The sequence below is a fragment of the Thermobia domestica genome, chromosome 11, assembly GCF_964235325.1.
Source record: "Thermobia domestica chromosome 11, izTheDome1.hap1.1, whole genome shotgun sequence".
NCBI classification, from domain to species: domain Eukaryota; kingdom Metazoa; phylum Arthropoda; class Insecta; order Zygentoma; family Lepismatidae; genus Thermobia; species Thermobia domestica.
The window spans coordinates 190394431-190466519 of NC_137464.1; the positions used below are offsets into that span (position 1 = coordinate 190394431).

The window sequence follows — 72089 nt, forward strand, 5'->3', positions numbered from 1 at the left end:
GATTCACATACATCTACTATAGAAACAGAGATAATCTCTGCACCACTTTGACATTCAATTCTTGCACAATATACCAGTTATTACGTTGAAAGAGATTCTTCAAGATGTAACTGAAAAATAACTATCACACAGAACTGGTGATGTCAAATGAAAAGAGGGGTCAAGTGGTATATCGCTTGAAAGCTCTTGTAAAAAGAAAGAAGCTACAACAAGTCCCGATTTTCTACGATCACCCTATGCAACATGGCGGCGGGTCAAAATGTCATCAAAATTGCATTGAAATGAATGTGACAAAACACATATTCCAGTGGAATTGGCGGTAAAATTGCTGGACAGTGCCCGATAGCCCTGGAGAGTTCTAGTGTTCATCGTAAAAACACATCAGCGAGTGGTGCACACAGCCGAAATATTGAGTCAATGCCACTAGTCGGTCGGGAGAAAACAACTGTTTTCACTTTGCTTGCACAGAATTCTTCGAGATGTGGAACGAGGCAAGCATGCTCTACCAATGTTTCCTGCATGTGTTTTGTAAGAGGTCTGGGGCTCTTCCCACATCTTGACCTTGGTGTCCGCACAGGATGTGTGTTTGAAAGCCCTTTGGCGGTAGTTGTGATGTTGCTTCTTAGGGTGGCTTCTCCCCTCCCAGACCTCCGACACTATGGGATCAAGGAAATTGAACACTGTATCCTCCCGACTGGCTAGTGCAACGGACAAAATATTTCGGGTTTGTGCACTACGCGATGATTTGTTTCCATGATGCACACCATAACTCTCCAGGGTACAGCAATTATACGGAACATTTCCCTGGGACATGTTGTTTTGCACCATTTGCCCGCATTCAGCCCAGAACCCAAAACGGCGGTATAAATATATCTGTATTCTGGACTTGCCGTGTGCTATCCAATGACATATAAATCTTGCCAATCCCCGAGTGTCTCGTTGCGACCCTCTCCGCGTTATTGTGTTATTTCCGTTCGAGAATGCATTTCCTCCCCCAATTTCCGACCTAGGTTCGAATGATGTCACAGCCTGGTTCGTCTGTATACCTATCTTAAGCTCAGTGTTCCTCAGTAACAACAGGCGAATAATGGGATTGACGCAAGGTTCCAGCCCTGTCCTTAGCTGCCCTTTTCTTCCCTATGCGTTGTGTAAAAGTGAAATTCATGAGACATTAATGTCGTGAAACGTATAACTTCAAATAAAATACCGAAATGAATAAACATACACATCTTGATAACGATTACTGCAACTGGATTGTGCTGTTTGCTGGTTTATGTTTGTTGTACATAAACCTTTCGAGAGAAACAGTCGCAGACAACCTTGAATTGAAAGGCACGAACGTGAGGTACGCTGGAACACAGTTTGTTCCACAGTAAGTTGAGCAGGCTTTGCTGAAGGGTCGTTAGTACGAATTGTAGTGAAGTACTAGTGCTGTGCAAAAGTAATACACGCTCTACGAATTGATTTGTGTGTGTGTGTATGTGTGTGTCAAAAGGCTTCCATTTCATGGTAGAAGGTGACACGTACTACCCGAATATCGTGTGTTAGTGCAGTGTCGGCTAAAGATAGCATTGTATTGGAACAATGCCATATACGAACGGGGAGACATTTGACATGTTAATGGTGTTATGGGAATGTAGGCAAAACTATAGAGCTGCAGCCCGAATTTATAACGCAAGGTTCCCACAGCGCCAATCAATTTCCCATAATGTACTTCGACGGTTAGCAAATTGTCTGAAACAAACAGGGCGCATACCTCCTCAATATGGGGGTCACAAACATGCCTCAATCGTAGATGACAACGATGTCGTTATTGATGTTTTGGCTGCTGTCGAAGGACGTCCTAATGCATCCTCAAGAGATATTGCCCGGGATCGCGGAATTAGTGAAACAAATGTACTGCGTATACTGTGAAAGCATAAACGCCACCAGTATCATATCTCCTTGTGCCACGTGCTAACAGATGCAGATCGTAATAAGCGCCTCCAGTTTTGTAATTGGGCCCGTCAGAAATTGAGGACAAACCCAACGTTTTTCAGTATGTACGTGCTGTGGACAGACGAAGCAATATTTACAAGTGATGGTCAGGTCAACCTACACAATGCGCATTATTGGGCTGCGGAGAATCCGCACTGGACACTACAGATCGACCGACAAAGACGTTGGAACATCAATGTGTGGGGTGGTATCATTGGAACACATGTAATTGGGCCCTGGTTTATTGATGAAAATTTAACGTCGGCTCTGTTCCATCAATTCTTGACAGAACATCTACCGCAACTGCTGGAAAACATCCCACTTCATGTGCGGCGTAATATGTGGATGCAATTGGATGGTTGTCCAGCACATGCTGCTTGTATATGCAGAGGTGCATTAAATACTTTGTTTCCGCACCGTTGGTTAGGAAGAGGGTCCAATACTCCTTTCCCTCCTCGCTCTCCAGACCTTACGTGCATGGACTATTATTTCTGGGGTCGACTCAAGGAGCTTGTTTACACGAATAGACCAACTACACCAAAAGATATGAGGCAACGTATAATGACCGCATTTCGAAGCATAAGAGAGGCAGAGCTTGAAGCTGTGGGCTATAATTATTATCACCGTCTGGATCGTTGTCTTGCTGTACATGGATGACAATTTCGGTAAAACGTGAGGTAAAACGTGCTGTGTAAAGTGCGCATCTGTTACATAACGGACAGGAGCCGTCTCCAAGGTAAATATGATATAACGTTATGCGATGGTAAATTAATTCTTAGAACAATGTTAGACGTTTCAATATAATATGCTTACCTGTGCACCATAACGCTTCCATTTCCATACTGTGTATGTTACCAGTGTTGACTACAAGACGAGACAAGACAACACTTTTCAGTAGTCTCACGAAAGAGGACTGAACAGTCTCTGTAGTACTGTACCCGGAAAACGTATATTACCAAGGAAATATAGCTGTTCAAAATTTTCAGGGCCTTCCCTCCAGCACAATCAAACAACTACTAATTTGGAGGTGGACCCTGCCTGGATATCTCGAACTAGTTACCGTGATATGTTGTACTTTTGAAATAATGAGACATTTGTTTTTCAGTTTTTCCGTCTGGCTGCCCGTTTCAGATTTATAGGGGTGGCCATATTGTTTTCAATGCAACTTTTGATGACATTTTGACCCGCCGCCATGTTGCATAGGGTGATCGTAGAGAATCAGGACTTGTTGTAGCTTCTTTCTTTTTACAAGAGCTTTCAAGCGATATACCACTTGTCTCCTCTTTCCATTTGACAATTTTGAGTTAGACCCCGTCTGGGACCCTGCGGGGAACCTGGGACGAAACTTTTTACTTCGCTCTGTTGTCCTTTGCAACTAATGGGATACGTGTTTTTCAGTTTGTACATATCTCGGACCGTTTTCGATTTAAAGGCCTGGTACGGACTAACGGAATCACCCGATATATATATATATATATATATATATATATATATATATATATATATATATATATATATATATATATATATATATATATATATATATATATATATATATAGATAGATAGATAGATAGATAGATAGATAGATAGATAATATTAGTTTTCTGAAATTTCTCCTTATAGACCCAAAAATCAAAATTCATAAAGCTCTCCACATTTGACATCAAAAATATAATTCCTAATATCTCACTTACTATGTTAAATACTAACGTGAAACTTTCACTCTATTACACGGCTCCATGCATTCTTTGAACTCCCATGAAGAACTTCTGGAACTGGAGTAATAACTTTTGTACAAAGTATATTGGAGTATCCACTTAACCCACAAGGGTACGATCTAATCCAGGTAGAATTCCCACTAGACTCTCAACAACCTATTCTGCAATTCATAACGTTATCAAAACTATAACTCCTAATATCTCCCTTACTATATTAGATATTGACATGGAGTTTTCAATGTTTAACACCGGTCTATATACTCTTTAAGTATTGGAAACAAATTTAAATCTAAGTAGTCTTTTTGTAGAAATTATACTGAGGTAATGTCTTTACCCACAGGGGTACGATTGTAGTCAACTGCGGAATTCACACCAAACGCGCAAGTAAGGTATAATGGTTTTCTGAAACTTCTCCTCCTCATAGCATTGATCAAAAAGTCAAAATCCCTAAGGACGTCTGTGTTCATGACGTCATCAAGAATATAATTCCTAATATTTCATTTACTATGTTAGATATTGTTACATAAGTTTTACTGTGTTATTCAGCTCCATGTATTATTCTTCAAACTGCCATGGAGAAAACTTAGAACAAAAATTGTACTCTATAGTCTCATTAGATCCAAAACGAGCTGTTTCCAAAGCACTCGCGTTCTATTTTCCACCCGGCGACAAGTGAGGTGTTTTCATTCGCCTTCGCTGGTACATCTGATCGAATCGACCCAAGAAAAATAGAACCTCGTCTAAAGATTCCTAAAGATGAGCATTATACCAATGACTAGGAAATCGAGCCCAGAGAAATGAGGATTATAGAAAATGGTGGCATTGTTTATTGTAAAGCTATAAACGGCTTATTTGTCTTTGAGATGTGAACATAACCTACTGATTGGTGCTTGTTTATTGGTAGCGTGAAACTAAATCTGAAGGCAGTGCTTCTTCATTTGTTAATATTCACCCATCTACTTCTCTAGCATATACTACTCACATTTAAGAAATGTGCGAAATTTTGAGTGATTTTGGATCACTTTAATACAGTAAATTCAAATGGTACGTGTGTGGGTTTTTTCACATTGGTATTCTCACAGGAATGTAATAAGGATGCACCAAGTATTGTTTTTTTATTGAATAGGATAGCCGTGACATAGCAAGCGAGTAAGTTCGTAAATACTGGCCTCGAAGACAAGATTTCAGTTCTGGTACGAAGAGCATGTCTCGTAAACCAATTGTCAATCCTCAAGATATATTTCTGCCACCATTATACCTCAAATCTGGTTTGATTAAGATTTTTTCCTCAAGAAATTGAAACCGTGACTTCCATAACAACACATGTCCAGCTGAAGAGATATTGAGAATATCGTTAAAAACTTAATATTTGTTGGAAATGGAATTTGGAAATCAGATTTTTTTCATACTTAGTGACATTTGTTATTCAGTAAAGTGTAAGTATGAAAAATTCCTGATTTCCAAGTTCACATTTTCAACAAATATTCAGTTTTTATTGAGTTTCTCAATATCTCTTCAGCTGTACTTGTGCGGTTATGGAAGTCACGGTTTCAATTCTTAAACTTTAGGGAGGCAAAAATTAAAGGCGAGTCTTTTAGATCTACAGAGTAAAGCATACAGAATAAAACCGTTAAAACTAAATTCTTCGAAATTGAGAAATCACCTTTTCTGTTATTTAAATCGATATGTTGAGGTTTTCTTAAGAATGTAAAAGCTGAAAATTATAAAGTCATCTTTTGTGAAATGATGCGAAGTTTTCAACATACAAGATGCAACATGTCACTAAAATTGCACTTTTTGCATCCTTATCTGGAGTTATTCCCTTAAAACATCGGCGCAGTAAGTGATAAACATGAATAATAGTTTCATCAAGATCGTCACATTTGAGAAGTGCTATATTTGGAAAATGGATTGAAACTATACTTGCTCAGTATTGCTGGTCTATCATCAGATAGACTCGAGAAGATGTCTGCAGGCGTAAATGACTAAAGGAAGTATTTTAAAGAGAATTTCTACAAAAATGAAATATTAATATCGTATATTTCGCTAACTTATATTAGATAGCAAATATATATGTAAACAGGGACATTACAACATAATTGTAGGGGAGGGTGGGCCAGAATGAGACAAAAAGTAGTAAATCAGTAATATTTTGTTTAATAGTGTCTACAAAATTAAGAACCTAAGTTATAATGAGAATTTGGTTCATTGTGCCCATAAAGCATATGCCATGGGCCACAGTGAGACATAGTAAGGATTAAGATCAAAAACAAAGAATAACATGGTCTTGCCAATAAAAACAAAGCAACTTATGATATTTTTCTTGCGTAACAACACAATTTTAAACTTATACGGCTTGATATGCTCTTATATAGTTAACGGATGATACGCAAATCGAAGTTGTACTATAATGTCACAAAAGATTACAATCTCTTTGTGGATCCTAAACGTTTCGGATTTGGGAATATCATTTTCACATCGGACAGATGAACTAATGCTACATCTGGAACATGAGAAAAGAAAAGTAGCCTTCATATTTTACGCACTTTCTTAAAAAACTAACTTGTAAATCATTGTTATTGTCTTTTGACTTGATCACCTTTACGATGTAAAAAAATTGCTAGATCCCGTGAATTCAACCAACACAAAATAATCAACTTCTGGATCACGTTCAAGCTCTTGGAAACCACTAGGATCAACATGCGGAAATGTAGGGATCCTATCTGGAAGTTCTATATCACCACTGCTTGATGAAATGTTAAGGTCACATTCATCGTCGCTATCAGAGGAAATGAAATCTTATTCATTTCTTTGCTTGTTGCAAGGAAATAAACCTTTACACACACCAGATGATTTCCGTTTGTGCAATTGTCTTTCTTCTAACTTGTTTTCAATTTTTTGTTTCTCAGGCGTATCAGTTGGAATTATGCTTGACGTTTGCGTGCGACCAGTCGCAGCTCGTTTACTTTTACCGGCTTTAGGGAATCCTTTGAAAATGACTGGACTGATAAATTTGGAAGTGTTACTTTCAATAGGGGAATAGGGGTAGGCCTATTTCTACACTTGCTCCTAATACATTAGGACCTGAAGAGTCTTCAACACTATCAGCACAAACTACCATTGCGGGGCTTTCACTGATTGCTGGAGCTGTTATATCATTTGAGTTATCACAAGGGTCACGATCGGTCACAGAACTGATTACAAAGTCATCTGAACGACTGAGACAGTGAATATTTTACTATCGAATGAAAAAATTACCGTTTTCTTAAAGCCAGATTTGAAGTTTGATGGTGTAATAGAGCATTCGTGAGTTACCCCAACACAGGCAGCAATGTCGTAAGTTGTCATTGGCGTTTCGGGGTGATGCAGCAACCACGAATCGACAGCTGCATTATAATCAGCTTTAAGTGAATAAAACACATTCACATCCAACGGCTGTAGTTTATTGCTACATTGTGGTGGTAAAGTGACTACAATCACGCCATTTTCTTTAGCAACATTCAACGCCTCAATACTCAAATGATTCTCATGATTATCATATATAAGAATGGTTGTATTGTCCTTTGAAGAGCCACTGTGTTTAATGAAATGTCTCATCACTTCAGGAAACACTTCACCTGTCATCCATCTAGTAACTAACCCCAGTGTTCCAGGAGGGGCACCGCGAATCATGTGTGGCTTGAAGGTTTTTCGAGGGAAGATCATTGTTGGTGGCAACGAATTTCCCGCAGTTATATAATACAACATGTTGAAACCAAGACACCTCGTTCTCCACTCGTACACTTGCTAACTTTTTTCACGCCTTTCGGTGTTAAAATCTTTCTAGGTTTCTGCACTGTTGTAGTTGAGGATTCATCTAAATTATATATGCGAATTCCACCCGAAAACTTCTCAGACCGAGTGTACGCATTCTCTAAATTTTCAAAGAACTTAGTAACGTGATGCATATTGAATGAAGTTGCACGCGAGATACTGCAGCTCTCACGCTGACGAATACTTAAGTGAGGATGAAGTTTTAAAAACTCTTGCATCCAATCAATTCTCGCATTTTTTCTTGGTCTCCCATGAATCTGGAAAGGTCTTATTATTTATTTTAGCCATTTCGTAAGCTAGTTCCCTGAAATAATTGGTGGATTTGCCATAACACATTTTTGAGCACTGTATCATGTAGTCCGCTAAGAGATTTCTTCTGCTTCACTGAACACTTGTCTGCTATTATATTTTTGGCACCATCGGAATCTCATCTTTAGGGTTTAACTTTTGCTTTTTAACATATCTTTGCAGAGTTTGAAATTTCATGTCGTATTGTTTTGCTGCTTGCTGCAAAGTTCTGACCATCGACTCCAACCAACACTGGTTCTACTGCCTTTCCCATTGATTCTTCCGTAAATAATCCCTTGTTGGTTTTCCTTTTCCTTCCTCTCGACATCTTGAATCTTCAAAGAAACAAGGAAACAAATATTTTAATCTATATTATAATATTACGAATCCATTATAAGTAAAAATATTGAAATATTCCAAAAGTTCGGTTTCATTCGTGTATAGTTTTGTAGTTTGGGATGTCTCATTGTGGCCCATACGTGCTTGTCTCATTCTGGCCCGATCTGTTTCTTAACACATATTCAGTCCGATCACGTGGAAGAACGTGCACTATATTAATAAAATTATACTGAGTTATAAAGAAAGATGTATGCATTTACCATTCGAATTTAACTTAAATTTACCTGTATTCTTAGACGATCACCACAAAACGACTTACTGAATAATTTGCCGAAAAATTACTTTAGATGTGAATTTCTAACACATGTGTCGTTCTGCATACACCATAATGTACAGCCTTTGCAATATGAACTTGTGGGTAGGTTTTGTATTTATAAATTTACACTGTAGATGGCGACGTAATTCGTCCATCCAAACTAGAGATAATTCAAACGTCTCACTGTGGCCTATGTCTCATTGTGACCCACCCTCACCTACTCTATCCAACAAAAAATAAGACATTAATGAACATTTCAGCTTCCACCAACGAATTCAGTACCGGTTATTTAGTCAAAATCACATTATTTCATTTAAAGGACTGAAAAAAGTTTAAATGTTTTGTATGGTGTTGTTTGTTCCTGTGAGGAGTGCCTATCCTCTCGAAGGTATGAGGATTATACCCTAATAGCATGTTGGTTTGCAGCAAGTCTTTCACTATGTTTGATTTTAACTTGCTAGTCTTTCCGTGCGCTGTACACCTGCTGCAGGCGTTTTGAAAGAGTTACCCACAAATGTCGTAATTTGATTTTCACTTACTAGATTTTACTTGCCTCGGAGGCTAGCTGCAACTTTGTAGCAAGTGTGTCAGTTTTAGTTTCTACCAACAGGTAGCACAAAAGTCTAATCGTAGAAATCTCGCCAGGCCGCCATTTGTAGTAGGTGAGAAGTGTGTGAAGCATTAAAACAAGTGGATAATTAAGATAATTACGTAAGTATCCAGTATATAGAGATAATTTATATTTTAAACGTGTATTGTTTGACAAAGTTGTTGAGAAAAATATACTGTGTGATTGTACTGTACGTATACCCTCCATTCCAAAAGAAACCGAACTTTTGAAAACAAATAGTACCACTAGTGCCATCTGTTGTAATATTTTACCGGTAGATGGCGTAGTCCCTCATTCACAACTGGTATAAATGTCATGACATTTGGATGCACGGCAACAAAGTTATTGCGTTTCAACTGTCAGTGTGTTGTGTACATCGGTCGGAAAATGAGTTTCAAACAACGAGCTGCAATTGAGTTTTGTGTTAAACTGGGTAAAACTTTTAGTGAAACGCACCAAATGATACAAAATGCATATGGTGATGAGTGTCTATCCCGTACGCAAGTTTACGAGTGGTTCAGGCGATTCAAATCGGGTAGAGAGACGCTGGATGATGACGAAAGATCAGGCCGTCCCAGAACCGGATTATCGGAAGAAAACACCGAAAAAGTGCGTGAATTCATCAAACATAACAAAAAATCGTCGGTGAAAGTTATTGAAATGGAATTAGGCATTCCTCAAACAACGCATACCGCATTTTGACCGAAGTTTTGGGCCTTAAGAAGGTTAATTCGCGGTTTGTACCACACAAACTCACCGAAGACCAAAAAGTTGATCGAATTGCGCATTGCAAAGACATCGTTAAAAGTGCTCGGCAGGATCGAAACTTCTTGAAATCGATTGTAACTGGTGACGAGACGTGGTGTTTTGAATATGAGCCCGAAACAAAGCGGCAAAGTGCTGAATGGAGAGCGCCGGATGAAGGAACACCCAAAAAAAAAGTCGCTTGATGAAGTCAAAAGTTAAGGTGATGCTGTTTTGTTTTTACGATTCAAAAGGAATTATCCACAAAGAATTTGTTCAGCCCGGCCAGACAGTCACTGGAGAGTTTTACTTGGGCGTCATGAAGCGTTTGCTGGCAAGAATTCGTCGTATTCGGCCCGAATATCGCGAAATCGGCAGTTGGACTCTTTTGGACGATAATGCACCATCACATAGTTCGCGACTTGTAACTGAATTTTTGGTCAAAAATCACATTATTCGGTTGCATCATCCGCCCTATTCACCAGATCTCGCTCCGTGCGATTTCTATCTGTTCCCGAAACTGCATTTGGCGATGAAAGGAAAGTGGCACGCATCGATTGATGCCATTGAGAAGGCGACGACCGCCGTCCTAAAGACCATTCCAATAAAGGACATGGAGAAGTCGTTTGACAACTTGTTGGAGCGTGCAAATATGTGTATCGATGCAGAAGGGGAATACATTGATTAATAAAAATGATTTGCTCCAAAATGTACATTGTTTTTTTTTTTTGTTTTTTTTAAACGTTCGGTTTCTTTTGGAATGGAGGTACAGTAAATGTCACTTGTAAAAGGCATGCAATGCAATGCAAGTATATACCTGCAGAAGACTTACTACACTCACTTGCTGAAGACCTGCTGGAGACTTGCAATGCAACTATATACTTGCAGTAGGCTTACTAGAAACTTGCCGTAGACTTGTAGTGCAAGTGGTATCCTTGCAGAGACTTGCGTCAAACCTGCACTAACTTCATGTCGACTTGCTGTGCACTTGCACTGCAAGTAGAAACTTGCAGTAGGCTTGCTGTGCAAGTAAACCCCTTGCAGAAACTTGCTTTGCAAACTTATCATACACTTGTATTACAGGCGTGCTGCAAGTTCGAAGAGCGTCAACTAGGAAGTTTGCATTAAACTTGCATCAAACTTGCAGACTTGCATCACAAGTCTGCTGTAAGTTTGCCAGACTTGAATTGCAAATCTGCTGCAAGTTTGTTGCAAGTCATTTTTGCTATCTGGGATAGTAAACCTCATCAAATTTTTATCACACGAGTAAAAGTGAGAATTCGGTAGCCTAAGTAGAAGTAACGTCATCCTCCAAAACTATACTAAGATTATTCACTTTCATTTGTATTATAACAGTATATATATATATATAATTTAACCCTGGACTTGAAAAATTACCTGCGGCAGGGTAAATCTTGTAGTGCGGGGATAATACCCCTGAAACAAGAGTTGGTTGGGAGTCAAATCAAAAATGAAGAGCAAGTGTTGAAGTACTTCGAAATTCAATAATTTTTGTTGCATCTCATACTTGCTTCAGTTTGATTGTGGGTTTCATGGGGGAAGAGAAAGCAAAATGTTCCAGCTTCGATTACATATTAAAAAAAAAACTAGGCCTACCTAAGAAAAAATGAAAGGTTATTGAAAAAACAAAGAAAAACTCTACGATAGTGTTAGCGTTTAAATAAAAAAGACCTTAGATGAAACATTACTAGTCGATAGATGATTGCACTGAACAAAATTACATGCGTGATTGAAAACATCATGTGTAGTTTTCAAGAAAATGTAGAATAAAAATTATTTGTAAACCTAAAAATTGATGCTGTAAGAGAACCATGCCATTTGTTAGAATGAAACTAATACTAAATTTTATTTTATTATTTACTAGTCTTAGTAAACGCTTGATTATGGCAATAGCAGGACAACACATAATATGAGTTGTAGCCTAAAATTATCATTAACTCTTAAATTTTAATTTCCCTTTATTTAAAACAGTAATCAAAGATAAGACACATATGCCTATCTGTTGGTAGACCATATTGAGCTGAACAACATAACATCTTTGTGAGTTCTCAAGCTTAGTTTTCAAGAAAATCGAAAAACTAACTTTTGTTGCGCGAAAATGTATGTCGTTCATTGCCAATAACAATTGACAGTTTTTATTTGCTGGAAGAAATGATTATTTACAAGTAGTATATACGTATTGTTAGGAATACTTGTATCAATAAACTCCAACACATTGAATCTCTTACTTAACAGTTTATTTTGTCATACATAGATCACTAAACTATCCCTTTCAGTAATTTAAAGAACTATTAATTTATTATTAGATACAAACAACATATCTTTTAACGCTATATTAATTCATTTTCAATTTTCTCGGAAACTACGCCTTATAATTTACCAACAAACACCTCATTTTGTTTAACTCAATCTGATCTATCGATTGCTATATGTTATATTTTTTGTATAATACTATCCTGGTAGTTAAACAATAAATAAAGTTTTAGCGTTCATTTCATTAATTAGGCTGTGCATACCTACATATTGTCGTCTTGGTAGTGTCGTGCTATAATGAAAAGGATGACGACAATATACTTCGACGTGAGTTTAATCTTAATAGGTGCCATAGTTATCGTACAATAATAATTTTAAATTTCTATCTATTATACAGATCCCTTAATGAAATTAGCAACGTTTTATATTTAAAGAAAGAGAGAAACAAGGTAACAAATAAGAGGAAATTATTCCCTCTTATCAACATTCTTACTAACAGGCCCGTGCTGGCCCACCGGGACACCGGGACGTGTCCCGGTGCGCCCTCCGAAATATCACAGTATAAATAAAGGTACAAGTTTTTAGTAATAAATTCTTACAGTTTTATTGGTAAAGAACCCGTGAAAGGTGCAGTGCGCCCTTTACATCAGGCGCCCTTCCGAGACCACATCAAAGATGAACGATTTTATTTACTCTTCTGTATAGCACAGTTCTGTACAATAAATACACACAGTTACTGTTGGCGAAGAACCCGTGAAAGGTACAGTGCGCCCTTTACATAAGGCGCCCTATGAAACATCACTTTATAGATAAGTGGTTTTAGTTATCCTGTGTACCAGCTTCGTTTAATAAATTCAAATACTGACTGGTAGTACAGAACCTGTGAAAAATACAAGGCGCCCTTTACATAAGATGCCCTGCGAAATATAACTTTTTTTTTATTTCATTATTCTGTATTTCAGTTTTGTATTATAAATTCATACAGTTGCTATTGGCAGAGAACAGGTAAACAATATAATCACTTACAAAAATATTATAAAGTTATATAGCTATAAAACGAAACAATGTGATACATCAAGAATAGTGCGGATAGTCAAACGTACGATGCATTTATGTAATACTACACTGACATTAGTCTCTAATTTACGATTTTCACGGCATCGAAGCTTTCACAGTCTTAATATGCATCCATATATCCGAGCATATTCATTGTTCCTGTGTGTTTTAAAGCAGTATCCGGATAATCAGTACCTGTTGTATTTCTGAAATATAGCTGTATTAATTTCCGTAAAATGTGGTCTTCCTGTCACCACGGCCTGCGCGTCCTCAGGTTGTGGATCGAGGAGAAGGCCTCTGGGATATAGAGGTTAGCTACGAATATAATGAGTAACCAGTCGCGGACAGACAAGGGGTGATAATCCAGCTTGAGAATTTGGTGGGAGGCTAACAACCTCATCCTGTTAAAAAAAAAAAAAAAAAGATTGTTCAGATAAGTTCGCAGAATCCTCGGATCAGAACTGATAACTTGGCACGAACTCCGCAAAGTAAAATCGACATGAGATTTGGAACATGAAATATAAGAAGTCTCTATAGGGCAGTCGCATTAAAATTTGTAAAAACTGAGTTTAGAAGTAGAGGTTGGACCTATTGGGATATCATGAAGTTAGATGAGAAATTCAAGTCGGGAAGTCAAGTCGGGAAATTTTACGTTCTTTTACGGGGAACAAATTAAAAATTACCAACTACAAACAGAGCTTTCCGTTCACAAACAAATACGTAATATCAGCAATTACATAGGTTGAATTTGTTAATGATAGAGTTTCTTTTACCTCTCTTAAGGGTCGGTTGTGTAATATTATTGTTTTAAATGCACATGCCCCAACAGAAAATAAGGATGGCGATTAAAAAATACAGTTTTTATAAAAGAATAGAACGGGTATTTGATCATCTCCTGCAATACAACATGAAAATTCTGTTAGGCGGTTTCGATGCGAAGGTAGGACCAGAGGATATTTTCAAACCGATTATAGGGAATAAATGTTTGCATAAGGAAGGTTGTGACAACGGCGTTAGACTCGTGAACTGTGCAATATCCAGAAACCTTATCGTGAAGATTACAAAATTCCAACATCGCGACATTCATAAATATACTTGGACTTCATCAGATGGAAAAACACATATTCAAACTGATCATGTTTTAGTAGACAGAAAAGAACAGTCTAGCAAACTGATGTTCGATCGTTCAGAGGAGTTGATTGTGATAGTAAGAGAGAGAATATCGTTGAATAAAGGAAATATTCAATATCTGAAAACGGAGCGGTTTATTTTATTTTATTTTTTTTAATAGAGAAGAGTCAGGTGAGAGGGGAGCCAGATTGAAGTGTCGAATAGATTCTCGGTTTTAGAAGGTTCGGAGTGCACTAGTGTTTAAGATACTTGGTTGAAATTAGAAATAACGTTAAAATTTCAGCAAAAGAAATATTGGAGCACGCAGAAATACGTAGGAACAAACCATGGTTCAACCAGGAATATACTAAAGTAGCAGAGAAGAGAAAACAGAAGAAACTGCGTTGGCTACAAAATCCGAACGAAATAACTATATAAAATTTCATTGTCACCTGGCAGAAAACTTCTAAAACTTTTAGAACAAAGAAACGCAACTTTTGAAAGTAAAAATTAATTAACTTGAAGATAATAGTGTTAAAACAAAAACATTCGGGACATGTATAAATGCATCAACGAACTTAAGAAAGGCTATCAACTTCGTGTTTATATATTAAAGAAACCTAAAAGAACAATTCTCACTGATACAGATAGCATCTTGAATAGATGGAAAGATTTCTTTGACGATTTGCTTAACACATAGCCAAAAACTAATGCGCGTGGAGAAAGTGAAATGCATGCAGCATAATTGTATATTCCAGAACCTAACCAGACAGAAATAGATGTTGCTATTAAAAAAAATTAAACACTCATCTCCGGTTGTAGACGAAATTCTGGTTGACTTAATTTTAGCTGGAGGGGATAAATTGTAGAGCAAGATACACAAACTCATTCTCATTATCTGGAACAAGGAAGAATTACCACAAGAGTGAAGAGAATCAATCATTGTTCCAGTTCAGAAGATGAGCAACAAAACAGATTTAATAATTATCGAGGCATTTCTCTTCTGTCAACATCCAATAAACCCTCTTGAACATTGTATTAGCAAGATTGGCTCCATACGCAGATGAAATTATTGGAGATTATCAGAACGGATTTAGGTAAAATTGATCAACTATCGACCAGATATTTACCATTCGACTAATACTTGAAAAGAAATGAGAGAATACAACATCCTGGCACATCAATTATTGATTTTAGACTCTGGTAGGAGGGAAACATTGTACAACATGCTTACAGAATTTACAATACCTAAAAAGGTAGATTAATTAGGATATATTTACTTGAATCCCAAAGTAAGGTTCGGGTAGAGAAATTCTTGTTCACGAGCTTTCACGTTGAGAATGACCTGAAACAAGGAGATGCGTTGTCATCATTATTATTTACTTTGTTCTGGAGAACACGATAAGGAAAATCAAAGACAGTAATCAGATCCTAGAGCTGAATTGTATTTGCCAGGTTATGGCGTATGCTGATGATGTAAATTTAATAGATAATGATAGAATAATAGAAAGGAATGCAGAAATCTTAATTAACGCTTGCAGGGATATAGGCTTAAAAGTAAATGCAGAGAAAACTAAATAAATGGAAGTTTGTCGGGATCGTAATACTGCATTTTATGGATGCGTTAAAATACCAAATAATATTTTCTTTCGACAAAGTGGATACTTTCAAATATCTAAGATCAATATTAACAGACCAAAACCATAATCACTAAAAAAATTGATGTCAACTGAAAGCAGAGATTTCGTGCTATTATTCAGTTAAAAATCTTTTGCTGTTACTAATTCTGTTGAGGAATTTGTAGCTCAAAATATAAAACGATAATCATGCCTGTTGTGCTGTACGGTTGCGAAACATGGTCACTGACTCTGAGGGAAAATCGCAGACTGAAAGTATTTGAAAACAAGATTCTTAAACCAATATTCGAACTCCAAAAGGAACGGGAATGGGGAAAGGCGGAAACTTCATAAGGAGGAACTGCATAATTTTATACCGTTTACCAAACATTGTTAGGGTCATCAAGTCTAGGAGGCTCAAATCGTCAGGTTATGTAGTCAGAATGGAAGAAATTAGAAACGCTTTCGAAGTTGTAATTGGAAATCCAAATAGGAAAATGACCGTTAGGAAGACCGAGGCGGAGATGGGAAAACAATATTAAAATGGTTCTCGCAGAGATTGAAATATAAAGTAGAAACTGGGTTCAGTTTTCTAAGGACAGAAATCAATGGAGAGCTATTGTAATCGCGGCAATGAGCCTCCTGCGTCCATAGGCGTACTATATTAAGTTGTTGATACATTTAGCTTCTTTTTATTTGACAGAAATGTTATTACAGGAACTATAAAGTTTTTTTTTTTTTTTTTTGTAGTAAAGAGGATTTCGATTCGAGGTTAGCTATTTACGTTAATACTAAAACAAATTTGGTGGTGATTTTGATATAAAATGGCACCCATACTTTCTTTCAGAGTCTCTCTCTCTCTCTCTCTCTCTCTCTCTCTCTATATATATATATATATATATATATATATATATATATATATATATATATATATATATATATATATTTCCGTTTGTATGGGCGCCCTTTTAGTAGACTTGTCCACCGCCCTCACTAGTATCCCAGCACGGCCCTGCTTACTAATGTGTTTGAACAACTCTGCGGAAAAGTCGTGGCAGGCCTTTTTAGATGTAAGTTGTTGCAGACTCCACAAATGTATTTCTAAATGTTGAAGTTAGCATCACGTGTTACTTAAATTCTTAATACAATGTTCAAAACTACTCTATATGTGGCTCTATGAACACTTTGTGAATTCTAGTACAATTTATATCGAACAACCCACGACTGCTTTACATTTCTTCCTAGTATCAGGTGGGCATGAAGTAAGGATGCGATTCACGATCGTTAACTCACGACCTTTCTTAACGATTGTGAACCGCATCCTTACGTCATGCCCATCTGAGACTGACTTTTCGTTAAAAGATCTATTTTGTTTTCCGTATTCTGGATAATAGTGTATATTTAATGCAGGGCATTTACCACGATTTTCGCCAGTAAATAAATGGGACTGTGAAATATTTCCGTTAATAAACGGTCAGTTGATGACAAGTTTTACTGTTTTATCAATTTTGTTTGACAAGAGAATCCGTCTTCGCAAAATTTGTTGATCGCAACGCAGCTCTAAAATGCTGCAGGAACTATACGATTGTCGGAAACTATAACTGAAATTGGTGCACTTTTACTATACAGATCCACAGATTGTAAAATGTACAGAAATCTTTAATTTGCCCATTTCAAATCGACAACAAAACTCAACGAAACTCTGCGGAACTTCTAAGCGGTTCCTACTACTGTTGTCACTCCTACCCTTACTACTACTACTACTTATACAATGGATACGTATAGTAAAATTGCATGCTCAAATTTTGCGTAAGGTTGTTCTAGAATGTTATGGAATGTGCACCCTTGAAATGATCATTTTCATGTTGAATAATGTTGTAAGACTTACCTCCACTGTTTGCTACGATTTGGTGTCTCTGGTTGCGGTCTTCTCTCGTTAACTAAGCGAAAGGAAGATTTGTTAACGAGAAATGGGATTTGGAGACTATCCGGCTGAATATAATCCCAGAGTCCATGGGCCTTACGATCCAGCACGTTATTATGGACCGCGTAAGTGTAAACAAACATGTACTAGAGTCCGATGAAATATATAGAAACATGAGTTAACTTCATTAGAACTAAAGGGGGGAACCTATGGAAGTTCCATGTTGCACTTCGTTGATAAATTATTTTTGAGCAACATTAATTAATAATGGCAGTTATTTTAATTTTCTTCATAAATATTCTATGTTACATGAGATACACAAGTGTGTCAACGAGGGATGTATGTGTAGGCCGAGTAATCAAGTATGTTTTAATTTGCGATGGACCGTAAATTTAACACATTCCCAGGGATCCACTTTGGTAGTTGGCATATTTCATCATTACGGAAGTATTTTAGTGACTGGTTTACGGAGTTCATGCGCGGTGGCTCAGTGGTAGAGCCTTCACCTCCGGTACTTGGGGTCCCTGGTTCGATCCCGGTTCGCGCCGTGTGGACTTTGTGGTGGATAAATACCGTGCTCGTGGGTTTTCTCGGGGTTCTCCCGTTTCCTCCCACTCTTCATTCCACCGTACTGATTTTACTTTTGGGTCGGTAAGTAGGAGCGCTTTAAAAGGGTATATTAGTTTTCTTAATTTGCACGTAGTAGAGCACTGTAGGGTTAGGATTAGGAAGGTTTGCACCTATTTTGTCAAAATTAATAAAGTGCAATTTCTCATGTCTGCGTAAGGATACCAGCGAGAGTGTAGTGGGTCTAGGATGGGTTATAGTTAAGGAGCCGTACTTCCCATTTAGGGAAGGACGAGAAACGCCATACTTTCAGGAATTATTCATTGACTATCTAGGATGTTAAAAAGTAGGTAATAGACTGAGTTCTTGCCCTTGTACTTAGAGTGTGTAGGTAGTGCAACAGTAAGATGTATCCTCGTGCACGGGAGATGAGAAGTAGCTGTTCTTAACTATTACCAAGTTATTAAAAATTGTAATTTTGAATTTCTACGTTCTTAACTGACTTTAGGCTTCCTTTCGTTACATCGCGAGGTGGGGAAATGTTAGGTACCCTTGGACTTATTACTGCCATGTTGATAATATAAATGCTCATTATTTTCCCAGAATGTAACTATTCCGTTACCTCGCGCGAAGCAGTTCCCTCCGCTCGCGGAATAGTCCCATGTTTCAAATTTCTCGATATCCTAATATATCATCAAGCACACAGACAATCAGATTATTCATATTTTCTCTGTAAATTTTATAAATTTTCCTAGAAACGGACGTCCAACTTTGGAACTTAACTGGGAAATTCACTGTCACTACCTTATTGAGTGTTTCTCAAGAATTCCTGGGTGCAGAATCACATTAAGTGAACTTCTCGTTTTGCATGTAAATACTAAATGTCTAGAAATATACGAAGTAGCGTAAAATCCACAAATACTTATGCTAGTTGCCTATCAAAAACCACGAATGCTATGAATAGCTGAATCAGGGCAGGAGCACAACAGGAGAGCCCAAACTGAAATGAGAGCTTCTATTGGGAACAGGTGCATCAGCGACAGTGATTATGCACGCACTTGAGGATGGCGTTAAAAAGACTAGATTAGTTCTTTTCTCAACATGTTCACTGCGTTTACATGTCTTTACGGTTTGTAAAATTCCGACACTGCCTTCAGAAAAGTATGGACCACTGTCTGGTCTCTAGTAGAGGACCTGAATATGTACTCTGCAGGGTTGGCTGGTTTAAACCAGCTTTTTTTTTTTGGGGGGGGGCTTAAACCAGAAAGAAAAAAGAACGAAAAATGTTTTAAATCGTGGAACTTCATGGTGACATATCCACATATGAAACCATCTGCGTTACGTTTATGTACTTTTCTCCCGTGTTCCAATTCTCGGTCAAACCACAACCCATCTTTTAAGTGTACCGTAAACCAATTAGCGATTCGAGGTGTCTCTTTAAGCAAAAGTCTTCCTGATTTATATATAATTCGGTATAACGTTTTTACTTGTGTAACTGTTTATCTTTTCGTCCTTCTGAAATGACTCTTGACAATTATATTAACAAGTAGGCCTATGTAAAGATCAGTACAACGTATTTTTATCAGGAGTCCTTCGTGAGTGAGTCGTCAATCACATTTGTGACCAATTAGTCCCGGTTTCGTGTCCAAATGGACAATTTCCCTTGGATGAAGCCGAGAAGCGGTTTGGATTCCGCTTTAAGCTTATGTCACCCCTTCCAGCATAACATTGTTGTTGCATAATAACACCAAGGCGAAAGAAACTAATTTGTGTCCATATGTAATATAAATACATAGAGTAAATTATTTAAACCAAAAAACCGGGTTTAAACAAAAAAAAAATGTTTTTTTTTCAATAAAAACCTTTTTTTTTTTTTTTTTTGCCAACCCTGGTACTGTGATTATTAACGTTCCATGTGCTCACTTTTTTACACACCACCAACAGGATGTTCACGTTTGAATATATAACTGTTTTTCCCATATCTTTATATCCAGTACCTTCCTACATTTGCCACACTTTCTGCTCAATTTCAGTAATGTGTACCGCTCCTCAAAATGTAATAACCGGAACTCTTCTTCTTTACGAACATACGTTCTTATGAAACTCAAAATCGAAATGTCGCATTAAACTACCATCTTTCACTACGGAGAACTAATTTCCTGATTACTCCTTAATGAAATTAGGAACTTCGGCCTTAGGAAATTCGGCATTTATTCCGAAGTTGGACTTCCAGTAAGTTTCTACCAAAATCTACGTTATCAAGCCTCAAGTCAAAATAATACCAACAACACGCAGCTTTTCACATTTTTAAAATACTACTACATTAAACGTGTTTAATTTGCGTGAATTTCACAAAAAATAATCACCATTTCTTTCCTGTACAAAAGATATTATTCAACTTCTGCTAGATGGCCACTGAAAAGCACGAGCGGTATTTGATCGACTCAGGACAAATTGCAAAGAGGGACTCTACGCGGAGCTGCGTCAGCAACGGTGGGTGTACACATAAACGAGGATAGCGCGAAACACTGTATATGGCATAAAAACACCTTACATATTGGGTTATTTATATATACGTTACATAGATGTTAAAGATATATCCCGATATGTTTTCATGGCTTACACATTTGTGTTGCGAAATAACACAACAAATTACTAATGTAACTTACACAAATATGTGGATCCCTTAACTCTTGTACACTTCTATGGTTTCGCGGTATGAATTACCATACCGACTTAAGATACTTAAATTTATATACCATGGTTAACGGCTACCTTATCGGCGAATCCGTGCTTTACAGGTTAAACTTCCATTAATATCGTCATAATTCATAACATTTTAAGATCATTTACACACTGATCTAGTAAAATATTATTACGAAAGCCTATGTTTAGCAGAAGGGGTCCAGCTGCTTTTTCTTTAAAATAAAAAAAAAAAAAAACTTATGGCTTGTCATAAATCCAGGGTAAGCTAAAAACAATATAAGATCTTGTAATAATATAAGGATGGCATTTAGTATCTCCCCCAACTCGTTTCATGGTTCCAGAACCGAGTACCTTGTTTTTGTCTAAATTGTGATAAAGGTAGAAGTACAAGGGCCCTGGGGGCTTCTAACTCGCTTCGCTAGCTGTCCCTAGCTCAGCTATATTTTTGTAAAGCAAGTAACACACTGTAAATCTTATATGTGGAAGATTGGGGAAGATACTAAATATCAGCCTAATATAATACTATTTTGAGCGGAGGCTTTCTTTTCGTTCAGCGTATTAACTGATTGAAAATGGTGATTTCTATAATTTTGTGCGAATGACATTGAATGACGGCACTAAAGTTCCTTTTCTTAATACTTTGTATTATCACTTTCTATCGACTGATTGACGCTTTCAAGGGGTCTAGTTTGTTGGTTGGTATTCCGAGATGAATTGTTACGTAAGTGGGAAAGAAGTTGTAATAGGTAATAGTAATTCTATTGTTACTTAGTTAACGAGGAGTGGGGGGAATTTGCTCACTTTAATATCTTAATTAAGTCATGTCTTCGTCAGCGAAGTCTACTGTTACACTTACTGTTCCTATTTATTGAGAGTGTTTTGTTATTGAGTGAATACTCACTTCGAGAGAGTAACTTTTTAGTAGTTAGTCTTTCTTTAACTTGTTCGTGTTAAGAGAAATTCAAGATAAAGATTAGTTTTGGTGTTGATTTATTGATTTGAATTGTTTCCCTCATTTTAGTGAAATATCTTTCCATCCCAAATGCACTCGCAGATGTGTGTTTTGCCCTGTTGACACTGAGGTAGTAAGGTTAGCACTCTTTTTTGGTCATTTATGATTTTAAATCATTGTGAGTGATGGTGACGTAATGTTATATGTGTGTGGTCACCGGAGGCGATTAGCACGTGGTTCTTCTTTACTGTTTGTCAGAACTCGATGTTGTAATTTTGTGTCATTTTTAAATTTTTTGTTGTTTCATTCGTAACGTGCATTAGTTCAGATAGGTTATTTTTTATTAGTTTCTTTCCTTATAAATTTTGGCGATTTTCTTTCAGAAATATAATTAAATCATCAATGCTTCACCATTCAGATAACCGTTTGAAATTTTATTTATTTTAGCTGTTTAATATGTATGTTTCATGGTCTGTTTCTGTTTCTGTCTGTAGCTTGTCTGTTTGAACCCTTGTTTGAACTAGGAACCAGCTTTCTAACACACCTCTGGAGAACGAAAGTTGCTATCCACTCTTCTACACGAACTCAAAGCGCTATTACTATACAAAGAGAAACATGTTGGCATGTCTGTATTATTAGATATGGATCATTATTACAAGTGTTGCTGGAAAATTTGAAGGTCACTGCTATATTGCTAGAATTACACAGATAATTTAGGCGGGAAGGAATGCAGTTTCCTTTGCTTCTGAGCCAGTAGAGCAATTGCGTCACATTAAAGTGTGAACAAATTGGAATCTATCAATTGATGCAATCTATACACTAGAGCATTACAGCGTTAAGTACATTCCTCTAGTAAATTCACACAAGTGCTACTTGCTACTTTCTCTACATGCAAAATTAGGACTAATGATTTTTTTTTCTTTTTTTTTCATGGACAGTTCAGTTGAAAATGCATTTCGCAACTCTCACCTAAACTTTTCCTCGAAAACATTCGAGCAGTGGTATCAAGGTAATACTTAGATGAGATTCTAAAATGATAGGTGACTACTGCTGATTTTCATTAAGAGCCATCTGGCTAATATTCTTAAGGTCTCTTCTGACCAAAAAAAAAAAAAAAAATCATTTGTAGGTAGCACTTTGAAGTAGTAAAATAATTACATATGAAACAGACATATGTAGCTGGTAAATTATATGTGCGACTAGTAGCTGTGCACGGGTCCACTGAAGCAAAAACATAAGTGATTGGAACAGTCAGAACATCAGGAGGTTGGGGATGTAAGTTGGGTAAGTTGTTTGAAAATGCGGAGGTCTGCTTATCAACATACCAGCAGTACACTAAATGTCCAGGAGCTGACAAGGCAGGGTTGGCAAAAACCATGGTTTTATCGAGAAAAAAAAACTTTTTTTTCGTTTAAACCTTTTTTTTTTTTGGTTAAACCAGATTTTTTTTTTTCTGTTCTTATGCAACAACCTGGTTCTGCTGGAAGGGGTCTTATAAACTTAAAGTGGGATCCAAACAGCTTCCGGCTTACATCCGAGAGAAATTGTCCTCCATTTGAACTCGAAACCGGGACTTATTGGCCACAAATGCAATGAGTCTGCCGACTCACTCACGAAGGACTCCTGATAAAAATACGTTGTACTGATCTTTATATACTTACTAATATAATTGTTAAGAGTCATTTCAGGACAAAACGATAAATAGTTGCACAAGTGAAACCATTATACAGAATTACATATAAATCGGGAAACTCCCGCGTTAGCCATTGGGAAAATCCTGTTATAACTTTAAATGCAAAGCAAATCCTGTTATTGCTTTGCATGTAAAATCTAAGGTCAACGTATCATAATCAGTACGCTAAAACAGGTATTAAATTCCAAATTTAGTATATAGATATCATTCAATAAAATTAAAACTAATTCCAATCCAAGCTAATGTTGGAAGTTGCGTAGGCAGTCAATAAATTTGCCAATGTCTATCAATACATTTAGGCAACCTTTGCTTCTTTATAAAGTAACAAGCATTCAGGCAAGCAAAAACATACAATTTGGCTTCGTTTCGTATGTTTAGGCTTGACATCTTTATGTAATACCGAGGTTATAAAGAAGACTTTCGCTTTAAAGTGACATCCAAACCGCTACTTGGTTTACACATGAAAGAAGGGTTGTGGTTCAAACCGAGAATTGAACATAGGACAGCTTGATTAAAAGGTGAAAAAGAGATAAAACTAATGCAGATGGTTTGATATGTGGAAACGTCACCATGAAGTTCACACGATTTAAACCATTTTTCGTTCTTTTTTTCTTTTTGGTTTAAACCAGCCAACCCTGTGACAAGGTGAGGGGCATTCTGGATAATGTTGATTTTGAGTTTAACGTCCCTTTCAGCAGCGAGGCTATATGAGGCGGGACGTAATGTTTAACGTGGAATCCGAACCACATGAGCTCCCGCCAGGAATCAAACCCGGGTCTTCACGCGAAAGGCGCGTACGCTAACCGCTTAGCCACGAAGGAGCTCGGCGTTCTGGATAATGTTCTACAACAGAATGCCATTGAACATGTCACCTTCAAACAGTGAGTTACTTCTAATACATGTGCCCTTGAGACATTAGTGAAGCCAAGTAATGAATTTGTTGACCTTTTTATTTCTAAATTAACACTCTTGCAGGCACATGCTTGTATTGCAACCCAGTAGGCAAGGTATATGAAGGATACTAAAAATGGGTTAAGTGTAGGTGAAGTTGTTGTATATGACTTTGCAAAAAGTTAATCCATTTTGCAAGATGAGGTCCAAGGTTTCCATTGGAACAATGCGCAAGCCATTGTTTATCCATTTGCTGTTTATTTCCGTGAAACCTCTGCAAGTGGAATCGCATGCACTAACCTAATCATTGTCTTGGAGTGCATGCAACATGACACCTGCTGTACATGTGTTTCAGGAGAGACTAATAATATTTTTGAAAGAAAACATAAACGCAGTATCTGAGATATTTTTCTGATGGCAGTGGCGCACAATACAACGACAGGAAAAACTTCACAAACTTTGCTGCATTGCTGCTATGACTTTGTAATCCATGCTGAGTGGCACTTCTTTGCCCCTTCCCATGGCAAGAGTGTCTGTGATAGACTTGGAGGGATAATAAAAAGGCTAGCCGCTAGAGCAAGTTTGCAGCACACATCTTAAGATCAAATAGTTACTCGACAGCAGCTGTTCGATTGGTCAGAGAACAATGTGCACAACATGAACTTTGCATGTGTTACTCACCAAGAAGTTACTGCTGCAGATAATGTTCTGAGTGCATGATTTGATACAGCACGACCAGTACCAGGAACACAAAAGCTTCATGCATTGATACCAGTACCAGTTAACAACTTAGTTGTAGTAAGATATTTAACAGCAGCAGAAAGTGTAGTGCACCACTTGAACATTTTACGACAAGGATTTGTGACATGTGTTTATGTTGATGCGTGGTTCTTAGAACATGGGATGGGCGTGAATGCTTACACACAGGAAGTTCTTATTAACTTCCTTCTTCCCCATGGTCCTTCATCATCGTATGTTTATCCCCAACCCTCTGATATCCTGACTGTTTCAATCGCTCATGTTTTTGCTTCAGTGGACCCGTGCACAGCTACTGGTCGCACATATAATTTACCAGCCACAGACATTATTACCACACAAGAGAGAGTGCAAAGGATAAAGCAACACCTTCTTTAGTTGTAGGTGAGTACTATTTTCAAATGTACAACATTTACTTGTTACAAGATTTATATCACACTTGAGATTCTTACATCATATCCATCCATTTAATATGAAATTTTTATTGAAGTCTGCTCAATTCATTACTTTGTAACTCCTGTTCCCGTAGTCATCCCAACATGAAATTTACACAACAGGCGGACACCATGACACTACGCAAGATTTTTTCTGACGAAAATAAAAAAAAAAGTTTTTTCAGATGCTTTAGCTCAAAGGTCACAGTGTGTGACCTTGACCCCAAAAATAACAGATGTGGTGTACATCTATTTTTTGTTGAAAGGGCATTCCTTCAACTTTACGACAAGCCTTGCGTGACGTTTCTATCTAAATTAGGAGCGAAGTTACGATCTTTTTTTCATTTAGCACGTTTACGAAAAATTGCACCTGTCAGGTTGGCAACACTGCTATCTGACAACTACTTGTCATTGAAGCTTATAACTTGGCAAATGTTGTTTACTTCACAAGCTCCTGCTTTTCACCAACTTCCATCACAATCTAAGACGGTGAGGTTTTTCGTTGTGATGATTTGGAATGGAATGACCCACAATCTGTATTTACATAAATGTAATATTTTTCATTACATAATAATCCGAAAATTGTTCGTGTATGTTCCTAATAAACTAAATTCTGGTGCAAGAATCTACTAAATTCCATTCCTGGAATCTATACCTAAGCACCTCGGTTTGATGATTATAAAGTTTATTTAATTAACTAATAGGAGCAAAGTTAAAAGAGATTGAAAATTTGACTTTTTTCAAAAAGCGTTATTTCGAAAATGTGCTTAGATAAGCATCACATATAATGACACAGATGGTTCAAAATAGTCGTAGAGATCACAGTGCCGTTTACTGCAGTTTGATATCTTAGACCGTTCCAGTGGTATGAAAAACATGGGTAGAGATAGCAGTACTGCTTAAAATGGTGTGTTTTGGACCTTTTTTTTAAAGGTCATTGCTTTGCTTTGTTTCTTTGAGATTACAGCAACAATTATTAATAATCGTTATTACAAGTTCTTGCAGTTACATGATTTTAAACAATGTTGCAAACTTTAACGATATCATATAGTTCATATCAGTGGATGCATTTAAGGATGTAAATAAAGTTGGAAGAACTGCAGCTATCGGAATAACAGAACCGTTGTCTGTGTAATGAGATGTTGGGAGTTAAAACTGGTATCGAATATAGGTCAGTTCTTGCATTTGGCTTTCTGGCGTTTCTTCAGTGGCGGTACAAGGCGTTTTAACGGGTCAGATCACGCAGTAAACGTGTGAAAGTTGGGGACATTTGGTAAACTTTTTTGGGAAGACTTGGAGATGATTGTTAAGAGACATTGTGGTAAAACAGGTTTTTCGAATAATCAAGGTATATGGTAGTGAACGTGTGACATGATAAGGGTTACTGTTGATAGGTTTGATGTATATTGCAGTTTTGAGATATTCAGTCTTAAGTTTGACCAGGTGAATTTGACTTCGACACTTACTGTTTACGAACTGTAGAAATAGTTCCAGTGGTGTTTGGGCATGGGTCCATCCATCGTTGTTCCAGGTTCTCCATGAATATGCTGATGCATACTCAGTGCTGTTGATTTGCAAATAATGTTTATCTTCAAGTATACATTTGTTCACTGTTAGGACAAACTGAGATAATTATATTAGGAATTCGTTCTGGTCTTTTGAGCTTGAGCTTTGATAACGAATATCTTATGAACCGTGAGGTCGTGGATAAGTAGAATATTGGTGTATAAGAATTTACATCTACGGTGGCTAGGATGGTAGTAAGTTGTAAAGGTTCAGTGATGGAACTAATTGTGAGTAGGAGGTGGTTTGTTCCTTTGAGATATGACGAGAGATTTTGGGCATGGGTTTGGGGGTGGTAGTAGTCTAGAGAAGCGGACCTGTGTTCAGATGGGCCACCAACACTAGAAACAAGGGATCCTTCTGGGTAGCCAGGTTTTGAATTTTAGGTAGCAGATAGCATTTAGAAATTTATCTTAATACATATCCTTTATGTGCCGATCTTCCTCTAAACAGTATATCACACTCAAAATCTTACCTTGTACCCTTAACTGCTGCTAGAAGTTGAATTCTAAATTTTCTGTCATATTCCAAGTGCTTCTATTTTTGTAATTTGGGAAATCACACATTACAGATCATTATCATATAATTTCCATTGTAGAATTATAACTTGTTAAACGTTCTAAATTCACCGCCTGAGCTAATGTGTCTCATTATAGAGCCTTCGGCAAGAGCGCCTACAACTGTCAGGTTACATGTTCTGTCCAACTGTTAGACGACAATTTCGTTAACCGCCAATAATCGTAAATTTTACAGCAACTTTGCAATTACATTTAACCCACGTCCAACCAGCGCTGGAGGTGTTTCTGCTGCCTGTTAAAGGCAACAGATTTTGATTTATTGATATTGCTGTATATGTTATAATTTCTCTTTGGTTGATTTTTATTTATTATTTTATTTCAGCCGATACTCCACTTGCTCAAGTAAAGGTTGGCGAATTAGGTTCATGGCTAGCCCGAAGAAATAAAAGTCCAAAGGCTATGGTTGCTGCTGTAAGCAGAGGTAAATACGAAACTCATGTTTTGTATTAATGTTTAAAAGTATTTGGTCTAGGAATTAATTCGTGCGGTTGGTACGCACACATTGAAGCTGTAGTACAAACACAAAATATATAAATACCTTAAGAAAAATATTGTCCATCGCTAGCCACCACTTTCGCCCATCTGTCAGGCAATGTACGGATTCCGTGGCGAAAGAAGTCCTCATCCTTGGAAGCGATCCAGTCAGAGACCCATGTTTCGATATCTTCTGAAGAAGTAAACCGCTGTCCAATCAAATCGTTGTTCATGCAATCGAACAAGTAGTAGTCCGAAGGAGCAACGTCTGGTGAATACGGCGGGTGGGGTAAAACTTCCCATCCGACATTTTCTAAATAGGTTTTGACCGGTTTTGCGACATGTGGGCGAGTGTTATCATGTTGAACAATAAGTTTATCATGTCTGTTCTCCCATTCTGGTCGTGTTCTGGCCAGAGCTTGCTTCAAACGCATTAATTGTCGTCGATAACGTTCTCCATTCATAGTTTCACCCGGTTGCAGCAGCTCATAGTACACCACACCTTTCATATCCCACCATATGCACAGCATAACCTTTGCACAGTGAATATCTCGTTTTGGTTGTGATGGACCTGGTTCACCTGGTTTCACCCAGGCCTTTTTTCGTTTAGGGTTCTCGTAATGGATCCACTTCTCATCACCCGTAATAATTCGATGCAGAAACCCCTTTCTGCTCTGTCGTTGAAGCAGCAATTCGCAAATGGTTTTTCGTCTTTCAACGTCTCTGTCTTTCAATTCATGTGGAACCCAATGTGACATCTTTTGAATCATTCCCATGGCTTTCAAGCGTTTAGAGACTGTTGTTTGATCAACGCCTAATGCTGCTGCAAGTTGTTCCTGCGTTTGACACGAATCCTGCTCGAGCAATGCTGTCAATTCTTCGTCTTGAAATTTTTTTGGCTGTCCAGCTCGCTCTTGGTCTGCCAAGCCGAAATCACCACTTCTAAACCGTGCAAACCACTTCTGACACGTTCGCTCAGCTAGAGCATGGTCACCATACACTTCCACCAAAATACGATGACTTTCAGTCGCACTTTTCTGCATGTTAAAGTAATGCAGCAGGACACCCCGCAAAAACACTTTATCAGGCACAAATTGCGCCATGTTCACTTAACTACAAACTGGTGTTGTTGACGCTTTAATCCACTGCCCTATACTACGAACGATACGCGATGACAGGGGTTTGCAACACATGTGTGGATACACGGAACTGTGGGACGCTCCGTTCGTTGCGCCATCTCTTGTCCACCCGCACGAATTAATTCCTAGACCAAATAGTATGTGAAAATGATACATTTCCTTCGCTGTAGTTATATCCACAATTGCAGACCATATTTCATTGTTAAAAAGTTTAATGAATTAAATCGGCATTAGTTTTGGCCTATCATGTATTATAAAGAAGTTTAAAATGGCTAGGCATATTACATTATCTTCATACATAACTTTGTATTAAATCTTTTTAACACAAACTTTCAAGACATTAGTGCGTCATTTGTTCTCCAGCTTGTGAAATGAATAAATATTGGTGCTAAACATATGGTAAACACTTTGCTACCTAAACATTGTTCACTGTTAGAGTAATCCTAATATGTAATTGTATCCCTCTGCCATTTCCGTCAAATTTACTATCAAATTTAAATAGTACATGACAAAGCGTGTCAGTACACCAGGCAACCAAGAAAGTTCGTGCTGTTTTTACACCTGCCGCGTTGGGTTCAAGTTGGGCACAAAAGGTGCGGAAGCAGTAAGAAAAATATGTGCAGCGTTTGGAGAAGGTACAATTAGTGAACGGACAGCTCAAAAGTGGTTTCAGGCCTTTTCGACCGGCGATGAGACACTTGAAGACAAACCTTGATCGGGCAGAGCAAAATCTCTCGATTTGGACCAACTCAAGGCAGCAGTTGAAGAGGATTCAAGTCAAACGTATCAAGAACTCGTTCAACGGTTTGGGGTAAGCGATGAAATCATTCGTGTGCACTTGGATGAGCTTGGAAAATCGTGGAAACTGAGTAAGTGGGTCCCTCACGTGCTGACTGCTGCGAACCGTCTCCAACGACTGAACATTTACTCTTCCTTGCTGATTAAGAACAACAACTGTCCAATTTTGAACCGCACTTTGACGTGTGATGAAATGTGGGCAATGTACGATAACAAAAAGCGCTCGTACCAGCGCTATCGTCAAATGACTCCATGCCTTTAAGTGCAAAACCTGCTCTTCATCTGCGGAAGGTGATGCTGTGTGTATGGTGGACTACTGCTGGGATTGTGCATTATGAATTCTTGGAAGTGGTAAAACGCGAGATTGGAACAACTTATGTCCCCACCGGGAATCGAACCCAGGACCCTTTGATTACAAGGCGGCGAGTGTAACCACTCATCCACGGGGGTACCCTGAATAAAAAAGCAGTAATAATTTCAGGGGATGGTCTGCGGGATGTTTTTTCAAGTACTTCAGTTTTATTATTATTATTATTATTTAACCAAGCTACAGCCATAATCCATATCTTTCCATAACTATTAACTTATTTGTATTAAATATAAACGCTAAGTGTAAAACTTCTTAGGCCAAACACTGATTCATGAAGTGTTTCTCGGAACACCTGAGTTCGATTATTAATTATATATAGGCCTATGTATTCCTCGTCTGGAAGGACATTTCAGCGAGAATTGCTGCAGGACGCATTTCATATTTCTTTTATCTTTCGTGCATTGAAATTTCTTTGGGAGTTCATAACTGACTGTGATTTCTGTTGGGTTTCATAATAGCATTGGTTTCAGAAGCTACACCAGGAAATAGGGAGACCGTTTGGTGCGGTGGATGGGGCCAATAGCTTACCTACTGTATCGTCTATTGTCGCGCTAGATGACTCATGTCAGATTCCAGACGAAATTCTTCTCTGTTGTGTCTTTGCTATTGTGCAGTGTGTAGCGGAATGTGGTCTCTGAACATTCGGCATTTTCTTGATTGTGTTCATTTACTTACTGTGCTGTTCTGGGAACAAAATCACGCCGTCTGTTTGTGCATAGGTGCGTGAGTGTGTGTGAGTATATCAAAATGGAAGAAATTACAGCCAGCACCTCTTTTAAGCGTAAGAGTGGTCAAGTGTTGAAGAGCAAAGAAAAGGCTATTGTTATGAACGTGTTTAATTATTTAAAGCAGAAAAACCCGGGTAAAAGTGTAAGTTGGGTTGAGTTGGGATGATGATGATGATATGGAAAGAATTGATTCTTTGGAGTGCGATTGATTGTGTGGTAAGTTTATTATTATTATTATTATTATTATTATTATTATTATTATTATTATTTATTAATCGTTGTGGTGTGAATTTCTTTTTTTATTACGTGAGTTGGCAACATCAGTCGGCAGTATAATAGAAGCTCGATCTGTTCTGCGTTTGTTTTTAATGCTCAACTTGGCATCGCTGTTCCCATAAGACCAACAGTCCACTCTTAAGTCTGGATAAGCTTTAGTGAATAAGGTGTTCTTGTCCACCAAGACAATGCTAGACATACAGCAAAGATGACCCTGGAGGTGATTTCTTCTCTCGGCTGGGAACTACCACTTCCAGGGTATTCACCAGACATTGCTCCATCAGACTACTATTTTTTTTTCTATGGACAACCATATGCGCAATCGACAATTCAAAACTCGAGAAGAGGTTAAAAACACGGTGACGCAGTTTTTGAGTCCCAACACAAAGATTTCTTCAAAAATGACAGTAGGGTGGGCCGAAAATTTTTTTTTAAGATATTCAGCATTGAGTAGTTATCAAAAGTTGTGCATTGGTACGAAATAAAGCCATGTCAAATATGTTGATTTTAAAACAAAATTTAACCGGGCCCCCGTGGCCCTAAAGTTCTAAATTTTTGTTCAAATAAAATGATTTTAGGTAATAAGAAAATTTTACCAGACAATACTATTAATACATAAAACATGAAGTACATGCTTTTAATCTACGCAAATAACTATTAAGAGCTTAACTAACTTTGATAACTACCATATTAACACACGAAAAACCTTCGTGTTGAGCCCACCTCAGAACTCTCAAACTTTAAGAGAATATCACTTTTTCGCATCTGGATGCAAAATACATAACACTGGCTTTCCGAAGGCGGCGCTTACATTGCTGAATTCAAATAAACTAGAAACAATATGGCTCTGAGCCTCTCTTCCTGTATTGTCTTGCCTTCGAATTAAGCATATGATTTTGAATTACAACTCAAAATGCAAAACGATCATTAACCCCATTAAGAGCCAAATTAAAGAAATTTAAGATCGGTGCTCAGAAGTTATGTGATATTTTCTCTTGCAAATGCTGCAATAGATTAACCTGTAAGTGTGGTAAATTAAATTATATATCGCTTTTGGAGTGGGAGCTCATATTAGATCAGAGAAATCAGAGATAAATGACAAGTTGCAATGTAGATGAACCAGAAACCCATAGGCTCAAGAGAAAGCATGACACACAGATGATTATGATGCTGCGGTACCAATTACAAGAGGGTTACAATCGTTAGCCTCAATCCCGCACTTGGAACATACATTAAGCGCTTCCACCCCGAATACAGACGATGAAGAGTTCGCATGGAGCTATCGTTTAGAGAATAAAATCTAAAGTAAACCTAAATAAACAATAGTGAGCCCTAAACAAATAAGTACCGCGAAAGATTTAACAGGTATATCGAATAGGTCGGCTGCTAAAATTGTATCCGCTGTTTTAGAAGATATGAATTTACTGAACAAAACTAAGACAAGGTAGTAGATAAAAACAAAATCCGTACGAAACTAGCAAAAAGGAAAAAGAAAAAAGAAACCCTCTACAGTGTAAAGCTACTAATTTTAAGGGTCTTTATTTTGATGGCTGAAAATACCAAACTAGTTCTAATTGACAATTGCAGTAGGCAAAGCACTGAAGAATATGCGGATTATATCGACTTGACTGATTTGTCAGAAGTAATAGTAACGAAACCTCCAATTTCGGCTAACGTATCAATAGAAGAACCAACCGAAATGATTGTAGAAAAGAGGAGGTTTCAGTTTGTCACGTTCCCCTTCCACACACAGGCTTTGGAGAGGTGTCTAAATGTAGTAACATAATCTTCTTCAGAAGTATGTGGTAGTGTTGCACGAGACGGTTATATTCGTGCAAAACTGGAAGCACGAAAGTATCTACCAAGCTTCGGACATAAATCTCAATATCTTGTTCCAAGATTCAACTAAGGAGCTTTAAGTAAGAGGAAGGTGGGTGGGAGCAACTCGCTGTGTAGCCATCTCCACGTGGTGAGTTCTGGGCTGGTTTGTTGTTTGTTGGTCAATTTTTCAATCTTACCTTATGTATTTGTGTCCGTACTATTATATCTACTACAGTGAAACCTGTCTTTAGCGGAATCGAGCGGGACCTGCAAAAATTTCCGTTAAAGTCAGGTTTCCGCTTAGTGGAGGTAGACTTTTCCTTTCTTAAAAAAAAATTACATGCTTATAAAGGGGCATACTGAGAAAATATATTGCTGTACGTACATTGTTCGATTACAGTACTTCTTTCTTCTACGAATAAGTACACAAAAAAAAAAAATTAAAATGAATACAAAATATGCTATGCACACGTTTCCTTTATTTCTCTAATAGCCAAGCATGGTTTTCTGTGTACATTGCTGCTTGGCTGCTTGACTTTCCGCATACACTTTACCTGAGAGATTATACTAAGTGAATCAGAATCATATTTTCGTAAGGCAAATTTTTGCAGTTCCTTTAAACTTCTGAGAGAATCTTGATAGGTATTTATTCTACACTCTTCTTGGAACTCTGTATCGTATCCCTCTTCTTCCTCTATCTCGTTTACTTCTTTCCGACATTCCGTATGATTCTTGATTAAGTTGCGGGGATTAAGGACAATTTGTGGGGGTGAATATGAGTAGTGGTTGGGGAAGGTCAACACTGTCCAGAAATATTTAACAAAAGAACGAACATTTTATCGCAGACAGTGTAATGTATATGTCTCACAGAATGTCTAAACATCTTTTAAACGCTGTAGTCCGGAACTCAGAATTTTCCGTTAAATGTTTATTTTTCTTTCCGTTGTCCGCGTAACACAGTTTCCGCTTAATGAAGGGAGTTTTACACTGTCCAAAATTCATGGGGCCGTGAAATATTTCCGTTTAAGACAGTTTTCCGTTTAATAAAGGGTCCGTTGAAGACAGGTTTTACTGTATTATATCAGACGAAGAGCTGCACATCACATCAGAACATTTAAAATCCTGGGGTCAAGTTAAAGTATTAGGAATCTTAACCAATTTTCTTTACATACTTAAAATAATGGTATATATTTAAAAAAAAAAAAAAATAACGTTTTCGAACCCGCAGGGCCTGGTGAAATATTTTTATCTGCCTCTGTTTTGGGGAAGAAACATAGCATTATACAACTTTTGCACAGTACTCAAACTTAATTTTCTGAAAACAAATACACTGCTCCACAAAACTTAAGCAACTCGAAGAAAGTGGCAGAAAATAAAACGACACGATCACTGCACCAAATATAATGAACAAACAGACGGTCCAGATGCACAATGCAACACAAGTGAAGACGAACAATACAGTTAGGATGTACAGGGTGACCAAAAAGTTCAGCACTACGATACCTCAACAGGTGAAGCTGGGTTGTGCGAGGGCATAGGCAGTCAATATGGCATGTAACCACCACGAACAGCTATACAGGCACGACATTTGGCCTCCATGCTGCAAATCAGAGTGTTAATCAAGTCTTGCGGCAGATGGCGCCACTCCTCGAGGAGAGCTGTTTGCAGGTCAGGGAGAGTGTGTGCTGGTGAACTGCGCTGCGCTATTCGCCGCCCAAGAACATCCCACACATGCTCGATGAGATTTAAGTCCGGCGAATATGCAGGCCATGCAATACCCGTAATGCCTTCGCTCTCCAGATACTCGGACACACGATGTGCACGGTGTGGTTGGGCATTGTCATCCATGAACAGGAAGTCTGGGCCAAATGCTCCGCGGAAATTGCACACATGTGTATTGAGAATTTCATCCAGGTACCGTTGTGCTGTCAAAGTGCCATGTTGCACAATATGGAGGTCGGTTTTCCCGTCCAGCATAATTCCACCCCACACCATAATGGAACCACCGCCATAGGAGGGCCGTTTAGCAATGAAGTTTGGATGATAGCGTGCTCCTGGCTCTCTCCACACTAAAGTCCGATCAGAATCTGACAACAGTCTGAATCTCGACTCATTGGAGAACATGACACGCGCCCACTGGTGTTCCCCCCATACAACATGTTCCTGACACCATGTGTAACGCGCACGTTTGTGCTCCAGTTTCATGGCACACACAGCGCAGGCCTTTTTGCATACAGTCCTCCTCTATTGAGTCGCCGACGAACAGTTTCACGACTCACGCGTTGTCCTGTAGCCTGAAACAACTCATTGGCCAGGTGAGAGCATGAAGTTTGACGGTTACGTTTGACAGAAATTGTGAGAAATCGGTCCTCGACGGCCGACGTCTTCTTCGGACGGCCTCCTCCATGACGTCTACTGACTTCACCTCCATTTTGAAAGCGATTGCACAGCCTCGACACAACACTTTTTTTCACGTTGAATTCCTGCGCCACTTCCACTTGCGATCGGCCGAATTCCACCGCCCAATTGTTTGCCCGCGGTCAAAGTCACTCAAATGTCGTCTACCAGCCATTGCAAGGTGTGTACCCCACACAAGAACCATTAACTCAATGCTTGGAGCCTCGGACACTACTGGGCTGTGGTGTACGGCTCATGGCATAAGTTGTTCACCGCGCTTGCAACGATGCTGCTTATGCGATAGAGTGGGTGCTCGACTTGCCTGTGTGTGTCTGTGTATGTGCATGCCACTAACCAGTGTTGAATGGGCCCCACACGTCACTTATACCACGTTCTCTCGGTTTTTTTTTATTTTTTTTAGGCTCAGGCCCGTCTTTCAGAACCGGTATCTGAAAATTAAAACCGGCACGGGTTATCATCATTGCCTTTTATTTCTTTAATTTATTTTGTTTTGCATTTTGAAATAGGTGAAAGACGCAACTATCTACTAATACTATTTCCAGGGTATTTGACCATTGATCTTGACACTAACATGTTCTGATACTAAATTGTTTGCTAATCAAATCAAGATTATCTAAACTCTTTCTGATCTGCATTGTCATTTCCTACCTCTGTTTGGTATTTTTATTTATTTGATTTTGATCTTGTTAGTATTTGGTTAGTTACTTCTAACTGTTTAGCTACTTCTATTTTTGGTATATTTATGTCTGTACGTATTATTATTATTATTATTATTATTATTATTATTATTATTATTATTATTATTATTATTATTATTACCATTCTTCTTCTTATTATTATTATTATTACTATTGGAGTTATTTAAACTTTGTTTCTTTACTTAGCTTGGTTGAGTCCATATTTATTAACTATGATTATAATGTTTTATTTTTTTTCTTAAATATGCTTTATTTATTTATTCTATTTCTTTTTAATTTAATTTAATTTATTTTATTTTTGAATTTAATGTTTATTTAGTGTTTATTTTTTACTATGTTATTTCATTTACTTTGATGGACTTCTTCTATCTTCAGGTTTCCCCTGTATGAGCTTGGTTTTCACCTGCTATTTCAAGTTTCTCTCCTGTGATCATATTTAATTCTTTCACTAATTATACACTGGGTTTTCCCTGTATATTTTGCCCGTTTCACACACTAAGTTGACACATAAACCGCATTCACCAAAACACACTAATCTTCACTAATCCATACCGCATTCCTTTTAATAGTCCTTTGAGTCTTCGTTTATTGAATGTTCTCGTGGTTGCAATAGATTTCCTCCCAATAACACAGGTTTGAGGTCCAGGGCCCACTCAGAGTACTTAGTGTGGATCCTGGTCCGAGGTATCCTTCCACCTGTGCCAACATAGGGATCAATCTCCATTAACATACCGTTATTGAGTCATTCACGAAGTAAACTTGTCTCCTATGGGGACATAGTCACAGCCAACACGCACACGGACACACACATGGACCCGCCACCCGAAGGAAAGACACTTCCAAAAACACACTCTAGTGCGTCCGGAGTTCCGTTCCAAGTCACCTATGCCTGGAGACGCACTAGCACAACTACACTCGTCCTCCCCGGCAGATACGGAGTTCCAGTATCTTCCACGAGATGTTCTGAGGTCTCCGGTCCTGAGGAGAAACTGGATTCCATTCATCCTTCCACATTCATTCTGCTCTTGTTTTTCTTATGTGTTTTTCTCTATAGAATTGTTCTTTTTTTAGTTTCGAGTAAAGGTCTGTTATTTTCTTCAGGATATTGTAATCTTTCTCGCTTCTCATTATATCAGCTATCGTCTTCTGTCTTATGTCCACTCTTTCCTTAAATAACTCTTCGAGAAAGGGGCACCAGAGTATATGATGCTCTGGTGTCCCCGTTTCACCACATTCACAAATTGAATTGTCTTTGACCTGTATTTTTTGTAGGTAGGTTTCATATGGACCATGTCCCGTTAAGAAATGAATGAGTCCTGGGGCTGGGTCAAGAAACTTTATTTGTTCTCTGATTTCTACCGTTGGTATAATATTTCTAAGTCTTTGTGACTTAGCAGAGTGCGTCCATTCAATATTCCACATTTTTTTGATTCTTTCTTCAATCTCTTGGGCGCTTTCAAAAACATCACCCAACAGTGCCCTTACCTCTTCTCTATTATTCCTTTTCATCCAATAATTTGCCGCTCTCTGTACTGCTATTAAGTTCAAAGGCTTGACATCAAGTAACAAACACAGGGCATTGTTGGGGGTGGTGCTATATGCACCACTTAATCTCATCAGAAGGTTTCTTTGTGGTCTGATAAAGTTTTCTTTTATTCTCTTGTTTTGAAGCAGTCTGTGCACCCATATGCTAGATCCGTGAGTCATTGTAGCACATAGCAGGGTTTCGTGATACAATTTTAATATTTTGTTAGGCAATTTATATTTATTTTTACCTAGGGTTATCAATTTATTTGTCACCTTATTTCCTCTCGTAACGGTTTCTTGAATGTGTTTACCATAGTTCAGGTTTTCATCGATTGTTACCCCTAGGTATCTAAATTCTTTAACTCTGTCTATTTTATGATTGCCTAGTTTTATTTGTGGGCCTCTATTCAATTTTCTACCGAAAAGCATGTATTTTGTTTTTTTTTTTTTTGACTGATAATTTTAGTTTATTTTCTTGACCAATTGTTTAGGTCTTCAACTATTGCATTTGTTTTCATTTCTATTTCTCTTCTTGAATTGGCTGATAATATTATCGCAATATCATCTGCAAAGGCTATTATTTTGTCTATTAGATTGTTAGCATTTAATTTTTCTAGGCAGGTTTGTATCAAAATGTCCCACATTAAGGGTCCTAATATTGAGCCCTGTGGGCAGCCTTTTTCATTACGAATTTGCAACTCCTCTTGCTCCATTTGTACTGAGATCCATCTGTTCCGAAAATAGTGTTTAATGATATTTATCAAATAGGTTGGCATTTCTAGTTTAACTAATTTATCGACCAATGATGGGACCCATAGGTTGTCAAATGCTCCCTCTATGTCTACGTAGAGCGACAGGACATATTTACTTTCTGAATTACTCATTCGAATTTGTTCTATGTACTTATTCAGAGCGTCTTCTGTTGATCTGCCCGCTCTGAAGCCAAACTGTAGCGTATCTTCACTCATATTCCTATGTTTGTTAATCCTATTTGCTATAATCTTTTCGTATATTTTACTTATGTTTTTTAGCAGGCAAATTGGGCGATATGAGCTTACATCAGTTGGGTCCCTGTCTTCGTTTTTTAGCAGGATTATTAATTTTGACATTTTCCATGAGTCCGGAAATTCTTGCCGTTGTAGTAGTACATTGCAAAGTCTTGTCAGGTACGGGGTCCATATTTCTCTATTTTTCGTGAAGACTTCATTTGATATTTCATCCAATCCTGGTGATTTTCCTGTTTTTAGTTTCCTAACGATGTCTTCGATTTCTTCATTTGTTGCCATGTCTTCCTTATTTACCGGTTCTACTTGTGTCGGCTCTTCGAATTTTCTTCTTATTCGTTTCTGATCTTCTGTTTCATCTTCCATTATATCCTTCGGGAAAAACTTTCGTGGTAAATTTTCAATGGTTTCCTTTCTAGTTACTGTATAAGATCCGTCATTTTTTCTTAACGTGCAAAGTGTTAAGGGGTTTATTTTCTTCATTATTAATTTGTATGGAAATCCCCACTGATCAAGCTGTATGTTTTTGGTTAGGAATAGTTCCCAGCTTCTTTTCTTTGCTTCTATGATTTCTGTTTCATACTCTTCTCTCGGGTTGCTTAAGTTTTGTGGAGCAGTGTATTTCAATAATATTTTCACTACTCACAACCATATTTTTTCAGTATTAACGTTCTTTCGGGCTCCCGGGGCCCGGTTAAATATCTTTTTATCCGGCTCTGTTTTGGCGAGAAAACATAACATTATAAATTTTGCACGGTACTCAAACTTAACTTTCTAAAAAATATATTTCAATAATATTTTCACTATTCACAACTCTTTTTTTTTTTAAAATAAACGTTCTTTAAGGCCCCCGGGGCCCTGTTAAATAACTTTTATTCCAGCTCTGTTTCTGTGAAGAAACATAACGTTATACAACTTTTGCACGGTATGAAACTTAACTTTCTAAAAATATATTTTAATAATATTTTCATTGCTGGCTACTTTTATTTTTCAAAATTAGCGTTGTTTCGGGCCCCCGGGGCCCGGTTAAATATCTTTTTATCCGGCTCTATTTTAGTGAAGAAACATAATATTATACAACGTTTGCATGGTACTCAAACTTAACTTTCTAAAACAAAAGTATTTCAATAATGTTTTCACTACTCGCGACTATTTTTTTTCAAAATTAACGTTCTTTAGGGCCCCCGGGGCCCGGTTAAATATCTTTTAATCCGGCTCTGTTTTGGTGAGGAAACATAATATAACATTTTACAACTTTTGCACGGTACTCAATCTTATTTTTCTTAAAAAAAAAAAAAAAAAAAAAAAAAAAATCGGCCGTTTTTGGCCCACCCTAATCTACAGGCTTGTAAAACGATGGGAGAAGGTTGTAGAAGCGGATGGTGGATATTTTGCGAATAAACATAAGGAAAACGCATTTTTTTGAAACTTTTCTTTTTTGTACTGAAACTGCACGAACTTTCTTGGTTACCTGGTAAAACAAGATTTTATGCAGAAACATAAGTGAAAGACAAGCGATTGATGTGAAGACTTCATAATGACGTGATACACCACTGTTGAAATTTCTTATGATGTAAGAAGGTAATACTTTTTATCATTTTCATGTTTGGATTTTGATATTTAGGAATAAATGAAAAGCATATTTAGCGCTTTATTATGAATTCTAACATTGGATCTATTTTCTGTGGATGTATCCCTTTTTATGTTATATTTCGGTTGCTGTGGTCAAACGTATCAACCGACCATGTTGGTTTGTTTTGATTGGGATCCACTACAATAGTGAACATGATTTTAATAACGATCTATCAACAGGGATATTTTAACATTTTTACCCCACATAACTTGGAAATGTGGAGTGAAACGGTACAGGTTTTCATTTTAAAAAGTATTTTATTCGAGTTAGGGATTTTCCAGAGTGAACAATCTCATCATCATCATAAATTTAACGGCATAGCAAAATGATAGACACCGAAGAAGGACGAGAGGTCTTGATGGTTTGTTATAAAAAATTTAATACAAGATGTTAATGTAATATGTTATCTTTTTGGATTTGCATCCTATAGCATCCGTTAGTAAATAAAAGTACACCAATACATATTAAAGAATTGATTGTAGTGGCTTAACATATAGGTAAATTATATAAGGACATGGTATACTTCATGATTCAAAGAGAAAATTTAGACAGGACAATACGTGTGTCATCTCATAAAGAAACTGTAATTTCACTATTTCGTTAAATATCATTGCATGCTTTTCTCAAGTATGAGAACGAAAATTATTATGAAAAGCTATTTGTGCCCGTATGTATGACTGCTGCATCGAGGTTCGTGAACGTAGTTGGAGGTTAGAGAATGTAAATTCATAAAATTATTAAATATTAAATTTTTAATATATCTAATTCAAATTTAGTATCCACGGTCCAAATCAGTGCATTTTTGTTTCAGGACATTGTAAATGTGTTTTAAAATGAATATCTTCCAACGAAATAAGTTAATTTGCTATATAAGGTGAATCTGAAATAATAATAATAATAGAATGATGTAGTTTAATGTTACTCTATTAGAATATATATATATATATAGAGAGAGAGAGAGAGAGATCGATGAAATTGAACTTAAATGTCCCTTTTTTGGGTTATAAACTCCGTATGCGTAAATTTAGGATTCATACAAAATAATATTCCATGCATATATTACGAAATAAATATATATACACCGTGGAATTGCTCAGTCGTCCGCATTACAGGATTATGTACAACATTTTCCAAAAATTCAAGAGGAAGGTGTAGTTTGAATGTGTATTTTTATGTATTGTTTACTGAATTGAAAATAAAACTTTTATTAATATTCAAATTCAAAGTTGTTTTCTACGAAGTTAATAAAAGATATATTTAGAACTACTTTTTTGAAATGATACTGAAAATATTTCCCTTGGGTGATGACTTAAAAAAGTATGGACGCTTATCCCAAGTGAAAATCCCTTGTACGCAACTGGAAAGCGCGCATCACTTCGTTTTCATGGGATGGATATATATATATATATATATATATATATATATATATATATATACAGGGTGTCTCACCTAACATTGCGACCTGAAATATTTCCGGAATGACAAAGAATGTGACAAATCTAGTTACGCAAAAATGTTCCCATGTCAGGGGCCTATAAAATTCTGTAAACAACAAGTGCCCCCGGAAGTCCCATCATAGGGTCCCAGGACCAACTTGAAAGTTTTAAATAGAAATCCCCTATTTTTATTGCTGGTTCTGATTCTGCGACCAAAAATACGCAAATTTTACTTAAATACTTTTCGTTATAGGCGTAGATAGCGCTGTAATCAAAAAAAATCATCGTACGCTACCTGGGATTGATGGTAAACTAAATGTCTCGAGAAATACACGTGGAATTAAAATGCACGAAATACGTGTCCAATATTTTAAAAAGACTTAGCATAAAATAAAATTGCTTTCATTTACATTTCAATGTGACCGTGGTAGACCATTACGATATGGGTAGGAAAGTTTGTGTTTTGCAACAAGAAACATCTTCCCTAGAATTGTAAAGGTCAAGTAGACTATGTTCGTTAAATATTACGTGACACAGACAGATTAAATAAAATCATTATTTCACACTAGTAGGTAAAAGCAAAAATGACAAAGGAGATTTCACAGAAGAACAAATTTAGAAAACCGAATAAAGCGCAAAGAAACTTAATTGATCTACAGGACTATTGTAAATGAACCTCCCGATTTCAGAGGTTAATAACTCACGTGTGTTTAGTCAAAATGACATGCTGCTTATGTTAAATGACAGAAAACTCAAAATTATTTTTTGTTTGTAAATACATGCGTGTCATGTTCCTTGTCAAAGTTGCTCAAGATGAGTGTAGTTTGTAATTCAACATACATCAGTTTGATAGTCTAATTCTTAGCACACTCTTTTTTACATTCCACAGCCAGGAGATCCATCTGCTTCTTAAATGCATTGTCAAAGTTCAGTTTAATTGTTAGGGATGGGTGACTGATACACTTGAATTTAACATAACTCTAACTTCGTTGAAAATTCCGTTTCGCATGAAAGTAGAGAATAAATTTTAAAAAATGTGCTGTCTTCGCTCCCTGATATCTAGATTTACTGTTACCCTAGTTACGGAATGCGTAACTACACATCACCTTTACTAGCCACGTAGTCTTTACCCGTTTTTTTTTTTTTTTTCTTTCTTCGAAGAATTTGATTATCATGAGTCTCCTTGCCTCTCACGACTGTTGCCTAAAATTAGCAGATGAACAAAGTGTAACTGATGTTTCACAGCATGTGATCAAACTGCGCACCTTTCTTCGTATGACAGTGAGAAGTTCAATGGTTAAACACAAATACCGCATTCCTGATGACGTCCAGCTCAATAAGAGCAAAATCATCAATAACCCTTTGACGAAGATTATCCAAAGTGGTTGGTATTGTTTGATATACTCGGATTTTTAGACAAACCCAGAAAAAATAGCCTAGTGGCGATAATTTAGGGGAACAGAGAACCAACGGCCTACTCAATATCACCTCTTCTGCAAATCCGTTATTTAGGAAATTCCGTTATTTACACGGTTGTGCGGTCCTGCACATCTTGCTGAAACCATCTGTGGGCAAAATTTTCTTCTGCAGTGTCTCTTATTGCTGGAACTACTTAATTTCGAAGCATCTCCTCACACAGTTCAGAAGTCAAATTGTTATCAATAATAATAATAAAAAAAGGACCAATTATTGTATATTTAGCACTGCCGCCCAGATATTCAACTTTTCAGGATGTAGAGTGTTTGAAATTACCAACGAGATTGCTGTCAAAACGGGACTTCATTAGAGAACACATTGCTGGTAAGAAAAGTAGGATCATCATTGATTTGTTTCATCATATCTTCACAAAATTCTACACGGCGATCAAAGATATCTTCATTCAGCTGGTGTATTAGATAAACTTCGTATGGGTGGAACTTCATTTTCTTCATTCTTTTCGCAGAAATGTGACTGATGTCATGTTGTTCATCAGCTTTATGAATGCTAAGTTGACTATTTTCAACAAATAACTGTAACATCAAGCTGTTTGTCGCCGATTTCGGTCGACCAGGAATGTTACAATCCTTTATAGTTACCGTTTCCTCGACGCGTCTTACGATGCATTCAACAGTAGATCTCGAAATGGGATTGTGTGGAACGCGATTTTTTTTCGTTACTTTTACTTCAGCACATGATCTTTGGTGATTGCCCCAATCTTCGTATCATCGAGAGCGTTAGACCTTTACTTTGAGAGCTCTAATACAAACCAGTTGAAATACAGCTTGAGTGTTCAGAGGTTCTCTGTAATAATGCTTACTGCTACCAATATCTAATGGCTTCTACGTTGCTGTACCGTAATTTACAATCAACCATAAGAATTTACAGAACATGACATATTTGTGACATATATGGTCTTCTGGTCAAATTTATTTGTTCCACTAAGTTTATAAGAGCACATTTGCTCTCTTAGATCTACGGATCAACTTTACATGTTCATATTTATTTTCACTTCTCAAATGGAATTACATGAAGTTTCAAATCAAATCGTAATTATACACATCTACATCACCATAACAACAAAATGATGATGTCCTTTTAAACTTTAATAGATCCACCAATCAACTTTACGTGTTCGCTTTTACTTTTACCTCTCAGGTTTATACATATCTACGTAAACATGACAAAAATTAATAACTTAATTCTGTTTTGACACTATGTCCGATTATCAAGTGAAACTTCATGTCCCAACGGAAAGCTAGAATTAATCAATTTTCATAGTGTCCACAAGCTCACAGAAAAAAATCTCAGTTCTTGAAGAATATTGTTACATACATGTTCGTAACTTTACTTGTTTGCAAGTCTTAGCACCAACATCACACGGCATGACCAGTTCTTAAACCAGGTTTTCATTTATCAACCTCAGGTGACACACAATGATATTATTATTGCGATTTATGTGTTATCTAGGAGGACAACGAAAAAAAAAAAAAAAAAAAAAAACTAAAAGTTGCGAATTTTCGGTCGCAGTATCCGAGTCTGCATTAATGTAGGGAGTTTGTATTTGGAATTTTGGGAAGATGAAGGCAACTTTATTTTATGTTAGTTGAATAGATGTTTTAAAATGATTGGACACTCTTAAATTGCAAGTGCAGTTCTCGAGGTATTTACTTTATCGTCAGCCTTAAGTGTGTGACGTGATACTTTATTATTATTATTATTATTATTATTATTACAGCTTCATCTAGTAGAACAACGAAAGAGTATTTCAAGTAAAAGTTGTTTCGATCGCAGAATCAGAATTTGCAATAAAAATAGAATGTTGCCATTTAAAACTTTCAATTTAGCTAACGGTGCCCCATGATAGACCCCTGTGGACACTTATTGTTTACAGAATTTTATAGGCCCCTGACATGGGTACATTCTTACCTAACTAGATTTGTCACATCTTTTGTCATTTCGGAAATATTTGAGGCCACAAAGTTAGGAGGCATACGTACGACGATTTTCATTTTTTTGCGATTACAGCGCCATCTGTTAGAATAACGAGGGGCCGCGGTGGCTCAATGGTAGAACGTTAACCTCTGGTGCATAGGGTCCCGGCTCCCGCCAAGTGAACTTTGTGGTGGACAAACATCTTGTGCGTGGGTTTCCTCGGAGTTCTTCCGTTTCCTCCTCCTTTCTTCATTACACCATTTCATTCATTTCTCACCATCAACGTCTCCTTTAGTCAAACCGACATAAGTGTGGGACGTAAAGCTCAAAAATTTCATTTCATTTATTAGAATAACGAAAAAATGCTTCAAGTAAAAGTTTCTTAGTTTTGATCGTAGAATCGTCTGCAATAAAAATAGGCGGTTTCTATTTGAAATTTTCAAGTTGGCCCCTGGGGCCCTATGATGGGACCCCTGGGGGCACTTGTTGTTTACAGAATTTTATAGGCCCCTGAAATGGGTATATTCTTACGTAACTAGATTTGTCACATTTTTTGTTATTTCGGAAATATTTCAGGTCGCACAGTTAGGTGAGACACCCTATATATATATCGGCGCGGATCCAAGGGGGGCTATAGCCCCCCCCCTGACGCTCATGTATACACTGGATAAAATGGGCTTCAATCCTGATTTACACTGAATAAAGCGGCAAACTATGGTTTAATCTCAGAGAGAGAGAGAGCAAGAGCAAGTTATTGAGAGATATTATTGTTGAATGTTTTAATATTATTATTATTATTATTATTATTAATTTGAAAATTTTCTGCACTAGGAGAATTCCTCTCATAAGTGGAATTATGATCAGTCTTACGTGGTCCTCCTTTCTCAGTGTATTTGTTATTGTAATCCCACTATTAAGTTTCCTCACATATTTAATGAAGTTATAGATTAAGATTGTTGAACAATCAAGTTTATCAAGAAATCAGTTTGTTTTGACTAAACACGAGTGAATGTACACTCATATCCAAAATGATTGTCGCATATCTTTTCTTGTAAGAATATAATTTGATAATGATTTTGCAGGGTACTTTTAATACTAATACAGTGTGGATAATCGGGAAATGTATGTTTGTGGTAAATTTCATAGGAAAAGAGTTATAAATGCGAAAATTAGAATGAGCAAAACAAAATGTTGCTAAATGGACAAGGAAGTTTTATTTTCGTTTTATTATTCTTATTTATTGCTCTTTTGATGTGAAATTTGCCACATACGTGTTTTTGCTGATTATACACATACTAACATTATAAGAAATACTGGGCGAATTCGTTATCAAATGATATTCCTACAACAACATATTTATAGACATGCGACAATAATTTTGGACATGAGTGTACCTGTATCAAAATATTGAAGAAATACATAGTGAATGATTTGTTTTATTTCAGCTTTTTGGAGATGGCAGCACAAATATGTTCAGCCAAAAAGAGCAGGAATAGCGCCTTTCCTTCATGTGACTTTTGGTGCTATGGCGTTCTTCTATCTTATTAATATGGGGAAGATCAGTAAGTATAAAATGATAGATATATTTCAACATTGTAAAAACTTTATATTATTATTATTATTATTATTATTATTATTATTATTATTATTATTATTATTATTGTTATTATTATTATTATTATTATTTATTATTATTATTATTATTATTTATTATTGTTATCTGTCAAATAACAAAGCAGTAAGAGATACAAATGACTAATACTCCCAAAAATGAATTAGCGCTATCTGTTGTTGTGGACAACCTTATATAATGTGATGTATACAGAGCAAGTACGTTTCATCGCGGACGGACGAAAACAAAACACACACAGTACTTAGAAAAAAATACAGGGTGTTTCAAAACGACGACGACGACGTTTGGGAGGTGATTCCTGACACCAAGATAAGACGACAAGTATAAACCAACCTGGGTGCACAAATGCTTCCTTTCGGAGTTATAGGCTGCCGAAAACTTGAAAAAATTAACTTTAAAGATCCATACCTCCAAAATTACAGAACCTACCATAGTTGGGTCAAGACTTCACTTAGAAACTAATATGTGCGCTATCCAAAAATACATGTTTCAGAATCCTAAGGTACTCATGAAACAATTTTTATAGAGGCACTTTGGATACAGGCATATAATTTGAAGTACTGACCAAGTACCTCTCTAAAAATCGTTGCGGAGGTACTGAAGAATTCTGAAACATGGATATTTGGATAGGACCCATAAGCCAGACTACGTAAGGTGAAATCTTGGCCAGACTACGGTAGGGTTCATAGTATTAGAGCTGTGGACCTTTAAAGTTCATTTTTTCATGTTTTCGGCAGCCTATAACTCAGAAAGGAAGCATTTGTGCACCCAGGTTGATCTATACTTTTCGTCTTGGCGTCAGGAATCACCTCCCGAACGTTGTCGGTGTTGTTTTGAAACACCCTATAGGGTGTCTACTGACCTGGAAAAAGCCCGGAATTTAACAACAAACCTGGATTTTTCTCAATGTTACTTTTTTCACTGCATACAATAGAAAAATCCTCTTTTCTCAAAGGCTTATGTTTTGTGAGTATGTTGATGGCGAATACCTGAGCTGAGTTCTATCACTGCTTCCACTTGCTTGTGACTTTTTTCTTTCTTATTTTTTGACGCTTTCTTTTGCAGTTTCCATAGAAATAGAAAGTCTTTAGGTGGATTTTCTGTCCATGTTTTATGTGGCAGTTCGAAAAGATTTTTTGGTACAGCACAAATATAGAAATCAGGTAAATACTGGAAAAGGAAATTTTACGAAAAAGTAAGGGACCAGTCAGGGAATGGTACTTAAACTGGAAATCAAGGAAAAGTGAGAATTTTTGCTCAGGATGTGCAATGCTCATGGTTTCTGCTTCAAAGTTACGAGAGCCACCAATTGTTTATCACCAGAAGCATGGCCAGTGAAGCTTCGAGAGTCACGAATCACACTTGCTCTTGAAGCATTTGTAGAAAAGCAGCAAATGGCACCTATAGTTTCAGACATGGTGAAACGAGAGTATTTGAAATTGTGTTCGAATCCTGAAATTACACAGAAGTTGACAAATTTCAGTCAAAAAAGACGAGAGATTAGATTCTTTCCTACATTATTTATTCACTAACACTGCAGTAGGAAGCAGCTTCTCCGTTAACAGAGTGCTTCGTGGAAAATCTACAGGACAAGAGCGCGGTTGCTTAAAGAAGTATCTTGGATACTGTATGGTGCTGGAGGGATATCGAATGTTAATATTGCAAAAGACAGTGATTCATTATGTTGAAATGCATCAAGCAGAAAAATGAGTATTTGAAAGACTGTACTGACAAACAAGACAGAAAATATCAAAGAAAGAAAAGACTTAAAGAGAAAAGAAAAATGTTAGAAATAAAAAGGAAAAGGCTACTGACTGATGCTGAAGCTAAAGCATTTGTTTTGGATGAATCAGCAAAAAAGTTAAAAGCCACGTTGAACTCGTAAAGTATAAGAATCAAGAATATAATGTTGTGTTCTGCAGTTTGTTGTTTGGCTTACACATTGTGTGAGTATGAGAACCTGTTTTTATTAACAAAGGAAGAAAGTTGTACTAGAAATTGTACTCAAAAAACACCTATCTTATACAGCCAGGCTTATTTTTCTTATCAGAAGTGAAAAGTAATTTACTTTTTATGTAACTACTTTTGGTAAATTTTAAAGAAATTGCATGAAGAAAATTAATTTTAAGTCAATACAAAACAGAATATGTTGTATTTAAGCAACTCCAGTCTTAACACATTTTTGTTACAGAATACAAGCACAAAGTACTAAAGTAACCTAAGTAGCTAGAATTGCTTCTTTCAGTTCAAGGACTTCCGAATGTTACCTTTGGACCAGGGCTAGGATGGTTGTTCTAAAGAAGTTACTTCTGAATCCAGAATATTTTGTTTTGCTAGCCACTCCATCTTTGAGTAAATTTGTAAAAATGAAATAATTAGATATTCCCCATCCAACAAGAATAGTAACATGTAATCGTAAATTAACATGTGCCAAAAATTTAAATTAATCTTTTATAACTTCTTCACGTAGTAAAACCAAAATGTTAAAAAGTTAATATTATCAAGGGATATGAATCACTCTTTAGTTGCGAATTCTGTTTCCTATTGTCAGTTACTGCACGTTTTACTCAACTGGCCTTCTGGTAGGGGATATTAACAGTAACAATTTTTCTTTGTTAAAAAAATAAACTTGGAAAATAATATAAATAGACCTGAAAAACGTGAAAGAAGCCTAGAATTTAAAAACAAACATCTAGTAGACACCCTGAAACAGTAATAAAATAAATTTCTAAGCTTTATAATTATTGCCAAATGCTGCCCTCGCATTTTAAAGACAAAAGGAGGAGAGCAATTTTTACTTGTTCAGCATGGCAAGAAATCCCAAATTACAGCTGTTGTAGAGATTAGTCTTAATATGGAAAATAAAAATTAAGGAGCTGCAGTTGAGAAATAGTTTGAGAATCAAGATTAGGGATATCAGGTATACAATTGAGTGACTATGGGATCCATCAAACAGGTTGTCACCTGCACACGTCAGTTTATATTTAGATATAAAGTTACGTTGACCTTATACGATATCGTATTAAGAAGTCAAATCTTTGATAGAAGTATCTTCGAATGTTTCATTTATTATCAATTAAGAATTTTCAGTGCTAATAAAAGTGTTTTCCCTTCCTTTTTAGGAAAACATAAGAACTACCGGTATCACTGGTGAAGAGGATTATGTGGTATGCATATGCTGCCTGTTTTCTAGTGCGTTAGTCGTTACTGCATGTGAAAGGTATATCTTCAACTACCTTCTTGGTGATGATGTATATAGGTGTGCAGATTAATAAAATGTTATGTCATAATCACATGTTTTTATTTTCTTCTGTTTACCGTGCTTTATGGATAGAAGACGAAATTTTTTGCGATAAAATACTTGCAAATTTAACAGTATTTTCCCCTTTTTGTTTTATATTGTGTAAAGGAAGAACTATATGCATTTCAGATGGTTCTTACTATTTCATTTTCCTGTTTTCTCAACAAAACCGTGGTACAGGTACCAATATGTATAGGTACTTCGAACGAATGATTTTAGATAAATGTTGACCCATGACTCACTGAGACACGAGTGTCTTCAGAAATTTTCGAGTGTCTTCAGAAATTTTCACAGAGGCTGTTGTCTCGTTTATTCGTAACTTCTTTCTACGTAACAAAACACCACCACCAATACCAAATTATTCAGAGGCCTCTAAGTTATGTTCGGTAATATTAACTTACTGGATATGAGTATCAATTAATAGAAAAAAGGAATTTCCATTATTTTTTTATTTATTTTTAAAAGATCAGTTTGTGGATTGAACAAATGTTTCTTTTACATATGTAATATTAACTAAGTAAATGGACATTGAAAAGTTCTTTAAGCCACACCCACTGAAAACCCCCACCATGTTTTTGCGTGGTGCCCCAGAGCGTATCGGAGGTCTAAGAGTATTATAATGCAAACGACGACATTATAGAACTGTACTATAATAATTTGCTTCCTACCATTCACATTAAAGCAAAATCACTGTTGCCGTAGAAATTTTAATGATAACACCCATCGTTGAATTTGATGAGTTTAATAGGGTACATTATGGTCTCCTTATTTCACGATTACAAGGAGGTTTAATTCTGTTGCTATACTTGTTATTGAACCACGTTATTATATACAATATTTAATTATTCCAGGTACAAACTAAAGATACCGAAGCGAATTTATTACGTACGATTAGTAAAAATTTAGCCTTGGACCATTACAGCTAATTTATATCTACTACCAATTTAAGCTTTTATTTCATGAAGTATTTTATTCAAAGAAATGGCAAATTTTGAGTTGTGTTGGCAACAGTAGGCGTTTGGTAGCACTGAATAACGTATGCCAGCCTGTCAACGACATTCTGCCATTTAATTATTATGAATGCTTGGAGTGGTACGCAACGGGCTTTCGCGATCAAGGCGTTTTACAAGAACAGTGACAGTGTGGGCACGAAGAGAATTTCGCCATCATTTTAATTTAGGACACCACGTTCGTGTTCTATCAGCACATGCAATTGAAACATGGATACGTAATTTCGAGCAAACTGGTTCGGCAATGAAAAAGAAACCTCCAGGCCGTGTGCAAACCGAAAAGAGTAACCAAGAATGTTTGCGTAGAGGAGGAGTTCACCTGCAAGAGGTAATCTTAAAAAAATAAATTGTACTCTATGTATTCTAAAATGGCATTATTTTTACTATTAAATGAGAGGAATGTATTTTTTAAATTTGTTTTCATGAAATAATTTTCGAAATTTCCCTTTTTCGAATCACTCTGTATAATTTAGATAATAAGCGCTACAATTACTACTACTGTAGTATATATCAGTTTACGCATAAAATGTACAGGGCAAATGCAGTATTTCACTTTTCACACCCCACACATGTTCAAGTTTGTAATATATGTAAATTTAAATTTTAATGTAGAATTATCGTGAAATCTATGTAACTCACATGTCCCATTTTATGCCCAAGATAGTCCAAATTTCCTTCATGTAAATCGTCCAATTGATCACTAACCCAGGGCTCATAGTGAGTCTTTTTTTTTTTCTTTAACTAAAAGTTACTTTCTTTTCTTTTCTTTCTTTCTTTTTTTTTTTTTTTTTTTAATTTGTAACTAAAAGTTGCTTTTTGGGAGGTAAAGTGACTTTTTCGTGTGATTTATGTTTTGCATTGGTAGTTTTCTAAGAAAAATATTATAAAAATAAATGGAAAAAGGCAGAAATTTGTTACTTATTACTCTTTTGAAACCTTCAGTACTTGCAGCCACGTGTGAAACATTCAGCTTTATTCTCAGTTTAGCTTTTATTCTTTCTAAAGCGCTCTCAGGGTGGGGTTGAGAATCCTTCTGTGTCTACTCTTCCTTCTATCATAATAGTCTTTTAGTTTTCTCTCGTAATAGTTAACGCTCCACTCAACGTTGTGTGTGTGTGTTCGTGTTGTTCATCATGTTCGTTGCTTCTATTATGTTCTTAAGAGTAGGTGATGAATTTGAATATTTCATTGCTTTCAGAATTCTCAATGCTGTTAAATATAATGTCTGGGATGAAGAAATTCGGAAATAGGCCAGAACTAGTTCCACTTACTCAGAAGCTTCTTACCGGTACATCTAAGTGTGCTTACCGTAACTACAAAGCATACTTAGAAAACCTAAGAAAGGAGGAAGCTCAAAAAGAAGTAAAGAAGAAAAAATGAAACAAAACAACAACAAAGAGAGAGGTGATGGAGAAATTGACAAAGAAAAAAAGGGGCATGATGAGAGTTTGGTCACTTTTCAACTATTTACAAGAGATCAGACCACTATGAGCCCTGCTAACCTCTTCGGTTTCATTAAATGGAACACATTAGGTATCTTCGGCTTTCCTGTTCCTTTTCAACTTCCTCTAATACTGCCAGTATTTCGTGTACAGATAGACTAAAATAAATTGAAAGAAAAAACAAATTAATGTACTGAAAAATAAAATTAATGATTAAAATACGTCAATCAATATGTACAAATCTAATATAAAAATTCATTGTAATTATGGCCAAGGCCAGATCACAAGATCACATTTTATTGAAAGGAAAGTGTTACAAAAACTGTGCCACATTCGAACACAGTTAAATGACATGCTTTTATGTAACACAAAGTATAAAACTTGCCATTCACACAGCTAGTGTACACCTTTCTTTCAAGAAGATATGATCACGTGATTTGGCCAGTAGTAAATATTGAATTCACCGAAGAATTTAATTAACCAACTTCTGGCAACACTGTCATAAAAGCATGTTTATCAGTTGTCTTTATGTTTCAAGAATGACAGATAAGACTGGCCTTGTTTCCGTGGAAGAAAAAGTAACTACTGGGAAAAGAAAATGCTATCTCTTGAATGACTACAAGTGGTACAAGCGAACCAATGAATCTATAGCAAACAACCGTCTCGTGCATGGCATCCAATTTATTGGGCAGCCAAATATTTTTTATTGTGTAATTCATAGTATGACAATTCTGGAAATATGTAGTATTGATTGAATTCTAAAGACATTTGACTCTACAATAACGTAAATACAAGGAAATAAATCGAGGTAGTAACTATAATAAATTTCTTAATAAGGAAATTTCTTACCCCGTGCGTGACTCAACGGGACTGCAGGAATTCATTTTCCCTTCTCGTTTACAAGTGTCCTGTACCCAGAGTTGCCAGAATGTGAGCGAAAAAAGTTACTTTGAGTCTATACATCAGGTTAAAAAACTTTCGGCATGCAGCAAATGATTTCACTTTCAAATAATTCTCCATATTTAAGTGTACAATTTATTGGATGCTATGCACTAATGGGTTAATAGAGATTTGAGAAATGAAAAATCGGTGCTGCGTGTAAAGAATTCAATTTACAACTTGTAAGCTTGAATAATCAGTTTTCAGAAATAGTTCTTCCATAATTGTATAGATATCCGTTCTGTGCAATATTGTATAAAGCTATAATTATGCATTATTTCACAGTATCGTGCTGAATAAAGGCAGACGTCGTCTGCAGAGACACGATGACGTGGACCAATAAAATTTCTTTCCCTGAAAATTAACTTTTTTCCCCTCTGATCTCTCTAAATATTGAAAGCTCTTTGAAGAAATATTTGAAGGGACATTTTATACCAATGTTCTACATTTACGTTTGAATTTAAATATTAAATCCGTATTTTAGTGGAAATACCCATTCCAGGAAGTAAATGAACAGGTCTGGGCAAATTTTGCATAATAATAGTGACCACTGAAATACTAGTCCGTGTTATTGAAAATATTCAGATCTGGTCATCGCTAAAAATGTTTGCAGGTTAATTGATAAATACCCTACTTCTGAAATAATGAAATGCGACTACGATATTATCTTATTTTCTTGCAATTAATGAGATCGCTATCTTTAAATTATTTTCAAATTGCCTCTATCAAATCACTTTTCTGGAATCGGAGTATAGAGCAATAGGGTTAGGCCTGCTATTCGTATGTGCTCCGATCTTTAACAAAAGCCTTGACGAAAGCAGTTTTAAAGTCGTAAGTTCAATAAGCAATCATGCAATAATATCCATAGCTCCGAGAAAATTGCCCATTAAAAAAAAAAAAAAAAAAAAAAAAAAAAAAAATCAGGTATATAGTGTTATTGTATTGGATGTCACAAGAATAAAATATTAAAAATATATACTCGCATTTGTATTTAACAGATGAAAATGTGGAGTTACAGACTTCGAAATGCATCCTTATGTAAACGATTTTTTCATTCATAGTAGTATAATAGAAACTAGCCACCAAACATTTTGTACACTAGTTACAAAACCGAAATTGAATCATATGGAATAGCATGAGACCATTGATGATAGTCTGCTCTGCTAGAATTTGAAAAGTTAACAAATATTATATAAAAACCCTTCAGTCCTTACTTCTAGAGAGAGAACAGCAGTGCAGTCTGGAGTGAATATTTTGTATGCAGTCGAATTCAATATAATGCCAATGTGGGTTTAGTCTCAAACACAGGCTGAAGCTTCAAATTTCCGATGTGGTCAACCTGAAAACTACAAAATAGAGAGTGATCAATGACTATATTAATCTATTCTGCACTTGGTGATTGCGGAAATTTCTTCTAAATCAATGTCGACCGAGTAAGAACCTGGAGGACCTAACCAATAAGGGATATTGCTGAACAAATCTTTATAACAATTCCTGTGGCAATGCAATCTTTTTCTTTCATACAGGTCAAAAATGGATAATTATTAATAATATTAAAATACATATATGTTGCTGATAATTGAGAACAGGAACATTATATGATAAACATAAAACTCTTCACTTTTTCAATAAATTAAAATACCAAAATCAATTATAACAAGCTAACAAGGGACTATGCGAACCGTGACAGCTCAATATTTATGAAAATTGGTACCATGACTAATTGTGAATCGCCAATTGTCGGGGTGATAGTCATTCCGTCCGGAAATGCTTTGTTTACCCGCTATGTATAATACATATACCAAACAGTGACCGGGTGATGCTTTTCCGACTTATAACCCAAAAACGCCGGAAAAAAAGACAAAATGAAAAATGTATGCAGGTAACCTGATACAAGATAATCAGCGTGAGTATAATAATTAAATCCTTGGAGAAAGGCCTACTTTAAGTGATGCCCAACAAAGCCCATCAAACCATTCTAGAGCTGCTGTTCCAAAAGTTAAAGGAATTTAAAAAGAAGGCAATGATTTCTAAAACGAAGAAGTTGCAAGGCGCAAGAAAGAAATATCAAGTATCATCTGCTTTTGACGACGAATCCATGACATACCTAGTATATCTATTGTCATGACTTATATTCAAAGTCTGCTGGAGTTGAGGGCAGTAGCGTAACTTAAAAATGTCGGACCCTCCCGCAGGATTTTTTGGGGCCCTTTCCATGCTCATTCACTTCCCACTGTAACTTATAGTTTTTGGAATTTTCTTCGCGGTAAGTCCCCAAACTGTGCGGGCCTCCCCGCACTGCTGGTCCTGTGGGCCCCTCAGTTACGCCACTGGTTGAGGGTTGGATAATGTGTCAGTAGTTCCAAGAATGGGCCCACGATCAGTGTGCTGATGTTGATGAAAATGAAGATTTCTTTATGTGTGACATGTGTTCTGCGACTCAGGCTACAAGAAAGCTGATCTCAAAAAAATCATGACAGAACTAAGTGTTCAAAAAACGCTTTCTACATCGAACAATATATTAGCCTACTTTAGCAAACTCTAATATAAATACTATTACTACACCTTGTACGCCATTTTTAAAAAAATATAATCATTTTTGTAAGTTCACAATATTTTTATTTTCAATGGAGGGATCATTTTACCAACTCCCTAAGGCAAAATGAACGTTTCGCAATAGGTTCCAATTTGTGTCAAAATAATACCGAAGATGTTTATTGACAATGTTCAGAATTACACGTTAGAAACCTGAGATAACATTTTACCGTACCGAAACAATACCACAATATAGATCATTAGAACTAAGATCTGGAAACCAATTTGTCTTAAGGGGATCATTTTATCCACCTCTCCCCTATTATACATAGCGGGTAAACAAGACATTTCCGCACCGAATGACTATCACCCCCAATAATTAGCGATCCACGATTACTCAGGGTACCAATTTTCACAAATATCTAGCTGTCACGCTTTGCATACGTCCCTTGTAAGTAGCAAATCCCTTTTTGTGGTCTTTGGATTTTGGTTCATTAGATACTTCAGGATAGAAGTTTCGTAGACTTCACTTCTTAAACTTCAAATTCTACGTAAACATAAGTTTTTCTATAGTTTTAAGGAGATAGCCTAACTTTAACTATTTGTGTGGCCCTATCAAATCCCCTCACACAGTGCTGAGTTTGAGTTTTGAGTTTATCGGTCCTTTGAGCAGCGAGGCTATATGAGACGGAGCTACTGATTAACGTGAAATCCAAACCATCTGAGCTTCCGCCGGAAATCGAACCCGGGTCTCACACGCTAATCACATAGCCACGAAGGAGCTCTCTCTCACACAGCTGAAGACGCCGAAGCTTAGTGTGCGAGAAGCAATACAATACGACGACTGATCTGCACAAAGATCATTCTACAAACAAAGAGGTGTACGCGGTTTGAAGCGTCTCATATTTGAATGTTTTGCGAATTCTGTAGATCCCAAACCTTTTCAGTTACTTACTAGATTCTGACGGTTCTACTGTGAATTGTTTATACCCTAGGCCCACGTCCCTCTCGTATAATGCACAGCTATATGAAAAAAAAAAAAAAAAAAACACGTATCCTGTGAATGATGTTTTATCAAAAATAATCACTTTTTCTTCATATATTCGAAAGAGATTTCAGCAGAAGGAAATAACTACAATATATTTTCAATATTTTCGTTCAAGACCACTAAATTAGAAGCAAAAGACGTAAAAATGGGTAAGTTTTCTTTTACAGTCAACACTGTATAAGAGAATTTAGTACAAGGAAATTGCACTACTCAAACCTGAACATTGTAACATCATTCCGGAGAACAAGGCTATTTTTGTTTATAGCGATAAATGGTTACCAAAATAATAGAAACATCTAGAAAAATGCAACTTACTAGGTTAATGTGACGTATCACCTTTCGCCATCAGAACAGCTCTGATACGACGCGGAATGGAGCCATAGAGGTCGTGAATGGTAAGAAGAATCTTAAACCATTCTGCATGCAGTGAATTTCCTCATTTTCGTCAGAGAGGATGGAAGCAAGAATCCACTGTACTGGGGATTCAGGTCAGTGATTTATCTACACCCCCAGCACTCTCCGGAAATAAATTCCTTCCCCCCCCCCTCCAACTAGGTGGATGCAATATTAAAAATATTCATTCTCGTTCTCCCTAAAGGCCCTCCAGAACTTTGTAGAAAATATTTTAAATGATCTTATCTTAGGAGACAGAGAATTCTATGCGAGGAGGAAATTTTTAGGGAAATGCAGCACCGAAAAGCTTGACTTCTAGCGTGTTTGTATGCAGATCGGAACTCATGTCTAAAATGGCTGTAGTAACGAGGACAGGAACTAAATCCAAGCAGTCAAAATGCAGGGAAAATTCTGACGAGGACGAAATCCGAGGGACAAAATTACAGAATTATATTGGATGTACCAGTGCACACCCTATATGATTATTTTTTCCTTTAATTGCCATATATTCTAAAATATACCCTGTTTCAAAAAGAATATATATTTTGAATGCATATATTTATTAAATTTTAAGACATATGAATATGAAATTTTATACACATATTTTCGAACCTTTCAAGTTCAAATTACAGATGTTCAATATGTCCTCCATCAGCGACACGAACAATATCACATCGATACTCAAATTCCTCCAATACTCGGGCTCCTGTGTCCCTGACGTTATGGCAGTGCGGATCCGGTTCTTCAACTCTTCCAGGTTCTGTGGGAGTGGTGGTACATAAACGTTGTCTTTAACAAAACCCCACAGGAAGAAGTCACAGGGTGCAAATCCGGTGACCGTGGAGGCCAGCTGAGACATGCTAAGTCGCCAGCTCCTTGACGATCAATCCAACGGTTCGGTAGAGTTTCATTCAGATATTCACGCACTTGACTACTCCAGTGAGGAAGTGCCCCGTCTTGTTGAAAAATGAAGTTGTCTTCGGGCAGCCTCGGAAACAACCAGTTTTGTAACATAGTGAGATACTGCTTACTGTTAACCGTGTTTCAGTAGATTGGGTAGCTAACTTCTGGCCCACTTTTCCCCCACACCCCTAACTAACAAAAACTATGAAGCCGCCACTGTGCACTTTAACTCAGAGGGATACCCCAAAGTGAGATTGAATATGCTTTTATGACATTTAAAATCATAAAAACTTACAATCCTACACAAAATGTATTTATCGCATCTTAATCTCCAGTTTATAAGCTTTCATTTGACACTTGAATCATGAAAATCCGTTAATAATTAGCTTTAAAAACTCAATAAGAAGGAATACATATAGCTTCGGAACAGGTGATCTGTCACTGATTCATTTTGAACGATTCCAGTACTAACATTGGAACATTGGAACACCACCACACGAGATCATAAGAATTATGTTTAAAAAATCAGAGTTTATTTCAGCAAAACTGCCGTCGCAGAAATCCTAGGATCCATCTGAGAGGTCAGCGCTGATGTTGTTGTTGTTGTTTTCCCCCCAGATAGATCCTAGGATTTTTTGTTCAATTTCTATGTGCCTTTCTTCTTTCTTTCCTTCCTTCCTTTGAGGTCTGTAAGCGCACTTGTGGCTTTCCACCCAGCCTCAGTATAGCTACCTATCTGAATACGAGTCACAACATTCACCCACACAGCTCACAATCTTATTGCATCCATCCCGTTCCATTCCTGGCGCCAGGTTCCCCTCCCTTCCCCTTCCCTTTTTGCTGTCCCAAGTAACAGAGACGCCCAGCCTTATCCCACACTTGAGTCAGAGGTGAGGACACTGTAGCCATCTGTGATGAAAGACAGCCGTATAGCTCAGTTCACTTTACAGTTCCTTGAGAAATTACAAATTTATACCCTGGCCGTAGATATAAATTTGCAATTCCATGGCGAGGATTCGAACCTACGTTATCAGTTTACGAACCACAAGCTTTATGGAACTGCGCGCTAACCAACTGAGCTACGGGTTAACGCTGTATATAGGAGAGAAAATCGGTCCTTATATATGAACAAATACTTCTACAAGTAACGCCATCTATTAGCAAAGTGATAAACTAAGTGATATGTAACGCCATCTATTGAGTAGGTGAGTAACTGCTTGAATATGTTCACCTGCTCGGCAAATTTAAAACGAAAAATAAGAAAATTGTGGATATCTTGGTTCCTATAAGAGATAGAGGGCTGATATTTAATTTTTGGCAATTAGTGTTTGGCCGACCCATAAGTGTTGCCAACCTATAAAATTAAAAAATCACTAAGTCTAGTAACAAATTTGGTCCTAAGTTTGCAACACTGCAAAAATAAAAATTCAGATATTTGAAAAATAAAAAATACTAGCATAATCTACACAAAATTCTAAGACTTTTTTAAAGAATAACATTTTCCCGAAAACTCAAAAATAAAGCGTCAAAAAATTCCCGAAAATTTTGAATTTTTTTTTAAAAATTCGCTGTAACTTCACCGAATATTAACCGATTTTCAAAATTCAAACGACATTCGACAGAGAAATAAATTTGCCATCTTCTGAATATATTGTGAGTTGCATACCTCTAAGGATAGTATTCCGAATTTAATATATCTCCGTTGTTTATTAACCGATTTTCAAAATTCAAACGGCAATCAATAGACAAATAAATTTCCTATCTATCGAATGTCTTATAAATTGCATAACTCTAAGGATATAATTACAAAAAACTCAAATAAATATCTTATTTATACATGTATCTTTAAAATTCGAATGACATTCAAAAGTACTGCTTCTCCTTATGCATTGTGTATATTCAAAGGTCTTAGTTTTATGGCTTTATAACCATAAAACACTTAAAACATACTTAAAATTACAAGTTCGGATACTGATAATGGAATCTTCTGTTAACCTCGTTTTCTATAGGAAACAATGACTTCTTAAACTCTGTCCACTGATCGTAATTCAGGCTGAATAGACAGCCGTTAATATCAAAAACCACTTGAACTTCGGTTTGCACATTTTTTACAATTACATTAAAGTTATTAGTAAGAATGAACTTTTCTTGAGGATTCATTTCTAAATACTTCATTTTTTGGTTCTGACAACATATTTTTGTTCATTTTCGTTCATTTTTGGATTTACAGAACTCAACAGTTGGATAATTACCTTTTAGACCAGTGTATTTGATTTTTATTCCATCTTTAACGATCTCATCAATCATTTTATCTGTTAAGTGTTTTGTAAATCTAGGTGGAAGAAAAATCTTGAACTTCTCACATTCGACTAATATGCTCTTCCCAAACTTAGTTTTAATCTTTTCCATTTTCACAACTTTATATTCTGTATTTAATTCTAATTCTTTTAATCCAATAACCTGTTTTTGTTCAAGACTTCCAAGCTCGTTTAAAAAATCAACGTGTTTTGCCATCGTATTTATTATATAGAAAATCAATCTTCAATTTTTATCTTCACCAAAAAATATTTAATCATTTTTATTAATTTCGTTTGATGGAAAAACTTCCATAAAACAATCGCTAATGAAAACAGTTTGAGGGTATCTTTTCGATACCCTTATGCCCGTTGATATTTTGCTAACTAACTAAAACTCTTCTACTACTTTTTCATTCTTGGGATCATATGTAAAGTTCTTTCGCCCAATTAAAATCGCATAACATAGAGTATCAGCAGCCACAGCTTCTGAAAAGTCTACAACAATCTTTATGTTTGTTCTCTCGTTTACTGATACATTCTTTCTCTTACTACAATTAATCACATACATTGGTCTGTTGTCTATAAACTCTTTAGGGTCATAGTACATTTCGGTGTTGCCACATGTTATTCTCTTAAATGCAGTATAATCTTCGTACATCTTGAAATAATCCTTGTTAGCAATATCTAAGTTTCTTGATTCTTTTGGAAATACCTCATTCCTCCCATTCTTAAGATAGATATTCTTTACCTTACAATGATCAAACTTACTTGCATCTGCTGTTTGCCGCTTCTATCAGTTTGGAACATTACAACTACGAAATCAGGCATATCAAATTGTCTAGAATTAAATTGAGTAGTAACATCAAACTCCAAGAAAGAACCTACAACAGCCTTTTGAACACATTGATAAGTATGGAATGAAAACATGATTTTTGGTTCTTTAAGAATGCTCAACTTTAACTTGTTTTCATAATTAGATTCGTATTCAACAATAGGCATTCTTATCTCCATACTTTTTATTGTTATTTTTCCATCATGAGGAGCTGCTCCCGATCCAGTCCATTTGTACAAGACATCGTTATTGTTGTTAGCTTTTGTAAATGTTATTCTCAATCCACCTTTCCACATAACCTCTTTATAATCACTTAAGAAGCCTGGAATTAATCTTAATGGATACAAAACACTAAAGTTCTTTCTTAGACCAAGTTTATCATCTGTTTCAAATCCTGCTTGTTTTAGATATTCAACTTCTGGTTTGGAAATCTTTAATGTTCCGATAGCTGTAGATGTTATCCCTGGTAGCTCAATCTTGTCTATAACAACACCATGCTTTCTAATCTCAATTTGAGAAAAGAAGAATGGGAAGAAGTTATCTACAAGTTTTATAGTATCATTTGCACCAAATGTTCCTCCAGCTGATGCACCAACAACTTCAAAAGTCATATGACAATCTGCTTTGTGTGGATGTACGAACCCATCACCCACACTGAAATCGAGCTCAATATCTTTGTTAGCTTCATTCAAATTATTAAATGTTCTTGTGTTAGCTTTAAAACTCTGTAACTCGTAACTCTCAACACTCTCCATTTATTATAAAGAAAATCTTGAAACAACGCTTTGATGGGATATACCCATAAAAGAATCATTGGTCCTTCACATGTGAAGGGCATATTAACAATCAAAAACTTATAATCCCCATCCCAACTTAACCTTAGCATTCATAGCAGTACCAACCCCAAAAGCAGCTAATCGTTCACCAATTGATGCGTCACTACTAAATGCTCTTTTCCATGCTTTAGTTTCTAGTTCCTTAATTGCAATATGTCTTGACTCTGTATCTTTATTGTCTCTGTAGTATATATCGTGTTCTTTACAAGCCTCATCTAATGGGTTAATACCTTCATCACCTCTCTCTAACCTTTCTTGAAGCTTCGTAAAAGGCCCGCAAAATCTGAAACCTGGTATATGTAACTCTGGTATCCCCTTCATGTTTAAAATCTTATTCATTAGTCCTTTTCCAAGCTTCTCATCATTCCAGAATCGTGGTGGTAATGTATTTAAGATCTTAATCAAATAACCTATACCTTTTGGATCATTAGGAATAAACTGTGAAAGCTTATTATTAATCATACTCACTATACCTACTTTCTCATTGTAAAAGTTATCATTTCCAGCCTTTTCTTCTCCATCTATAACTATTAACCTATCTATAAGCTTTCTCACATCATCCATCCATATATATTCTTTAGGTATCTCTGTATATTGTTTAATTCCTTCACCAGTCCTTTTAGGTGTCGTGTTCTTTTTAGGAGTTGGGGGTAAAGTTGGTTTAATATAATTATCCCAAATAGGCTTGATAATATTAATGTACTTTGAACCTCTACTAGATGCTACCTTTTTATCTCGATTATATTTTTGGAAGGCAGCATCTGATTCTATAATTATTTCCTTGTACTGCTCAAAATCATCATCATCATAATCTTCAATGGTTTTATTAGTATTCATCGTTAACAATTCCCATAGACCTTCAGTTCCTTTATAAGTTTTACCATTAATTATCAAATCATCACCATTCACTTTAACTTCCAAATTTCCTATCTTGTTTATTATTTTTCCATCTTCTTCTGCAGCTCTTATTCCAAACACAGTATCATTTCTTTTACTATAATGTTTCGTTGCAATCTTACCAAATGACTGTGCTGTTGTTAAAGGTTCTACTCCTTCCACTTTGTCTTTAATTTGTTTTCTCATTTGTTTTATTTCTCCAGTTATAGGCGTATCACTACTACTTGGGGAACTATCATAAGCTATCTTTTTAGGTGTTTCTAGTAGACTAGGATCTATTGAGACCGTCTTATGTGCAACTGGAACAAGTTCAGTTATTAGATTTTTATTTTGTTCTGCTACTTCTTTGATCTCACTTCCCAAGTTTTGAATAGCATCGATTACAGGTTGCTCTTGTGTCTTAAATTTATCGTATATACCTGCTCTTTCTTTCTTCCAAGATTTGAAGCCCTTTATCAAGAACTCCTTCAACTTAATATTCTTATCAATTTCTTTCTCATCCATTTATTGTATAGCAAACGAACGAACGAACGTCAAAGAACGTCAATAAACGTCAATAAACGTCAAAGAACGTCAAACGTTAAAACGTAAAACGTCAATAAACATCAAACGTTCAAGAAGTGTTTTATCTTGTTCCTATACTTACCATTGTTTACCTTCCTTGTCATATCAATTACTATGAAACCATAATCTTCTTGCCAACATTTTGAACATATCTCTTTAAACTTATCATAAGACATATCTCCTCCAACAAACTCATTATACACATGTTTGAGATTAGTATCATCTTGCCTGAATATACATAGGAAGTTGACGTTATCTCTTATAAGCTGTTTAGGTACTTTTGAATATGTTTGTGCAAGATAGAAACAGTCTAAATGTCTATGCCTACCTCTTGTAAAGTAATTTCTAACAGTATCTTGATTCTCCAAAATGTAATCGTCAAACACAACAACGGAGTATTTTTCACATTCATCAATAGGTACAATAGAATCATTACCGCTTAAGAACGTTGCTATTTGCTTCTTAAACTTTAGTTCCGCCTTTTCAAATCGATCTTTTAACTGCTCATACTTTGGCTGATTCATGCTTTTAGAATATATGTAGAAGTAATTATTGTTTAACCAAACTGGCTGTAATAAGAAGTTAAATAGCAAAAACGTCTTACCAGACCCCGACGAACCTACGATAAGGCATCGAACATCATCAGGTATAAGTTCTCCATTTCTTTTCTTAGCTGTTGTTTCTTTTATCATCTCTTTTACATCCCAATTAATAGTTTTCTTACTCATTTATTATAGAGAAAATCATCGCCTTCTACCGGGCTCGTTAATGAAAATTGTATGAGGTTGTATGTTTGAAAGGGGGTGAGCGTTTTGCTCACCCTTAAAATCTCTATATACTCGTTGATGATGATTGCTTTACCATCACAACGGCCGTCGATTTTCCCGACGTCTATAAAAGACTTAAACTCGCGCCTGTCTTCAATATCAACGTGATTGTTTACAGCGTCTCTAGTGTTTTGGTATCCAAGAATTTCCCCAACGTCCTTACCCTTGTGCCCGATATGGTGTTATTGATTTTGTTACCTGCTAATTTGACTTCATATGATGCTTGTTTGAAACCCTCGGAATTCCGATGATAATTTTTCTGCTCATAGTACTAGTACAGACCCGGTTCGTTGATGAAAGTTGTGTGAGGTTGTTCATTTGAAAGAGTGTCCATAGGGAGCTCCGATTGGTGCTACCAAAAATATACACGTTGAAGTCTTGGACTTTTTGGACCTCCGAATACAGAGGGGCAAATTTTATGATCTTACATCTTTAAGTTGTTCTCTGATCTTAAGCAACGTATCTTTTATATATTCACCATCCATTTCACCATTCAATGTTATTATCATCTCTAACTGTTCTTTAAATGAGTTAATACAAGTGACAATGGTTTTATACTCGTCTTTTCTTTTGCTTATGTTTAACTTCGAAGACAAACCTGTTATTATAGCACTTCCAGTTGCAAGAGACGTTGTTAATATCGAGTAAATTGTTACAGGTATAAAAATATTAATAAACCCAGTTGTCGCAGAAAGTATAACCGACAACGTGATCAAAGTGTAGTATGCATATTTAACAATTCGTAGTTTTCTCTTTCTTCTTTAAACTGCATTCTAACTTTCGAATGACATCTTCTATTAACTTGATTACTTTCTCTCTTGGAATATCTCTAGGTAAATCAAACTCGTTCATTTATTATATAATAAATGGCTAAGGTATTTAAGCTAACGAGTGATACTTCGGTTTTAAAGAAGAAACTCCATTACGAATTAAACAAGAGCAACTATTTAAGTATAGGACTAGTTGGGTTTTACAGTACATATCTAACTCCAAACATAACAACAAAGAAAAACAGTTTCTCATATGGTGATAGACAAGTTTTTATACCAGAAGGACAATACAGCTTAAACAGTTTTAATGAATATTTAAAACCTCAATCCATCAACATAACATTATCAGAAGATCATTTAAGAAATAGAGTTAAAATTGAAACTGATAGTAATGATGTTACAATTGGGAGTATAGGCACTGTCCTCGGGTTTAATGTTTTTGAAGTTTTAGAAAAGAACAAAACACATATTGGAAGTAAGTTGCCAAAGTTTCATCCGTTTGATACTATAAATGTTCACTGTAATATAGCAGATGGCATGTTTGTTAAAGATACAGAATACACACATAGAGAAACAGGGATCATAGCATCATTCAAAACAGATGCTGAGTTCAAACATAGTATTATTTACGAGCCTACTTATCCATTATTTTTCCCTGTATCCAAAGACAAGGTTGGCAATTTCGAGATAAGGATAACAGATGAGAATGATTCCTTAATTGATTTTGGTGGAGCAACAACAACTGTACTTTTGCAAACCAAGATTTTCTCTTAAATAAATAGGAAGATGTGTTCTATTAAAGGTTGTATGTTTAGTGTTCCTTATAACGAACTAAAGGATCTAAATATTGATCATGTATTAACAAAGAAACAACTTAACGATAAAGATAAGAAAATTAAAGAAGGTAAAGGAATGGATTTAACTTTAACTACTGCACAAATGAAAAAGATTAAGAAAGAGCATATTGGCGGTTTTATTTTTACAATTCCAGCCATTCTAGCAGCTTTAGGAGCAGTTGGCTCATTAGCAGGGGGTGCAGCAGCGATTACTAAAACTGTACTGGATGCTAAGAAGAACAAACAAGAACTTGAAGAACAAAAAAGACACAATATGGCTATGGAAGAAAAGCAAGGGGCAGGTAAACCAAAGAAGTCAAAAAACTAAAACCATTGACCAACTTCGATATAGAGAGGTTGGCTAAAGAACTAAAGATAAAACGATTTAGAGGTGTATTTATGAGTGATGAACTTCCACAAAAACCCTATGTAAATGAGTGTGGCGTAGTTAACCTTGATAAATCAGAAAACATTGGTACTCATTGGATATGCTATTGGAAAGATAACAACATAAAGTACGTGTTCGATTCTTATGGTGGTGTTCCTCCTAAACAACTGGTACGATATCTTGGTACCGAAAACTTACTTTACAATGACGAACGAATACAAGACTTTAACTCAGTTATATGTGGTCATCTTTGTGTTAAGGTCTTAAATCTTCTAAATCAAGGGTATTCTTTTAGCGACGTTATGTATATGATTAAAAATGATTAAGTGCTTTTATGGTTTGTATCCATAAAAGTTTTGCTTTAAGATAAATATGGAAGCTATACACAATAGATTTTTAGATTATTTTGAGAAGCATGAGGATGAACTAGATGCACTAGATAGATATAATTTTTATCAGTATTTTCAGGATGTTAGCGAGATAGACTTAAACGATAAAAACAACGTATACAATGTTATTGATCTATGGAAAAGGTTAATACCAAAAGTTTTGTACACGGAAGAAGAGTTGAGAAAGTTACGTCCAATAATTACCTTAAAGGACTTGTTGTCGAGTTATAGCTCTAGGCCATTACAATGCAGTTATTGTGGTAGTAAGTCATTAACAAAAGGTATGAGTAGTTACATTTGTGATGATTGTTCTGTAGAGAGTGGCTGGGTTTACAGTACTTGTGAAGAAACGAAAGCTGCTTGCGTACGAAAACCATGGTATGATACTATAAAAAGATTTAAGTTACAGCTATCTCGTTTGCAAGCTTTACAGGATAGAATTATTCCCGAAGAGGTGCTCAAGGTGTTAAATGATGAACTTAGAGATATACCAAGAGATTTAATATCAACAAAAGATGTTCTAAAAGTACTAAAGAAAAACAAATACACGAAATATTATGACGATGTCTATTTAATACACTATCACCTTACCGATCAAAAACCATTAAAATTACAACATATGCAGGAAACACTTATAAACGACTTCGAAAACTTACACGAGGTCTTTAGGGAGCTGTATCCGGAAAGAGCATTGTATATTAACTTGAAATGTGTATTGTACCATCTGTTGAAAAAGCACGATGTTCATGTTGATATTGATTTTAAACGGTCACCTAGACAAATAGAAATGTTAAAGAAATGTTTTGAAAAATTAGGATGGGCATTTTCTGTATAATAAATGAGTATGGATATATTTGGTAATGTTAAAGATAGAAAAGGCGATGTCGATATTAGTGAAGAAAAATTAAAATTGTTGGAGAATTTAAATGATGTTGTTAGCGTAAGTCAACTTAGATCAATAGAAGCCCAATTAGAGAACGATAAAAAACGATTTGAAGATGCATTAGAAACGTTACAAGACACATACATAAAGAAAGAAGATTTTCAAAAGATTAGGATGGATACTACTAAACTGGTTATGCAGAAAGAAACCATGCCTCTACTATATCGATTAAGAGCTAAAAACGTTAAGGATAATGCACATGGACTTAAGTTTGGATAAATACTTTCTAGATATATATTTGGGTGATACTTTGATTAAAGATATACCTTTTGACTTTAAGAAGAACGATATAATTACGATTAAACCAAATAAAAATTCTGCTATGGAAGAAGGACAATTATTGTTTGTTGTAATGTACATAGAGAGAGAGCTTTCCTAAAGACGTTTGCTATATAATAAATATGGATATCTTTGGTAATGTTAAAATGACATCAGAGTTAGATAATGCAGTTGTGAGAAAAGACATTGCTATGTTGAAAGAAGAGCTTAACTTCGTCAAACGGAGTTATGTTATAGAGCTTCATAGTCGATTGATATCAGAAAATGTTGAAACTCCGTTCTTTTTAATACATAATCTCTCTATCACATACAAATTTCTTTATAAAGGTAGGTTAATGCATATAGAGTCATCTTACAATACGTATTACATAGATCTATATTTAAATGATTCTCTTGTTGAAACTTTTCCATTGCACTTTAATACAAATGATAATTTGGCAATTAGACCATCTAAAGGTTCTGATCTAAAACATGGCAAATTACTATTGCTTCTTATGCATGTAGAAAGAGAAGACGAAGATAGTGATGATGATGGTGAGAATGTTGATAGCATAATATTAAACAGCGATAGTTATTGATTTTCTATATAATAAACAGGATGTATTGTGTTAAGTGTAAGAAATCGACAGATACGAAGAAAGATACTATTAGAATTGAACAAACAAAGAATGGAAGATATCTAAAGAAAGGTATTTGTTCTGTATGTGGTGTTACTAAAACTCAATTCGTTAGGAAGCCTGATTGACTAGAAGAAGGTAAAGGTGTTAGAGAAGACATTGTAGAAGAAATTCACAAACCATCTAGAAAAAACTTTGACAGATTAAGTGTAGTTATAAAAGGTATCGATGATCTTTGGCAAGCTGATCTTGTAGAAATGGATAGCGGAGTATTAAAAGGCGTTTCCAAAATTATACGAGGGGTCGCTCCAAGACAAAGTTACATACAAACGAATATAAAGTCATCACAACGAATTCGTGGGGATGACTTTAAGATTAGTAAGAAGTAAGAAAATACTTGAATATTATGATAACAATTAGCTAGCCTACATCCAAGCTAGCAAAACTAATTCGGGGGAGCAATGGAGCACCCGCGTTTAACAAAGAAACATAAACAAACTCCCGAACGGAAGATTTTCCGGTTGCAAAATACACCATCATGACACAAGACCACTTCAAAGAAACGACGTATGCATGTTTGAAAGGGGTCCAGTGCTGGTGGACCCCACGAAAATGAAGTTAAAAATAAAGATTTTCTATATAATAAATATGGGTACTATGGATAGTCCTCTTAGTTTAAATGATATTTGCTATGAACAGATCAAAGATAACTATTGGTATGGCATCTTCGGAGATTTCAAGTTGATTATAGATAAGAGTACAGGATACTTCAATGCGACCAAGATGTGTAAGGCTGGCGGAAAAGAACTTAAGCATTGGTTAGAAAACACTAGATCTAAGAGGCGAATGGAGTACTACAAGAAAAAAATTAACGGTCGGCTTCCCGACCGTTTCAAACAAGCATCATATGAAGTCAAACTAGCAGGCAGCAAGATCAATAACACCATATCAGGTACATACGTTCACAAGAAGATAATACTAGACATCGCCAATTGGTTATCAGATGATTTTTACGACAAGTGCTATGACATTATCGAAAGTTACTTCCTTCAAGACTTTCAACAATATCGTGACAACAACGAATTACTCCAAATACAAATGCAAAAAATACAACAACAAATGGATGAATTACGTTTGGACAATCAAGAACTAGAAAATGAGGTTGAGTATTTTAAAACAATTGCAGCACCGTATACAGAAGATCCAGGAAAGATACATAGGCTATTCATTATCAAGAAAAACCTTAGTAAAGAACAACTTGAGAATATACTCTTTTACTATGACGAAGAAGAACGAGATCAAAAAGAAAGAATAGAACGATATAAGTATTGGGTTGGAAGAGTACAAACATGCAATTACGAAAGTAGGATTAAACAACTCAAACTTAAGTATCCAAGTATGAGTATTCTGCTTAACGTCGACGATCCAAACTCTATCAACTTATACAACAGAGCTAAAGAAAGATATGATGATAGAATAACTTGGCACGGTTCACATATGAACACAGATTTAAGCGATATAGATCTTGTTAACAGGTTTATTCAGTTAAGAGACATTTAAGTACGAGAAACTAAATATACTATTGCTTTTATGGATTACCCATCAAAGTACGAAGCGCTGTATTAGAACAAACAAAGCCGATCGGGATATCTGGCGCCGGCTAGCTGGTAACGAAAATGAAGTTAAAAATAAAGATTTTCTATATAATAAATATGAGTACTATGGATAGTTACTTTAAACAGCTTCGACAAAACACAACCGCCCTAAAAGCAAGAGTTGAAAAAGTAGAACAGCTAATGTCCGACCTCAAAATACGTAACGAAGAACAAGCAAAGGAGATAACAAAGCTCGAGACCATAGCAGCAGAACATAAAGAAGACCCAAGTAAGGTACACAAGTTGATCATCGTTAAAAAGAACCTCACAGCTGGTCAGCTTCAAGACATAGTAGACAAGTACGACACAGACAAACACGATCAGGTTAGGCGTTACGAGTCATACAAATATTGGGTTGGAAGAGTTCAGCAGCGAAACATCAAAGCAAGACTTCAGTGTCTTAAAGAAAAGTACCCAAGAATGTCAGTGTTATCAGAAACCAAAGATCCAAACTCAGTCAACCTCCTAAACAAAGTCAAAGAAAAATACAGCTGTGTTGTTTCATATGGTTGTCACGTGGATATTGAAGGAGAAGACGACGATGAGTTTGTTGTTGATTTGTTTTTGAGTATAAGAGATTTGTAGAGGTAAAGGTAATGAGTTTTGGTTACAACTGGGGGCCACCAGCACTGGCTCCCTTTCAAACATACAACTTTTATGGTATAATAGCCATAAAAGATAATTAGTTATGCATTAACCCTCTGCTGCAACATCGAACGCTAAATTCAGCATACTACCTAAATCAGGATTATTATGATATTTTCTTATTATGGCTCTCCAATCTACGTAATGTCTAAATATATATATAAAATCTACAGAGAGGTCTTGATAAGTTGAAATGTTAGTCCAATGAACTCTGCTTTCAAACTCTGCAATAAATTCTTCTGTTAAATTTTGAGACATTGAAATCATTTCCCAATCTACTTTGTCAGCGTAATCTCTTATAAAGTTTTCTGATAATTGACGAGTTCCAGATATGTACCACCAATTAACTCTATCTGTATGTTCTCGTATAAAGGCTTCAGAGAGTTCGTTTTTGTAAGATATAGCATCAAAATCAACTTTATCTATAAACTCATTAATAAATTCTTCAGA

General features: G+C 36.2%; 1 protein-coding gene across 1 annotated transcript; it reads left to right on the plus strand.

The window, feature by feature from the left end:
- Positions 1-17750: 17750 nt before the first annotated feature.
- Positions 17751-50583, plus strand: LOC145664616 (putative ATP synthase subunit f, mitochondrial). The gene is made up of 4 exons (XM_081731434.1): positions 17751-17912; positions 28250-28348; positions 47106-47222; positions 50416-50583. Exons 1-4 carry the CDS (start codon positions 17834-17836, stop codon positions 50445-50447), a joined length of 327 nt encoding a protein of 108 aa, XP_081587560.1. The 5' UTR covers positions 17751-17833; the 3' UTR covers positions 50448-50583.
- Positions 50584-72089: the final 21506 nt, after the last annotated feature.

Bases quoted from the DNA above. Each gene is read 5' to 3' on its own strand.
- LOC145664616 (XM_081731434.1), top strand. From the start codon at position 17,834: ATGGGATTTGGAGACTATCCGGCTGAATATAATCCCAGAGTCCATGGG. The intron at 28,349-47,105 runs GTAAATACGAAA...GTTTTATTTCAG, and splicing joins GGTTGCTGCTGTAAGCAGAG to CTTTTTGGAGATGGCAGCAC. The intron at 47,223-50,415 runs GTAAGTATAAAA...CTTCCTTTTTAG, and splicing joins TATTAATATGGGGAAGATCA to GAAAACATAAGAACTACCGG.